Source organism: Triticum dicoccoides, chromosome 3A (genome assembly GCF_002162155.2).
Source record: "Triticum dicoccoides isolate Atlit2015 ecotype Zavitan chromosome 3A, WEW_v2.0, whole genome shotgun sequence".
NCBI classification, from domain to species: Eukaryota; Viridiplantae; Streptophyta; class Magnoliopsida; order Poales; family Poaceae; genus Triticum; species Triticum dicoccoides.
In genome coordinates this window covers 382,646,963-382,719,051 of record NC_041384.1, presented here as the reverse complement: position 1 = coordinate 382,719,051, position 72,089 = coordinate 382,646,963, and positions in this window count along the sequence as shown.

Sequence of the window (72,089 nt, the reverse complement as noted above, 5' to 3'; positions counted from 1 at the left end):
TGGCAACAGCTCTATCAGAAACTCTATGTCTCGATCGGGTGGCATGCCTGGTAGTTCCTCTGGAAATACATCCGAGTAATCCTTCACACCAGGCACTTCTTCGTGAACAATTCCCGAGAGAGAATTTACTTGGGTCCTTCTTGGCGCATGCCTAGACACATACTTGATCCTTTTCCCTCCGGGGTGGTGAGTAAAATTGACTTACTAGCACAATCGATGTTTTCTCCATACTTCGATAATCAATCCATACCTAACATTATACCCAATCCTTGGGACTCCAAAATTATTAGGTCTGAGGCGACACAGGTGCGCGTCGGTCCTAAACAAAAGGTATTTTACCCCTTTCCGCGACGGCATTTGGAACCATCGCCAAGTGAGTGTGGGCGATAGGGGGGTCCTTCCCACATGACCCAGAAACCGTCGGGATATGCCCTCCTGGCACACACGTTCGACAAAATGAGGTCGTGTGTGACCGGCGAGCACTCAAATATGGAAATACGTACACTAGAGCTAAATAATACAATTATATGACGAAATTGTTTCTAGTCGCAAGTACATCCCACACAGTCAGTCCCCACTAAACGTTTCCGTTCGTATGCACATCCCACACAGTCACTCCATGGAAAATATTCCCGTTCACAGGTACATCACACACAATTTCTCCCGTTAAGTCGTTTGTGTTATTGAATGTAGCAAACACGGTCCGTGGAAGAAACTGTGTGGCAAAGGTTGTCCATGACACACAGTTTTTATGTTGTAAACGTTTGCGCAAGGTGGCCTAATGCAAACAGTTTTCAAGAGAAAGTCATGTGTGATTGTTCATTGATCCAACACGGTTTATTCCTAGAAACTTGTGTGTTGCCTGAGGTCATCGCCCACGGTATTTTTTCTACAACCGTTTGCAATATCAAAACCCAATTAGCAGGCTAATTCGCCATTAGCAGGCTAATTCGCCATTAGCAGGCTAAATGCTCTATTATTATTAATCCATTTATTAATCTAATTGACATTCATATTAAGCACACAATATATTTCATTTCCATATTAAGGAAGCAGAATTTCATAATTGAAATACATCAGAGTACAACATGATATAGCTTCAGCACTCAGCTACCCCATTACACAACTACACCAGCAGCAAGTTCCACATGAAACATGTAGAACCTTTCGAAATTAGCATCATAGACGGTATATAGACAGATGCATCTCATCTGGAAAACTGCTAAAGCGGAAGGCGAATATTGAGCCTTCATTCATGTTGAAGGGCTTTGCAACTTTAGGCCAGTGTCTGTGGATGATTGACCATCCGTCCTTTGACCTCTTCAGGAACACTTCAATATTGAACAGTGGGTGTTGTATGAAAACCTTCCTCGGCTCCTGACCATAGAGGTGGTTTGAGAGGTAATCATCAGTGAATTGTTTTGCAAAGGCCCGAAAACAAGGATGTCAATAAATATCTTCTCTATGTTGTAAATGGGGCAAAGGAATAAAAAAGGCGAGGTATAATAGTTAGTACCATCTTGTAGTGAACTGATGTCTTCTTCATTATGCAGACAAAGATCTTGTTGTTTTTTGTCGCTAATTTCTTTATCCTAAAAATCTTTCTGAGTTTCTTGATTTGATTGATATTCATGGACAACTCATTTCCCCATATGCAAAAAGGGTCGAACAGTGGGTCAAAACCTCTGACAGCAGGACCTACATGTGCAAGACCAAATTGTTAAAAACCAAAATATTAGAATGGTTCCTGCAATTGCATAATAATGTGCTATTAGACAACGGACCATGCACGTGCTAACCTCGATTGTAAACCTTAGTGCTTCCCATTGTTTTCCCTGCAACACATATAAGGTAGTTTGTCATCAGGTTAAGTAAGGGTTCGCATGCTATCTGTAAAACATGTTGATGAAAAATAAGCACATTGCAGATTCATCAGATTAATTGAAGCCACGCAGAGAACCCATTTACCCAAACCAAGCATGATTAAGAACTAGGAAATATAACACTTGTATATGTTTCTCATGTATTAAGTGCAGCCAAAATCGATTTATTCCTCACATGCACAACAATACAAAATTCTACCCACGACAATTGGACATCACATTGCAAAATTGAACCAAGCAGTTAACTAAACACCACAAAAAATGAACCAAACATTAACTAAGCACCACATTGCACAATATAACATTGAACCAAGCAGTTAACTAAACAACACAACAAATGAACCAAACATTAACTGAGCACCACAATGCACAAATATAACATACTCCTAATAGAAGATCAGAGAGTTAACCAAACAGTTAACTACAGCCAACTGTAGCAATTGTATTTGTTTCTCATGTATTTACTACAACCAAATTCAATTTATTTCTCACATGGTATACAGTAACATAATGCACCCACAATTTTGTAAAGATAAATTCGATTTATTTCTCACATGGAAGACAATACAAAATTGCAGCCTGAAGAATTGAACATCACATTTGCAGAATTGAACCAAACAGTTAACTGAAGATGACAACTAATTAACAAAACAGTTAATAAGTGAGCACCACACTGCACGACATATAGAACATATACACTAGAGCAACAGATGGCATGGTGAAATGAAATAGCACAATTCACTAGATTTTGTGAAGGAAAGGTAGGAGCAGCACACGCAACGGGTAAACCGAGCATGCTTAACCGGCATAGCTAGCAATTGGCAAGGTGCACCTGCAAGATCTGGGGGGGTCACGTCTCGGAGGCATCTGATGGGTTTACAGGGAAGAGATTAGAATAGAGTGAGGTCTAAGGAGAAAATCACTACCCATATGCACATGAGACAAACACAATCATAACACACCACTCAATTCAAACAAGGGCATACAATCGATCTGACTACCGCTACAAAGTACTCAGACTATTCTATATACATGGGGGAATTATATTGATAATGTGGTGTTCGACTAGAAATTTTGATCGAAAGATGATTCCATGATATCTGCTCCAGCTTCGTCTTCATAGTCATGATCGCTGTCGAGGTCGGAGTCAGTGTTGTCGATGATGATGTAGTCTTCGAGATGATCGTCACTTCCTGGCGCAGGGTCTCCCATGAATACTCCTAGCTTCTTCTTCAGATCTTCATTCTTCTCCAGTAATACTGCAATTTCCTCTCATATCCATCGCGTGTAGACTTGAGTTCTTCTAGCCCCATGTTCCTGGTCATCACCTTCTTAGGTCTATCATGCTGGCGCACATCTGGTTCTCCTGACGACGAATGTGTTGGTTTAACTCTTGGATGTAGGCTGCAATGGACTTGTCCCTCCTGGTGCAGTTCATCTCCCATTGCTCATCTCGGCACCCACATATCTGGTAGATGGTGTCCTTAAGATCCTTGTGGTAAACTTCACCGATGCGTCCCATGGCGATGTGAGCTACCATGCTCTTTCCTACGCTCCAGGTTGGTGCATCAAAGGAAAACTCTATGGGTTCAGTAACTGGGGTGAATGTCCTTCCTGGAACATGTACTCGAATGGTCCAACGCTCTTCTTCAGGTAAAGTGGCGGTGTAAGTCCCGGTGAACCTTGGTATTCCGATGTTCAAATATCTGGTGGCTTCCTTCAAGCGTCATCCGAAAGGGGTGTCTTCATCCGGTTGAGCAAACTTGTCCCTTGGGTCCACCATCTATAGAGTGGAGAGTGGAGAAGAGTCGGAAATGAGTAGAGAAGAGTGACCTAAGGCTTATCTTAGTGGTCGCGTCCTACAGTCAGTGTGTGCTCTGATACCATCTTGTAGCGATCCGACCTCAAGCGGTCAAATCTCTATGCATAAGTGTCATCGATCAGTAATGCTGACACACACAGTACTTGAAGAATTTATAATAGAGTGCAATCACACACTTATTACATCAAATGTCTCAAAGAGAGTACTTATTACAATAATATGGCTGATGGCCATCTAATGAAGATAACATCGGAAGGCTTCGAAGGCAAAATGAGTCCATCAACTCCAACGACATAGCTGAGTGCAAAACAATGACCTAGCGCACCTTGCTCTTCGTCTGAAAAGTCTGCAACATAATACATTGCAGACCGAAACGGGTCAGCACATGGAATATGTTGGGAAAATAACATTGTAGAGCAATGAACAAGAATAACTACTATCACTACATGCATATATGGCTGGTGGTAGCTCTATGGTTATCATGTTTGCGTAAAGCCAATTTTTCCCTACTTCAAAGGAATATATATTTTTAACTATCAAGTTGGTTGATAAATATTAAGAAACTTCCTCCAACTCAATCCCAATTAAAAATTAATTAATAGCTCAACAAAATTAATCAAGAGTGATGAGATCAAAACAATAATTCAAGAACCAGAAACGCAAGATCTCCATAACTGGGGACAAGGCTAACCATGATTAGTTTGTACACTCTGCAGAGTTTTGCGCACTTTTCCCCTCAAGACTCGTTCTCCTCCGTTGCATTTCTCGCACTACATGGTGCTTGAGAAATGGATGACCAAGACACAGTCTTTCCAAAGAGGTCCCCTTAACCGATAGATAGGCCGGTACACCTACAATCCCCTACATCTGCTAGCCCATCATGGAAAAGGTTCCCACAACTTACTCAACTATGCTAGAGCCCATAATGGCTTGTGGCTGCACACGAAAGTTTCTAGCATGAATAATCTTATGATCCCTTTGAGCCTGGGTGGCAAACCATAGGATGATCACATGGGTACTCCGGGATATCCCAGGACAAGACTGGATTGCTCCAGGTGCCCAGACAACCACTGGGTGCTCCAAGGTGCCTCAACCAATCCACCCAGATGTGTATTAAAGTAGCCTCCTTAAGTTAACCGTTATTTAACAACTCTCACATCTTTCATGGATACACTCAACCAAACCACATCTACGAGCATAGCATAGCAGTATAAGCATAACGTAGAAGTAACTCCCAAGGTTTGCATAAAGGACAAATAGGTTCTACCTCATCAACTACATCCCAATACCCACATGTTAAGCAGATCCTACTCATGCAATGTTTGAGGGTTGAAACTAATGCATAAAAAATGGGTAATAAAGGGTATGATCAAAGCGTTACTTGTCTTGCTGACGATCTGAAAACCCTAGTGACTCGTAGTAGCACGGTTCGCACTCCAGAAACTCTATCGCAAACAAACAATAACGTGCATAAGCACTCAAGCAATATATGCAAGGGTAAAACTCAAACGAGAAGATCCATATTAGAAGTTTAGGAGAAGAGCTTTGATTTGCAAAAAGGATCAGTCGAATCGAAGTTACGAAACTCATACTACGATCAAAAGAAGTTCAAAATCAAATCTTCTTGCAACCAAATTTTAAATTGTCAAAATCATGTTCAAGTTGATTAACTGGAAAGAGGGGTTCGAGATGAAGATTTTGGCATTGGTTTCATTGGATTTGGACAAACGGTTAAAAAGTTGCAAGCATTTGAAGATCAGGGGCTAATCTGCGATAAAATAATCGTGGATAGGTCCCTGGCCGCAAATAAAAATAAAAACAAAAGACTAACGAACGAATGTTCGCTAACAGGGATGAACGGACGAATGCGTTTGCAAACAGAGGTGTTCGGGTGAACGTTCGCTAAATAGGTCCGATCGAGAAAACCAAGAAAAACCCTAACCGTAAAATAAACCCGATCTAGATCGAAAACCGAAAAAAATGGGCGGAGATTTTTATTGGTTCGCGACGAAAACCGGTGGTTCGGCTGCGAGGCAGGATTCCGGCAAGGCGAGCGGCTCCGGGGGCGGCGCGGTGGGGCGGCGGCGTCGCCGGGGCGCTGGCGGGCGGCGGCGGTGGTGGCGAGCGGGCAGCGCTAGCGGCGTCGGCGAGCGGGCGGCGCTAGCCGCATGGCGGGCGATGGTGGGGGCGAGCGGCAGTGGGGTGCTGGCTCCTTGGGGTGTCGGCGGAGACTTGGGGTGGGGGTGGCGACGGGGGCCTCGGCCCTATTTAAGAGGTCGGGGGCGGCGGTGGCTTGGGAAGGGGCCGGCCCGGGGTGGAGTCCGGCTCGGATTCCTCCTCGGCGTCCTTGCCACGCACGGCGGCGGCGCGAGGAAGGCGGCGCGCGGGAGTGGGCCGGCTGTGGTTTCGGCCCAGTCGGTCCGAGAAACTTTTTTTGAAAAATAAATTCTGCCGAATAAAAATCCTAATAAAATATATAAAAAATCTAAAAATGTCAAAAACAACTTTCGCCGTCTAAATAAAATATTTAGAACAAAGTGAACATTTTTCTGGCCTAAAAATGCATATTTTTCTAATTCAAATAAAATCTCAAATAAAATCCGAATAAAATATTTATTTGATTTTAAAAAAAATCCTCCAATATTCCTCTCTTTTTGAAAAAGTCATATTATCTTCTCTCTTTAAAATTAAATATTGAAAATATTTGGAGAGAAAAATAATAAAACCAAATTGATCCTCTTCTCAAATTTGAGGAAAAAAATTCAAATATGAAAAATAAATGAAATCTCCAACTCTCTCCTTGGGTCCTTAAGTTGCTTAAGATTTCTAGGATCACAAACAAAATCGAATTAAAATATGATATGCATATGACGACCTATGTATAACATCCAAATTGAAAATTGGGATGTTACAGGTTTGAAACTTTTTCATATAAGCATCGCAACCCCAAACTTTAAGAAATGACAACTTTGGTTTCTTGCCAAACCATAGTTCACACGGTGTCGTCTCAACGGATTTAGACGGTGCCCTATTTAACGTGAATGCAGCTGTCTCTAATGCATAACCCCAAAACGATAGTTGTAAATCGGTAAGAGACATCATAGATCGCACCATATCTAATAAAGTACGGTTACGACATTCGGACACACCATTACGCTGTGGTGTTCCTAGTGGCATGAGTTCTGAAACTATTCCACATTGTTTTAAAGGAAGGCCAGACTCGTAACTCCAATATTTGCCTCCGCGATCAGATCGTAGAAACTTTATTTTCTTGTTACGATGGTTCTCCACTTCACTCTGAAATTCTTTGAACTTTCCAAATGTTTCAGACTTGTGTTTCATCAAGTAGATACACCCATATCAGCTCAAATCATCTGTGAAGGTCAAAAAATAACGATAGCCACCGCGTACCTCAACACTCATTGGACCGCATACATCGGTATGCATTATTTCCAATAAGTCATTGACTCGCTCTATTGTTCCCGAGAACAGAGTTCTAGTCATCTTGCACATGAGGCATGGTTCGCAAGTATTAAATGATTCATAGTCAAGTGATTCCAAAAGCCCATCTGCATGGAGTTTCTTCATGCGCTTTACACCAATATGACCTAAATGGCAGTGCCACAAATATGTTGCACTATCATTATGAACTTTGCATCTTTTGGCTTCAATATTATGAATATGTGTATCACTATGATCGAGATTCAATAAACCATTAACATTGGGTGTATGACCATAGAAGGTTTTATTCATGTAAACAGAACAACATTTATTCTCTGACTTAAATGAATAACTGTATTGCAATAAACATGATCCAATCATATTCATGCTCAAAACAAACACCAAATAACATTTATTTAGGTTCAACACTAATCCTGAAGGTAGAGGGAGTGTGCCATGGTGATCGTATCAACCTTGGAATCACTTCCAACACACATCGTCACCTCGTCCTTAACTAGTCTATGTTCATTCTGCAACTCCCGTTTTGAGTTACTGATCTTAGCAACTGAACCGGTATCAAATACCCAGCGGTTACTATGAACACGAGTAAAGTACACATCAATAACATGTATATTAAATATACCTTTGTTCACTTTGCCATCCTTCTTATCCGCCAAGTATTTGGGGTAGTTCCGCTTCTAGTGACCATTCCCTTTGTAGTAGAAGCACTCAATTTCAGGCTTAGGTCTAGCTTTGGGCTTCTTCACGAGAGTGTAAACTTGCTTGGCATTCTTTTTGAAGTTCCCTTTCTTTTCCTTTGCCCTTTTTCTTGAAACTAGTGGTCTGGTCAACCATCAACACTAGATGTTTTTTCTTGATTTCTACCTTCACCGATTTCAGCATCGCGAAGAGCTTGGGAATCATTATTTGTCAATCACTATCTTATCAGGAAGATTAACTCCCACTTGATTCAAGTGATTGTAGCACCCAGACATTCTAAGCACATGCTCACTAGCTGAGCTATTCTCCTCCGTCTTGTAGGCAAAGTAATTGTCAAAGGTCTCATACCTCTCGACATGGGCATGAGTATGAAATACCAATTTCAACTCTTGGAACATCTTATATGCTCTGTGGCGTTCAAAACATTTTTAAAGTCCCGGTTCTAAGCCGTAAATCATGGTGCACTAAACTATCAAGTAGTCATCATACCGAGCTTGTCAAACATTCATAACGTCTGCTCTGCTCCTGCAATAGGTCGGTCACCTAACAGTGCATCAAGGACATAATTGTTCTATGCAGCAATGAGGACAATCCTCAGATCACTGACCCGGTCTGCATCATTGCTACTATCATCTTTCAACTTAGTTTTCTCTAGGAACACATCAAAAACATAGGGGAGCTGCAACGCGAGCTATCGATCTACAACATAGATATGCAAATACTATCAGGACTAAGTTCATGATAAATTAAGTTCAATTAATCAAATTACTTAAGAACTCCCACTTAGATAGACATCTCTTGAGTCATCTAAATCATTACGTGATCCAAATCAACTAAACCATGCTTGATCATCACGTGAGATAGATTAGTCTTCAATGGTGAACATCTCCATGTTGATCATATCTACTATATGATTCACATTCGAACTTTCGGTCTCTAGTGTTTCGAAGCCATGTCTGTACATGCTAGGCTCGTGAAGTTTAACCCGAGTATTCCGCATGTGCAAAATTGTCTTGCACCCGTTGTATGTGAACGTAGAGCTTATCACACCCGATCATCACGTGGTGTCTCGGCACAACGAACTATCGCAACGGTGCATACTCAGGGAGAACACTTATTGCTTGGAATTATAGTGAGGGATCATCTTATAATGCTACCGCCATACTAAGCAAAATTAGATGCATAAAAGATAAACATCACATGCAATCAAAATATGTGACATGATATGGCCTTCATCATATTGTGCCTTTGATCTCCATCTCCAAAGAACCGTCATGATCTCCATTGTCACACCTTGATCTCCATTGTAGCGTCGCTGTCGTCTCGCCAACTATTGCTTCTACAACTATCGCTAACGCATAGTGATAAAGTAAAGCAATTACATGGTGTTTGCATTTCATATAATAAAGCTACAACCATAAGGCTCCTGCCAGTTGCCGATAACTTTTACAAAACATGATCATCTCATACAATAACATATATCACATCATTTCTTGACCATATCACATCACAACATGCGCTGCAAAAACAAGTTAGACGCCCTCTACTTTGTTGTTGCAAGTTTTACGTGGCTGCTATGGGCTTCTAGTAAGAACCGTTCTTGCCTGCGCATCAAAACCACAATGATGTTACGTCAAGTTTGCTATTTTAACCTTCAACAAGGACCGACCATAGTCAAATTCGATTCAACTGAAGTTGGAGAAATAGACACCCGCCAGCCATCATTATGCAAAACAAGTTGCATGACTGTTGGTGGAACCGCTATCATGAACGTGGTCATGTAAGGTTTGTCCGGGACGCTTCATCCAACAATACCGCCGAATCAAAATAAGACTTTGGTGGTAAGCAGTATGTCTATCATCGCCCACAACTCTTTGTCTTCTACTAGAGCATATCATCTACGCATAGACCTGGCTCGGATACCACTGTTGGGGAACGTAGCATGCAATTTCAAAAAAAATCTTACGATCATGCAAGATGTATCTATGATATGCATAGAAACGAGAGGGGAGAGTGTTACCACGTACCCTGGTAGACCCAAAGCAGAAGCGTTAGGTTAACGTGGTTGATGTAGTCGAACATCTTTGTGATCCAACCGATCAAGTACCGAACATACGGCACCTCCAAGTTTAGCACACGTTCAGCTCGATGACATCCCTCGAAATCTTGTCCAACAAAGTGTCGAGGGAGAGTTTCATCAGTGCGACGGCGTGGTGACGGTGATGGTGATGTGATCCACGCAGGGCTTCGCCCAAGCACTACGACAATAAGACCGAAGGAGTAAACTATGGAGGGGGGCACCGCACATGGCTAAGAACAACTGATGATGTTTGGGGTGCCCCCTTGCCCCCGTATAAAAAGGAGGAGAGGGAGGAGGCCGGCCATAGGGCGCGCGCCATGGGGGGGGGGGACTGACTAGGACTCCTAGTCTAAGTCGTCCCCCCCTCCTTCTTTCGGAGGGGGGAAGGGGGAAGGAGAGGGAGAGGGGTGATAACCCACAAGTATAGGGGGTCAATTGTAGCTTCTTTTGATATTTAAGAGTGTCGAACCCAACGAGGAGCTAAAGGTAAAACAAATATTCCCTCAAGTTCTATCGACCACCGATACAACTCTACGCACGCTTAATGTTCTCTTTACCTAGAACAAGTATGAAACTAAAAGTACTTTGTAGGTGTTGTTAGATAGGTTTGCAAGATAATGAAGAGCATGTAAATAAAAGTTAGGACTTGTTTAGATAAAGACACAACTAAGTTAGTTACAGTAGAGAGCTTTTGGTCACGAGAAAGTTATTTGTCCCTAGACAATCGATAACTAGACCGGTAATCATTTTGCAATTTTATTTGAGGGAGAGGCATAAGCTAACATACTTTCTCTTCTTGGATCATATGCACTTACGATTGGGACTCTAGCAAGCATCCGCAACTACTAAAGATCATTAAGGTAAAACCCAACCATAGCATTATAAGGCATCAAGTCCTCTTTACTCCCATACGCAAACAACCTACTTACTCGGGTCTGTGCTTCTCTCACTCACGCCACCCACCATAAGCAAATCATGAACATAGTGCAAACCCTACAGTGGGGATACCTCATGCTTGCGCGACACGGAGAGCAACATAGGACAGCACCAACAATAAAACATGCAACTCAAACCAATCATGATCATCAATTAACCCATAGGATAAAACAGAACTACTCAACATCATAGGATAGCCATACATCATTGGGAAATAATATATAGCGTTGAGCACCATGTTTAAGTAGAGATTACAGTAGGTAAAAGAGGGGTTACACTGCTGCATAGAGGGGGGAAGAGTTGGTGATGACGGCGGTGAAGTTGTTGGTGTAGATCGTTGTCGCGATGATGGCCCCGGCGGTGTTCCGACGCCACCGGGAGAGAGGGGGAGAGAGCCCCCTTGTCGGTGTCAAAACCGGCGGATCTCGGGTAGGGGGTCCCGAACTGTGCGTCTAGGATGGATGGTAACAGGAGGCAAGGGACACGAAGTTTTACCCAGGTTCGGGCCCTCTCAATGGAGGTAAAACCCTACGTCCTGCTTGATTAATATTGATGATATGGGTAGTACAAGAGTAGATCTACCACAAGATTGGAGAGGCTAAACCCTAGAAGCTAGCCTATGGTATGATTGTTGTTGTGTATGTTATCCTACGGACTAAAACCCTCCGGTTTATATAGACACCGGAGAGGGTTAGGGTTACACAAAGTCGGTTACAATGGTAGGAGATCTGCATATCCGTATCACCAAGCTTGCCTTCCACGCCAAGGAAAGTCCCTTCTGGACACGGGACGAAGTCTTCAATCTTGTATCTTCATAGTCCAGGAGTCCGGCTGAAGGTATAGTCCGGCCATCCAGACACCCCCTAATCCAGGACTCCCTCAGTAGCCCCAGAACCAGGCTTCAATGACGACGAGTCCGGCGCGCAGATTGTCTTCGGCATGGCAAGGCGGGTTCCTCCTCCAAGTACTTCATAGAAGATTTTAAACACAAAGATAGTGTCCGGCTTTGCAAAATAAGTCTCCACATATTTCCATAGAGAGAATAATATTTACGCCAATCTAATCTGCTGACGTATTCCGTAGTGTAACACACCACGGCCAAGCCTTTATCCGAGTCGTTTTATTATCCCACCTTAGCGCATCATGCGAGGCGGTTTCCTTGGCACGTCTTGTTAAAGCAGAGATCGTGTCCCCTTATTCCGGGATTCTCATCAACACGGGCATGGGTAACCCAACCGCTTCTAGGACTCCTAGATTATAGGCAAGTCCATACGGACACAGAGAGGACGCTTGATATTCACCCTCTTTATAAAGGGAACAAGGCTTTTATTTTTCCCTCCCGTGCTCAATCGAATCCTTCCCCCACCTGAAGCTCAAACGCCCGAAGTTCAGGTCAGGTGCTCCGAACCTTTAGTCATGTCCGGATCTAGCCTTCAAGGCTGATGGGTGCCTTCCTCCGTCATGGAAGAAGACATCAAAAAGTTGAGGGAGGCCAGATATCTGACCGCCAAGATTTTGCATCGGCTGCCTCCCCGAGGGCAGGCCGTCCCCACCCCTGAACCCAACGAGAACGTCGTGTTCGTCTCCCACTTCCTCCGAGGTCTAGGCCTTGCTCTGGATCCTTTCATCAGGGGTTTGATGTTTAATTACGGGCTAGACTTCCATGATCTAGCTCCGGACTCCTTTCTTCATATCACGACATTTATTGTCGTGTGCGAGGCCTTCCTCCGGGTTACCCCTCACTTTGGCCTATGGCTCAAGACCTTTGAAGTAAAGCCGAATATGATCGAGGGGCAGCATGCAGCGTATGGAGGTGCCTCAATACGCAAGATGACGGGAGCTCCGTGGCCCAAAGGTTCCATCCCAGAGGTGTATGAATTGTGGCGACAGGAGTGGTTCTACATCACGTCTCCTAGAAGTGCCAAGTGGGCGGCCGCCCCTGTTTTCCGCTCGGGCCCTCCACCACAACTGATGTCATGGATCAGCAGAGGTATGAGCTGGGGTCCAGCCAAGGACGTGCCTATACTGCAAAGCAGCATTCGAGATCTCTTCAATGGAGATTTCAGCTTGGTTGCGGTAATACAAGTTATGCTGGTTCGTCAAGTCCAGCCTTGCAAACGCCGACCTCTTCGCCTGTGGGAGTTCAATCCCGAGGGACCGCATGTCATTCAAAATTTTCTTGGCCTGACGCACGAGGAGATGTACAAGTCATTCTTCGGACCTCAGGTGGAGTGTCTGGAAATCACCGAGGACGTGGGCCTGAGTAGTAACCGCGCCGCCGAGCAGGTAAGGCATCTTCCGGCCGAACATACTATCTCACCTTTGTTACGAAGTCATTTCTGAGAGTTCGCTTTTTTACTAGGACTGGCTAACAAAGGCAAAGTTGATTCGGTGTTCGGCCCCCCTCCCTGAAGGTTTGGAAAAACCGGTATTGGAAAAGATGCTCCAGACCGCACCTTGCCCGGAGCCCTTGAAGGAAGATACTATGGAGGATAATACGGGCGGACGCGGGCCCCCAACGCTGCCCATTCTAACCGAGGGAGCGAGCGTCTCAATGAAGGAAGACGACCAGAAGAGGAAAATGACTGCGCCCAGGGATTCGGAAGCCGAAGCTTCCAAACGGGAGAAGAATTCTCCCACAGAGGGTCCTACCTTGGGGGCTCTGCTGCTGCACAAAGTCCGCGGGGGGGTCAATTCTCCCGCGAGTCGTAAGTCACCCGAAATACTTTAATAGTACTGATATGCCATCTTTTTCTTCTGAGAGAATAACCACCGCATATATTTTTGTAGTTCGGGCCTTAGCCCCTCTCAAATGAGCTCGTCTTTGGGGGATCTTCTTCCAGATATGATGGAGAGCGAAACGCCTCCTCCAGACTCCTCCGCTCCGGAAGCAGGAGACCCTAAAGTGTCGTCGCGGAGGGCCTCTCCAAGTCCGGTGAGGACAGAAGATAATCCCATTAACCCCCGAAGCTCCCAGTGTCCGGCTCCCGAAGAGAGCAGACAAAAGAGTCTGGCACCGTCTAGTGTGCGATCGAATGTTCTAAGGGAGTTGGTGGAGCGAGCGGCCATATCAGATTAACACTGTGTGCTAATGAATACGGTGACGGACAGAATATCGTCCGCCGAAAGTGGATTGCATGAAGCTTTTATGAGTCTACTGACAGGCTTTGAGGTACGTAAAAGAATGTATGATAGTCCTGCACATGCTAGGTGTGCCCTGTGTAGATAGTAGCCCCTGAAACTCTGGTTGTCGTCGGAAACGACGACGAACAGAGGATCATATTCCCAGGTAATAACCATACTACCTCTATGTGCAGGTGATGGAAGCTCCGGTGGCTAGCCGGACTAGCGGGTTTGCCCATTTAGAATGGCAGTTGGATGCGGCAGACGCCGACATCGAGCTTGTTAACAAAATGCTTGACGAGGCACAGGGTAAGTGTCATTATCTAGTAAACGCCACAATAGGAAGAGCAGCATGATGCCAGCATCTTTAATATGTTGTGACTGCAGATGGAGCTGCCACTGTTGAAGCCTTGCGGGCAGAACTTGCCCGAGCCAAGGAACAAGCGAGGTTGGGTAATGCGGCTGCTTTGAAGGCGGCCGAAGAGTTGCAAGCCGAGAAGGCCGCGCATGGCGAGAGCTGAGACAAGATGGCCAAGATGGCCATAGAATTAAAAGCCGCCACCGACCGTTGCCGGATTCTTGAAAAGGAAAACCAAGTGAAGGCATCGGACCTTGATAAGGCTGCTGCGACGAAAAAAGACCTCCGCTCTGCTATGAGGGCAAAGAAGGAGGAGCTGCGGAAAGCTGGCGATATTGTAGCTGGGAAATCCTTTATGTTGCGGAGGAAGTTCCGAGATCCACGGTATGCCCCTCTGGATCGGTTGTGGAGTTCGGAGGATGTGTATATGGATTTGGCGGCGAGCGCTGCCGATGCGGCCAAGTACTTCCAGGGTCAGATGGACCGTGAAGTAGACGAGCTGTTTTGGAGACAATTCCATTCTCCCGAGCGTCCACTTGCATTGACTGGCCAATTAGCCGAATGGGCCGAACTAAATAGGTTGTCCGGACTCTCCGTGAGGTCTGTTGTGGATCAGCTGTGGCCGGAAAGGTCAAAACCGAACAGCTATTTCAGCTTGGTGCAGCAGCTCCTAGATGTGGTGCCGCGCATTAATGCGATAAAGAGGTCGCCGTGCATAGTGGGCGCACGGATGGCCTTTCCCCATGTTAAAGCATACTGGGCGGAGATGGATGCTACCACTGTTGCAGCGCGGGATTCGGCCATAGGTCGAAGGGCTGCTGAGCACTACTTTGAAGAAGTTCTTGAGGGTACTCGTTTGATAGAGACCCAGTGCTCAAAAAATATTATGTTTGAGTGATATGTAATTTCATTGTAAGCGAAATGCTTTTATAAATTTTCATAAGGCTATTTTTATACTTTTGCCTGAAAGTAATATGATGCCTCCTCGGCGGCCGTTCATGTATACATGTGTATAACCTGAAAGATTGCAGTCGTCGGCTTCAACCCCCACGCATATAATGCGGAGGTGCTCGCAAAAACACGCGTTCACACTTAACCCAACGTCTTGGTCCTATTAAGGAGGTGATAGCGGAGCGAGCGAGGCAAACGGACTATAATGCTTTAGCACTTTCACTTAGCCATAGGAGTTTGACAGTGGGGCTACTAGATAGCCCCTGGTGGCTCCGCACTCTCCCGATCTTGGGGTGTGTACATGCCTGGCCGGAAAACGGCCCTTCGTTAAGGCAGAGGAATTCTAACATTCCCACAGGTCATCGAGTGGTTGACCAGTCTCACGCTATATCATGACAGTCAGTTTTCGGCTTTCTCTACTTAGGTGCTCGTCCGGATGAACCAGGGCACAATTGCAGTAGTTCTCCTGGTGCTACCTTAGCCGGTAAAGTGGAACGTAAGGCACAAAAACACAGGAGCCGGGCAAACCCAACATTTGACCAAAGACAATGATTCGGAGCTGATGCATATAGGGCCAAACTCGCGATGCCGAACACTCCCTAAGGTATTCGGTCTTTGTGGTATAAACCGGGCTAAATAATGGCCTTTGTAAGAAGCCCCTTGTGTCCAGGTACGTGCATTGTTCTGGCATGGCCACATGCCAAGACGTCAGCATCCTTCTCAACGGTGGATATGTATCAACAAGAGACAGTAAAAGAGGTTTACGCAGGGTCATAATCTAAAAAGAATCCTTGGAGCGGGTCCCTGCTGCACGTTTGGGCCTGTGTCTCCGTTGTGCCGTATCCTGGACGGGTGTAGCACGATGATCGTCTGTAAAAGAGAGGAATTTAGGTGAAAAAAGTTGTCATGCAAAAAGATAGTTTGTTAAAGAAACCATGTATAATTCAAGGTGAGAAGAAATTGCCACTTGTCTGCGCGTGTTGAGCCCCTTGTATTGACAAATAGGGGTGTGACCGTTTATTCGGTATAAGTAGCGGCGCCGGACTCGATTAGTTGTGTCTGAGGTCTTGACGACCTATTGGATGCTTTCGCTGGTCCGGGCGCCTTTAGTGTGCGGCTGCCAAGGCAGCCTCACTCTCTTAGACGTGCAGAGATCGCTTGATATTTCCGTGCACTGTAATGATGCCACGTGGACCGGGCATCTTGAGTGTGAGGGAGGCGTAGTGTGGTATTGCATTAAATCCAGTGAAAGCTTCTCGTCCGAGCAGTGCTTGATAGCCGCATTGAAACGGAGCGATGTGGAAAGTTAAATGCTCGCAATGGAAGTTATCGGGGGAGCCGAATATAACTCGTAGTAGGAGGGAGCCCGTACAACGAGCCCCTGGGCCTGGCGTTACTCCTTTAAAGGTAGTATTGCTATGGCAAATTTGTGTTGGGTCTAACCCCATCCCGCGGATTGTATCCTGATATATTAGGTTTAGGCTACTGCCGCCGTCCATCAAGACTCGTGTGAAGTGATATTCGCCAATTACTGGGTCTAATACCAGGGCAGCCCATCCTGCGTGTCGGATACTTGCTGAGTAATCACGATGGTCGAAAGTGGTCAGTTGAGACGACCAGTGGCAGGACTTCGCGGTGACAGGCACTTGGGTATATTTTCCTAGGGGTGTCGCGTTGTTTTTCCCTTGATCACGTGTAACATGTTTACTGTTTTGACTTCTGGTGGAAATTTCTTTTGTTCCCCCGTGTCTTGCTTGGGGGGCTCGTCCTTGTATTCACTTGGTGTATCCTCCCCCTTGTGTACGGCGTTGAGCTTGCCGGACTGCTTGAAGACCCAACATTCTCTGTGGGTATGATTAGCAGGTTTACCAGGGGTACTATGGATCTGACATACTTGGTCCAGAATTTTGTTGAGGGTGGACAGTTCATCTCTGGTGCCTTTAGGGGGTGGCTTTTGACCTGGCCGAGAGCTTTTGAATCCGGCATTTACTGTCGTGCCCTTAGTGATGTATTCTTCTGGCGTTTGTTATTGTTGTTGCGCCGTGATTTCCCGTTTCCATCTCTAACTTCAGATGTACTGGGGTCGCTGGTGCTGCATCTGGCTAGCCAGCTGTCCTCACCCGCACAAAAGCAGGTCATGAGGTTTGTTAATGTGGCCATCGTTCTCGGCTTATTTTGGCCGAGGTGTCTGGCGAGCCATTCATCACGGACGCTATGCTTGAAAGCTGCCAAGGCTTTGGCATCCGGACAGTCGACAATCTGGTTCTTTTTAGTAAGAAACCTGTTCCAAAGCTTTCGGGCTGACTCTTCGGGCTGTTGAGTTATATGACCCAAATCGTCCGCATCCGGAGGTCGGACATAAGTCCCTTGAAAATTTGCCCGAAAGGCATCTTCGAGCTCTTCCCAACTTCCAATGAAGCTTTCGGGGAGGCCTTTGAGCCAGTGACGAGCTGGCCCTTTGAGCTTGAGGGGTAAGTACTTGATGGCATGGAGATCATCTCCTCGAGCCATATGGATGTGAAGGGTGTAGTCCTCAATCCAGACCCTAGGGTCTGTTGTTCCGTCGTATGCCTCTATGTTGACGGGCTTGAATCTCTCTGGAAATTCATGATCTAGCACCTCATCGGTGAAACATAGGGGGTGTGCGGCACCCCTGTAGCTGGGTGTACCGCGTTGTTCAGATGTTTGTTGTGTTGCATTGTATGCTGGGGCGCGCTTGCGTGGTCCATAGATGGATCTTGTTGCGCCGTCCTTTGGTTGCGAGCCCTCGCATGGGCCGTGTATTATATTTTGAGCGGCGTTGTATGCCGCTCTGTGTTGGTAGAGGGGTCGTCTATCCGACCAGGTGGCTGCTTTGATATTTGGTTGTGGGGGGTCTGAGGCCTCCTCATCGAATTCAGGTAGCAGCTTCCGCTTTGGGTAGCTCTTGGAGGGGCGATTGTCGCCGTACCTTGCTGTAGTGTTGAGTATTTTACTCCATCTGATTTGGAGTGTGTCTTGCGCGGCCTTGAGCCTTTGCTTCTGCTTTTTAAGACTCCTCGCGGTGGCGATAAGCCTTTTACGGGCATTCTGCTGCTCCGGGTGCCTGTCCGGCGTTATGTCATCCGGACCATTATCCTTGATAGAATTTGTTTGTTCGATTTGATTATCCAGATTGCCGTTGTCCGGCAGCGGTTCGCCCTGCTCCAGCGCTGGGTCTGTATGATCACTATTTCTGTCGAGGCGGGATTGGGGGCGGCGCTTGCGTTGCTGCTTTGACTGCCTTTCGAGGGAACAAGCCTTCGGTGCTTCCTTCCGCTCCTCGTCGTCATCTTTTGGTGCGTCCACCATGTATACATCATATGACGAGGTGGCATTCTAGGGCCCGATAGGCACTGGTTCTTTATCGTCTCCTTCATCGGCATCCACACCGTCGTTGTCTTCAGAGTCGAAGTCAAGCATGTCGGTTAAATCGTCGACAGTGGCTACAAAGTGGGTGGTGGGTGGATTTTGAATTTCTTCATCGTCCGTATCCCAACCTTGCTGACCGTAGTTCGGCCAGGGCTCTCCTGATAAAGAGAGAGACTTTAGTGTCTTCAGAATATCGCTGAAAGGCGAGTGCTGAAGGATGTCCGCGGTAGTAAACTCCATGATCGGCGCCCAATCGGATTCAATCGGCAGGGGCGCGGAGGGTTCAGAGTCCGGAGAGGAGTCCGGATCCTTGGAGTCACGAGTCTCGCAGAGTGCGGGGCTGGAGTTCGGCTCGATCGCCGTTAGGATCGCAGCCCCCGAGGCAGCGTCCAACCACCCATCCTCGATCGGCGCAGTTGGCTCCGAATTAAGGGTCAAAGCTGATGCGGGTGCGGCCTCCAGGGCACTGTTCAGCGACAGAGCTAGATCATGCTCGTCGTGACAGTGCGGCGCGATCGGCAGTGGCTCGAATCCGTCGAAGATCAAGTCCACGCGGATGTCAGCCGTGTAGTTTAAGCTTCCAAATCTGACCTGACGGCCAGGGGCATAGCTTTCGATCTGCTCTAGATGGCCAAGTGAATTGGCCAGCAGTGCGAAGCCGCCGAAGGCGAAGATCTGTCCGGGGAGGAAGGTCTCACCCTGGACTACATCGCTATTGATGATCGTAGGAGCCATCGAGCCTGATGGCGACGACACTGAGGAACTCTCAATGAAAGCACCAATGTCGGTGTCAAAACCGGCGGATCTCGGGTAGGGGGTCCCGAACTGTGCGTCTAGGCCAGATGGTAACAGGAGGCAAGGGACACGAAGTTTTACCCAGGTTCGGGCCCTCTTGATGGAGGTAAAACCCTATGTCCTGCTTGATTAATATTGATGATATGGGTAGTACAAGAGTAGATCTACCACGAGATCGGAGAGGCTAAACCCTAGAAGCTAGCCTATGGTATGATTGTTGTTGTGTATGTTATCCTACGGACTAAAACCCTCCGGTTTATATAGACACCGGAGAGGGTTAGGGTTACACAAAGTCGGTTACAATGGTAGGAGATCTGCATATCCGTATCGCCAAACTTGCCTTCCACGCCAAGGAAAGTCCCTTCCGGACACGGGACGAAGTCCTCAATCTTGTATCTTCATAGTCCAGGAGTCCGGCTGAAGGTATAGTCCGGCCATCCGGACACCCCCTAATCCAGGACTCCCTCACCCCTTCTTCTTCTTCTTCTTTGATCTTCCCCCTAGATGGCAGAAGGGTTTCCCCTCTGGTCCATGGCCTCCATGGTGGCGAAGGGGCAAGAGCCCCTCCGAGATTGGATCTCTCTCTCTCTCTGTTTCCTTCTGTTTCTGCGCTCCCCGATTCTGCCCTTTCACCGTTTCTTAAATTCCCGGAGATCCGTAACTCCGATTGGGCTGAAATTTTGACACGATTTTTATCCAGATATTGGCTTTCTTGCGGAGAAAGAAGGGCACAAACCTCCTTACGGAGTGGCCACGAGGGCCCATGGCGCGCCCTACCTCCTGGGGTGCGCCCCTCACCCTCGTAGGCCCCTCGGGCATCGTCTCGCATTGATTCCACTTCCCAAAATTCACATATATTCTAAAAAATCTCTGTAAGTTTTTATCCCGTTTGGACTCCCTTTGATATGGATTTTCTGCGGAACAAAAAACAAGCAACAAACAGGAACTGGCACTGGGCACTGGATCAATATGTTAGTCCCAAGAATAGTATAAAAGTTGCCAAAAGTATGTAAAAGTTGTAGAATATTGGCATGGAACAATCAAAAATTATAGATATGACGGAGACGTATCAGCATCCCCAAGCCTAATTCCTGCTCGTCCTCGAGTAGGAAAATGATTAAAAAGATAATTTTTGATGTGGAATGCTACCTAGCATAATCTTGATCATGTAATCTAATCAATGCATGAATATTAACACATGAGTCATTCAAAGCAATACTCTATCATTTGACATTAAGACAATAATACTTCAAGCATACTAATAAAGCAATCATGTCTTTACAAAATAACATGGCCAAAGAAAGCTATCCCTACAAAATCATATAGTCTGGCTATTCTCCATCTTCATCACACAAAATATACAAATCATGCACAACCCCGATGACACGCAAAGCAATTGTTTCATACTTTTCATGTTCGCAAACCTTTTCAACTTTCACGCAATACATGAGCGTGGGCCATGGATATAGCACTATAGGTGGAATAGAATATGATGATGGAGGTTGTGTGGAGAAGACAAAAAAGGGAGAAAGTCTCACATTGCCACGGCTAATCAACGGGTTATGGAGATGCCCATCAATTGATGTCAATGCGAGGAGTAGGGATTGCCATGCAACAGATGCACTAGAGCTATAAGTGTATGAAAGCTCAAACTGAAACTAAGTGGTGTGCATCCAACTTTCTTGCTCATGAAGACCTAGGCCACTTGAGGAAGCCCATAGTTGCAATATACAAGCCAAGTTCTATAATGAAAATTCCCACTAGTATATGAAAGTGATAACTCAAGATACTCTCTATATGAAGAACATGGTGCTACTCTGAAGCACAAGTGTGGTAAATGGATAGTAACATTGTCCCTTCTCACTTTTCTCTCATTTTTTTATTTTATTTTTCTCTTTTTATTTGTAGGCTTCTTTGGCCTCTCTCTCTCTCTCTTTTGGGGGGGGGCTTCTCTGGCTACTTTTATTTTGATAACCTCACATGGGACAATGTTCTAATAATGATGATCATCTCACTTTTATTTACTTACAACTCAATATTACAACTTGATACTAGAACAAAGATATGACTCTATATGAATGCCTCGGGTGGTGTACCGAGATGTGCAATGATCTAGCATGGCAATGAAATCAAAAAACTGACAAGCCATGAAAACATCATGCTAGCTATCTTACGATCATGCAAAGCAATATGACAATAAATTATCAAGTCATGTATATGATGATGATGGAAGTTGCATGGCAATATATCTCGGAATGGCTATGGAAATGCCATGCTAGGTAGGTATGGTGGTTGTTTTAAGGAAGATATAAGGAGGCTTATGTGTGATAGAGCCTATCATATCATGGGGTTGGATGCACCGGTGAAGTTTGCACCGACACTCAAGGTGAGAAAGGGCAATGCACGGTATCGAAGAGGCTAGCAATGATGGAAGGGTGTGATAGCCTGGCATATTAGGGATGATAGACTACTCATATCAATAAGGAATTCCTTCTTTTTTGGGAGCCCATTCAGACAAAACTCCAAAGTTAAGCATGCTCATCTTGGAGTAGTTTCAGGATGGGTGACCGGCCGGGAAGTTTCTCCCCGGTGTGCATGAGTGAGGACAAAGTGCGTAGAAAAAGACCAGTATTGATCTGTGGGGCCAGTCTAGATCCCGCCAGGAGTAACGACCACCGGAGGGTGTGTCCGGGGTGTTACAAGTTGGTATCAGAGCTGACCCTCGCGGTTACACGGATATTTGTGGACAGGTGCACGGTCATGTTGTTCATGACGTTTGAGACCCGCTGTGGCACACGGCACGGCACATGTACCGGACTGGATGCATAGATGTATGTGCCAACATGGAACGTTCTTGTGGCCTGACGAGGACGTCGGTTCCTTTGAGTGGGAGTGTATGTGATAGCCTGGCATATTAGGGATGATAGACTACTCATATCAATAAGGAATTCCTTCTTTTCCGGGAGCCCATTCAGACAGAACTCCAAAATTAAGTGTGCTCAGCTTGGAGTAGTTTCAGGATGGGTGACCGACCGGGAAGTTGCTCTCGGGTGCGCACGAGTGAGGACAAAGTGCGCAGAAAAGACTAGTATTGATCTGTGGGCCAGTTTAGATCCTGCCAGGAGTAACGACCACCGGCGGGTGTGTCTGTCGCTCGTCCCCAACCGCCACTCATAAGGAAGACAATCAATAAATACCTCATGCTCCAACCTCATTACATAACGGTTCACCATGCGTGCATGCTACGGGAATCACAAACTTCAACACAAGTATTTCTACAATCCACAAGTACCCACTAGCATGACTCTAATATCACCATCTTTATATCGCAAAACTATTGCAAGGAATCAAACATATCATATTCAGTGATCTACAAGTTTTATGTAGGATTTTATGACAAACCGTATGAATGACCAATTCATGTCAACTCTCTAAATAGATATAAGTGAAGCTAGAGAGTTTAATTCTTTCTACAAAAGATATGCCCACGTTCTAATAGATATAAGTGATTAGTCATAAAGAAGTCACATACTTATTGCAAAAATCTATTACTCATCGAAACAAAGTACTACGCACATGCTCCTAGGGGGATAGATTGGTAGGAAAAGACCATCGCTCGTCCCCGACCGCACTCATAATAAAGACAATCAATAAATACCTCATGCTCCAACTTCATTACATAACGGTTCACAATACGTGCATGCTACGGGAATCACAAACTTCAACACAAGTATTTCTACAATCCACAACTACCCACTAGCATGACTCTAATATCACCATCTTTATATCGCAAAACTATTGCAAGGAATCAAACATATCATACTTAGTGATCTACAAGTTTTATGTAGGATTTTATGAGTAACTGTGTGAATGACCAATTCCTGTCAACTCTCTAAATAGATATAAGTGAAGCAAGAGAGTTTAATTCTTTCTACAAAATATATGCCCACGCTCTAACAGATATAAGTGAAGCAAAAGAGCATTCTACAAATGGCGGTTTTCTATGTGTAGGGAAACAGGCAATCTAAACTTCAAATGATATATGTGATGCACATGAAGCATTCTATAAAGCCATACTCAAAAGATATAAGTGAAGTGCAATGAGCATTCCATAAATCAACTATGGACTATCTCATACCAGCACGGTGCATCAAATAAAAGTGAAAACTGAATGCAAAAGACGCTCCAAGATTTGCACATATCACATGAACGAAACGAAACTGAAAACATACCGATACTTGTTGAAGAAAGATGGGATGCTTCCGGGGCATCCCCAAGCTTAGATGCTCGAGTCTCCTTGAATATTTACTTGGGGTGCCTTGGGCATCCCCAAGCTTGAGCTCTTGCCTCTCCTCCTTCTCCTCATATCGAGACCTCCTCGATCCTTGATCACTTCATCCACACAAAACTCAACAGAAAGTTTGGTAAGATCCTTTAGTATAATAAAGCAAATCACTACTCTAAGTACTATTCCAGACCAATTCATGTTTTTTTTGCATTGTAGCTACTGTAATATAACTTTTCCATGGCTTAATCCATTGATAGAAATCGATAGTTTCATCAAAACAAGCAAACAATGCATCGAAAACTGAATCTGTCTTAAACAGGACAGTCTGTAGTAATCTAAATATTCATCATACTTCTGGTACTCCAAAAATTCTGCAACAATTAGGAAAAATAAAAAATATAGAAAGACAGTGCAAAAAGTTTCCAAACCGTTTGACGTTCTAGTAAAAAAGGTAAAATCGCGCACTACAGCCAAAGTTTCTGTTTTGCACCGCATAAACCATCAAGCAATGTAAACATCCTAAAGGAAAATCTCGGCACATTATTTTTATAATACAATGGAATTGTACAAGGGGATAATTATTTTTCTTGAAAAGTTTCTGTGATCAAGATTCACAAAGTTTTCGTGAGCATGAACAAAGTTCTAGGAGCTCCCTCACTTCAACAATGCTTTTCTCTCTCACTTTCACTTTCCTTTTTGAAAAGTTTTGGATTCCCCTCTTTATTTTATTTTTGTTTTTAAACTCTATAAAAGCACTCAACAGAAATAAATGACTCTCTAAAACTTCTGGGTTATCTCCCTGGCAGCGCTTTCTTTAAAGCCGTTAAGCTAGGCATAAGGTTCTCGGGTAATGAATCCACCCGGATCCCAAGGTATATCAAAGCAATTTGAATTAGCAATGACTCAGCATTTAGTAGTGAGCACAAAGCAACATATATCAAGCAGTGACGAAGTCTAACTCTCTTCCTATGCATCGGCATGTCATACAAGAACAATTCATGCACATCAAGTAAAGGCTAATGCAAAGCATAAGATGTTTCTTGTAATTTTATCATGTTGGAAACATAGAGAGGCAGAGATGTAGTTCCTCTCTCATAATAATTGCAAGTAGGTGCAGCAAGCACATGCATATTATATTCATCAAAATTACCATGTGCAGCAGTAAAAGGCCACCCATCAAAATAATCCTTAGTAAGTGCAAACTTCTCCGATATAGTGTAGTTTGGAGAATTCAAAAAGATAATAGGACTATCATGTGTGGGTGCAATAGCAACAATTTCATGTTTGAGATAAGGAACAATACCAAGTTCATCTCCATAAGCATAATTCATATTGGCATCTTGGCCACAAGAATAGCAAGCATCAAGTTCATCAAAAAGGGATATTTCAAACGAATCAACGGGATCATAGCAATTATCATGGCATTCATCCTTCGATAAGAACGAAGGGACATTAAATAATGTATGAGTTGGAGAGTTACTCTCATTAGAAGGTGGGCACGGGTAGCTAATCCGATCTTCCACCTTTTGTTCTTTGCTCTCTTCATCATCTTCTTCATCCAATGAGCTCACAGTTTCATCAATTTCTTCTTCCATAGACTCCTGCAAAATGTTAGTCTCTTCTCGGACAGCTGAGACTTTCTCACTAAATTCATCAATATCATAATTGTATTTATAATTCTCATAGCAATATTTAAGGATAGCTAAATTTTCACGTCTATAAACTGAATCATCAAAATCTTCAAACTCTTTAAACAAAGGTTCATTTCACAAGCACCCTTAAAAGCAACAAATTCTTCTATTCGTTCCACGTCATAGTAATCATATATATCATTAGCATAAGAAGCTAAGGTGTCATTATCATTAAATTTTCATGAAAAGGGGAGGTGTGGAGCCTTCATCCTAGAGCAACAAGTATAATCATATCTCAAGCATAGTTGTCGAGCATACCAATGCAACATATAAATTTGATCCCATAATAGTTTCCCTTTTTGAATCAAGCGATAATCCCTAAAGTATTCACATTGATCCAACTTTCTCCCATTATATAATTGAATGGGGTTCTTCAGGATTATTAAAGTAGTGCATAACATCTTTCACATAATGAGCATCGAGGGTTTTAGGAGGTTCCCCATCTCCATGAGTAGCAAGTAAACATAATTTTTTTGGTATTTCGTGTTCCATATCCATAACTAAAGATAGAGAACAACTTAGAACAGAAAATAAAATCCACTTAGTGATAAAGCAAACAAGCACACACTAGAATATTCACCCCACGCTATTGCTCCCCGGCAACAGCGCCAGAAAAAGGTCTTGATAACCCACAAGTATAGGGGGTCAATTTTAGCATCTTTCCATAAGTAAGAGTATCGAACCCAACTAGGAGCTAAAGTTAGAACAAATATTCCCTCAAGTTCTATCGTCCACCGATACAACTCTACGCACGTTTGACGTTCGCTTTACCTAGAACAAGTATGAAACTAGAAGTACTTTGTAGGTGTTGTTGGATAGGTTTGCAAGATAATAAAGAGCATGTAAATAAAAGCTAGGGGCTGTTTAGATAAAGACACAACTAAGTTAGTTTCAGTATAGAGCTTTTTGTCACGAGAAAGTTATTTGTCACTAGACAATTGATAACTAGACTGGTAATCATTATTGCAATTTTATTTGAGGGAGAGGCATAAGCTAACATGCTTTATCCTCTTGGATCATATGCACTTATGATTGGAAATCTAGCAGGCATATATAACTACTAAAGATCATTAAGGTAAAATCCAACCATAGCATTATAAGGCATCAAGTCCTCTTTACTCCCATGCGCAAACAACCTACTTACTCGGGTCTATGCTTCTCTCACTCACTCCACCCACCATAAGCAAATCATGAACATATTGCAAACCCTACAGCGGGGAGCCCTCACGCTTGCGCGACATGGAGAGCACCATAGGACATCACCAATAATAAAACATGCAACTCAAACCAATAACGATCATCAATTAACCCATAGGACAAAACGGATCTACTCAAACATCATAGGATAGCCATACATCATTGGGAAATAATATATAGCGTTGAGTGTCATGTTTAAGTAGAGATTACATCGGGTAAAAGAGGGGTTACACCGCTGCATGGAGGGGGGAGTTGGTGATTGATACGTCTCCGTCGTATCTACTTTTCCAAACACTTTTGCCCTTGTTTTGGACTCTAACTTGCATGATTTGAATGGAACTAACCCGGACTGACGCTGTTTTCAACAGAATTACCATGGTGTTATTTATGTGCAGAAACAAAAATTCTCGGAATGACCTGAAACTTCATGGAACAACTTTTCAAAAATAATAAAAAATCCTTGCAAAAGATGAAGGCCAGGGGGCCCACCACCTGTCCACGAGGGTGGGGGCGCGCCTGCTTCTCCAACCTCAACTCCAACTCTATATATTTGGTTTGAGGGAGAAAAAATCAGAGAGAAGAATTCATCGCATTTTACGATACGGAGCCGTCGCCAAGCCCTAAAACCTCTTGGGAGGGCTGATCTGGAGTCCGTTCGGGGCTCCAGAGTGGGGAATCCATCGCCATCGTCATCACCAACCATCCTCCATCACCAATTTCATGATGCTCACCACCGTGCGTGAGTAATTCCATCGTAGGCTTGCTGGACGGTGATGGGTTGGATGGGATCTATCATGTGATCGAGTTAGTTTTGTTAGGGTTTGATCCCTAGTATCCACTATGTTCTGAGATTGATGTTGCTATGACTTTGCTATGCTTAATGCTTGTCACTAGGGCCCGAGTGCCATGATTTCAGATCTGAACCTATTATGTTTTCATCAATATATGAGAGTTCTTGATCCTATCTTGCAAGTCTATAGTCACCTATTATGTGTTATGATCCGTTAACCCCAAAGTGACAATAATCGGATACTTACTGGTGATGACCGTAGTTTGAGGAGTTCATGTATTCACTATGTGTTAATGCTTTGGTCTGGTACTCTATTAAAAGGAGGCCTTAATATCCCTTAGTTTCCATTAGGACCACGCTGCCACGGGAGGGTAGGACAAAAGATGTCATGGAAGTTCCATTCCATAAGCACGTATGACTACATTCGGAATACATGCCTACATTACATTAATGAACTGGAGCTAGTTCTGTGTCACCCTAGGTTATGATTGTTACATGATGAACCGCATCCGTCATAATTATCTATCACCGACCCATTGCCTACGAGCTTTCCATATATTGTTCTTAGCTTATTTACTTTTCCGTTGCTATTGCTATCATCACTACAAAATACCAAAAATATTACTTTCGCTATCGTTACCTTTTGCTACCATTACCACTACTATCATATTACTTTGTGTCGGATTTCGGGTTCCGACAGACCCTTGAGGTTCGAACACTGGGGTGCGCACGGAGATTTCGCCTCCTACCTACCTGCACCCCTCCGCCTCGCTAAGATCTAAATTATGGAAATAACAACACAAGAGACACAGGGTTTATACTGGTTTGGGCCACCGTTGTGGTCTAATACCCTACTCCAGTGTGTGGTGTGGTGGATTGCCTCTTGGGCTGATGATGATGAACAATACAAGGAAGAACAGCCTCGCGAGGGTCTGTTCTTGGCTGGGGCGATGAACTGCTGGGAGGAGCTCAGTCACACTTCTCTCTCTCTCTCTCTCTACCTGATCTTTTTTATCCTTCGATCCCTATCTCCTTCCGAACCCCCCTTTGCTCTGTGGGTGGCTGGTCCTATTTATAGAGGCCCTGGTCCTCTTCCCAAATATCGAGAGGGAAGGGAGCCAACAATGGCGGGCTAATTTGAAGGGGGACAGCTAGTATCAGCTATCCTGACAAAAGTAGTCTTCGCATGCGCAAAGCTCTGGTGATGACGCCGTCTTGGGCTCCACGGTGACCTCCGTCTCGTAGTCCTCCTGGTCTTGGTCTCGTTGCACCGAAATGGCAACCTTTGCTGATGCCTCGGTACTCCGCGGCTACGCTTGCCCCCTTTGCACCAAAGAGGAAAGGAGGACACTACATGGGCTGGCACCCACCTGGCGCCCTTGGTCGTCATGGCTTGCGTCATGGGCACCTCGTGAGGTACCCCGCCTTGGTCTCTCCGCCTCCTCGTGAGCCAGCCTGACGAGGCCGTACCTGAGGAAGCTCCGCGTCGTCCGCCCCACGAGGCTTGGCCCCTCGCGAGGGTCTTGGGTTTGTGTTGGTGAAGATGGTGCCGCGCTGGGCCCCCCTTTAAGCCACGCCGCAGGCCGCAGGCAGGCAAGTCTGGGGACCCCCGTTCCCAGAACGCCGACACTTTGATACTAAATACTTTGCTGCAGATATTAAGTTTCCAGGTGTGGTTGAATTGACAACTCAGCTGCTAATACTTGAGAATATTCTTTGGCTCCCCTTGTGTCGAATCAATAAATTTGGGTTGAATACTCTACCCTCGAAAACTGTTGCGATCCCCTATACTTGTGGGTTATCAAGACTATTTTCTGGCACCGTTGCCGGGGATCATAGCTCTATTCTTTGAGTCACTTGGGATTTATATCTGCTTATCATTATGAAGAACGTGAAAGATCCAAGAACTAAGATTTATCCCTCAACTACGAGGGGAGGTAAGGAACTGCCATCTAGCTCTGCACTTGATTCACCTTCTGATTTGAGTAAGCTTGCGACACCTAAACCTGCTTCTGCTATTCATTCTGATATGTCGCATGTTATTGATGATGCCACTTCTGCTATACATGATATTTATGATGAAACTACTTCTATGCTTGATACTACTGTGCTACTTGGTGAATTTCTTGATGAACAACTTGCTAGGGCTAGAGAGATGAAAATATTGAATCTGATAATATTGATGAAAGTGATGATGAAGACTCACCTGTTATTCTCGAGGGTTATGTTTTTGATAACGAAGCTTCTTTAGCTATTTTAGCTTGCAAAGATAGATACGAGCTCAAGAGGTTATTAGCTAAATGGAAGCAGCAATCTCTTAATGCTAGAATGAAACCTGACCTTGCTTTTGCTACTTCACTTATCTTTGTTACTGATAAGGATTATGAATTCTCTGTTGATCGTGATATAATTACTTTGGTTGAATCTGATCCTTTTCATGGCTATGAATCTAAAACTGTCGTGGCACATCTTACTAAATTAAATGATATAGCCACCCTGTTCACTACTGATGAGAGAACTCGTTACTTTTATGTCCTTAAAATATTTTCGTTCTCATTAAAAGGTGATGCTAAGATATGGTTTAATTCTCCTGATCCCGGTTGTGTGCGTAGTCCCCAGGATATGATTTATTACTTCTCTGCTAAATATTTCCCCGCTCATAAGAAACAAGATATATATAATTTTGTGCAAATTGAAGAAGAGTCTCCCACAAGCTTGGGGGAGGCTTCTCAAGTTACTTAATGCTTTGCCTGATCATCCTCTTAAGAAAAATGAAATACTTGATATCTATTATAATGGACTAACCAATGCCTCGAGAGATTACCTGGATAGTTGTGCTGGTTCTGTTTTCAGGGAAAGAACACCGCATGAAGCTGAAATTCTATTGAATAATATGTTGACAAAGGAAATAATTGGACACTTCCTAAGCTAGCTCCGGAGCCAATTCATGAGCCTATTCCTAAACCAACTCCGAAGAAGAGGGGTATTCTATTTCTCAGTCCTGAAGATATGCAAGAGGCAAAGAAATCTATGAAGGAAAAAGGTATTGAAGCTGAATATATTAAGAATTTACCTCCTATTGAAGAAATACATGGTCTTAATTCACTGCCTGTTGAAGAAATATATGATCTTAATCCTTTACCTATTGAAGAAACTCATGGTCTTGATAACCCGACACAGGTAGTAAAGGTAAATTCTCTCTATAGATATGATAAAGCTGAAATCCCATTTACTAAGTTTGCTAGCCCATGCTTAGATGAGTTTGATAATTTTATGCTTAAGCAAGAAGATTTTAATGCTTATTTTGGTAAACAATTGAAATACAATTCAAATATGCTTGAACACTTGGGTGATTATATGGCTAATGTCAAAGGTGAACTTAAACTTATTAGTAAACATGCTTCTATGGTTACCACTCAAGTAGAACTAGTACTTAAAGCTCAAAATGATTTGCTCAATTAATTGAATAGTAAGGATAATGATAATGCTGATAGAGTTATGACTAGAGGTGGTAGAATGACTCGGGAACCTTTGTATCCTGAAGGCCACCCTAAGAGAATTGAGCAAGATTCTCAGAGAAATAATGTGGATGCACCTAGTCCTTCTAAAAGGAAGAAAAAGAAAAATGATAGGACTTTGCATGCTTCTAGTGAACCTGTTATTGAAACACCTAAGAATCCAAATGATATTTCTATTTTTGATGCTGAAACACAATCTGGTAATGAACCTGAGTCTAGTGATAATGTTAATGATAATGTTCATGATGATGGTCAACCTAGTAATGATAATGATATAGAAATTGAACCTTATGTTGATCTTGATAACCCACAATCAAAGAATCAACGTTATGGTAAGAAAGACTTTGTTGCCTGGAAACACGGTAAAGAAAGAGAACCATGGGTTCAGAAACCTATGCCTTTTCCTCCCAAACCATCCAAGAAAAAGGATGATGAGGATTTTGAGCACTTTGCTGAAATGATTAGACCTATCTTTTTGCGTATGCGATTAACTGATATGCTTAAAATGAATCCTTATGCTAAGTACATGAAAGATATTGTTACAAATAAGAGAAAGATACCGCAAGCTGAAATTTCCACCATGCTTGCTAATTATACTTTTAAGGGTGGAATACCAAAGAAACTTGGAGATCCCAGTGTACCAACTATACCATGCTCCATTAAAAGAAACTATGTTAAAACTGCTTTATGTGATCTTGGAGCCGGTGTTAGTGTTATGCCTCTCTCTTTATATCGTAGACTTGATTTGATTAAGTTGACACCTACTGAAATATCTTTGCAAATGGCTGATAAATCAACTGCTATACCTGTCGGTATTTGTGAGGATGTGCCTCTTGTAGTTGCAAAGGTTACTATTTTAATGGACTTTGTTATTCTTGAAATTCCCGAGGACGATAGTATGTGTATTATTCTTGGAAGACCCTTCTTGAATACTGCATGGGGCTGTTATTGATTGCACTAAAGGCAATGTCACTTTTCATGTTAATGGTAATGAGCATACGGTACACTTGCCGAGGAAACAACCTCAAGTTCATAGTATCAACTCTATTGGAAAAAATTCCATCGATTATATTTGGAGGTTTTGAATTTCCTCTTCCTACTGTCAAGAAGAAATATGATATTCTTATTATTGGGGATGTGCATATCCCCGTTGAGGTAACATAGTGTTATTCAAAATTTCTCCGGTTCCATGTTATTCAGAATGAGTTCGTTAACAAGACTTGATCAACCTTGTTAGTGGATTCCTTTTGATGAGCATGACATGGATGAAACTAGAAGGCACAACCTTGTGTACCCTCCTTTTACTTTCTGTTATTTATATTACATAAAATAAAAATAGTATTTTTTCTGTCTGTTATCTGATTATCCGTGCAATATAAAAATACCCCAAAAATAAAAGTTCTCCAAATGCCCTGAAATTTAAGTATTATTTTTCTGGAATATTTGAGAATATTTGGCACTGAGAACACAATAGGGGGTCATCCACCTGGCCACAAGGGTGCAGGGCATGCCCTACCCCCCTGGGCGCGCCCCCTGCCTCGTGGGCCCATGGTGGCCCTCCTTCACTTGTCCTTTCACCCACACACTCCTTCTTCCTCCCCCAAACACGAATATCCAGCTCAAACCCGAGTCCAAGCTCATTTTGCTGCCATTTTCGATCTCCTTGCTCAAAGCACCTCTCACAAAACTGCTTGGGGAGATTGTTCCTTGGTATGTGACTCCTCCATTAGTCCAATTAGTTTTCGTTCTAGTGATTTATTCATTGAAAATTTTTGCTGCTTAGGTGACCCTGTTCTTGAGCTTGCATGTAAAATTTATATGGTCAAAAGTAGTTTTGATGCATGATATAGGCCCTAGGCACTTGTAGGAGTAGTTGCTATCAATATAATTGACTTTGGTTCACTTTTATTTTGAAGTTACTGAAAATTTCAGAATTTTTCAGAAAATAATGAAGATACTTTTGAGGGGCTCATCGAGCCGAAGCTCGAAGGAAAAGGCACAGAAGCCCAAGTATAATCTGCCTCGCACCACGGAGGTTTGGTCGTGTGAATGGCCTTCCGATGATTTCTTGAGAGCAGCCGGGATTTATGAAGATTTTTATGAATTGGCTAAGAATGCAGGCCTCACCGCTTTTCTCCACGACCAACGTGATCAGTATCTCTTACTCACAAATATCTTTGTGCAAAACTTTCATTTCCATTCTATGAGCTCACCACCTATGGTGGAGTTTCATTTATATGATGAGCATAAGGAGATGTCATTTTATGATTTTTGTCGGGTTTGTTTGGTCCCTTTCGAGGGCACGACAGAGAAACCACATCGCAGTGATGTGGATGGGTTTATTGATATCATCACTGTAGGGGAAACGAGGAAGGTTTCCGATGCACAAATAACTAGCATACATTTTCCTATTTTACGCTATTTTGCAATATTTGCTAGTCGTTGCTTAATTAGTCGCGGAAACTGTGGAAACCTTAGTGTTCCTGATATTATTATTTTGCTCCATGGTTTATTCAGTGATAACTCTGTTAGTATGGGCGGCATTATTGCTAAACGGTTAAGTCTGAACCATACAAAGGGCCCCATCTTTGGAGGCATCTATGCTTCATGCCTAGATGCACATTTTAACATACCTATTAGGCATTATGAGAAGGAAGAAAAAGTACTACCTCATGTTTATTTAGATTATAAGAGTATGGTGGCACATGATTTTATTGTTAAGAATAGGGAAGGAGAGCTTAAATACAAATTTTTCTTTGATAAACATCATCCTGAGACTATTACTCTGCCTGCTCCTTCCTTGTTTGATTTATCTGCAGGCCAGTACCTTGTTCCGTTAGAGGCTATTCACGCCTATTAGAACCCTACATCAGCCACAGAGCCAGAGCCGTAACCACAAGTTGATCCTCCACGACAGTCTAATTACCAATGGGATCCGGAGATGATTGCCAACCAGTGGCAATCGGAGTCTTCTTCTTCGCAGTACGACCCCAACTATTACTATGGATATCCGCCAGGCCAACCGTGGCCATAGACCAACTTAGGCCAAAAGCCTAAGCTTGGGGGAGTACGTATTTCTCACCGACATTACATTTATGTTCACACACTCATTGCCAGATGTCGGTGCTCATACTTTTTCATTGTATCATCCATGATAGTTTATTTCCCTTTTTATGCTTTCTTCTTGTGTGTTTGATAAACCTTAAGAAAAACCAAAAAAATAGTTGTAGCTTTTAATTAGTTTACTTTCCATTCTTGTAGTAGTAATTAAAAAGAAAACCCAAAAAGATTTCTTGTTCTTCTTTTACTTGTTGGGAGGTCTCCCGTGTAAATAGTTTTATTTATTTTCTTTTCTTTGGGGGTCGATAGGAGAAGACCATAATTAAATTGTTGAAGTGGCTCTTATATGCATTATTGTTGATCTCACAAAAGAGCCCATATTGCCTTGTCTTCTCCTGTTTATTGAATGCTTGCAGATTCCAACTTAGCCCAATGCATGTGCACTATTATTATTATCCACATCATTCGGTCGTGCAAGTGAAAGGCAATAATGATGATTATATGATGAACTTATTGAGATGAGAAAAGCTGGTATGAACTCGACATCCCTTGTTTTTGTAAATATGATTAGTTCATCGTTCCTGATTTAGCCTATTATGAATAAACATGTTTGCAATGACAAATAGAGATCATAGTTCTTGTGCCATGCTTGATTAGCTAGGAGCTTATAATGGTTTACCTTGCGTGCCAACATGCTATTAAAATGGTTGTCATGTGGTATGATAGGGTGGTATCCTCCTCCGAATGATTTAAGTGACTTGACTTGGCGCAAGTTCATGCATGTAGTTGAAACAAAATCAACATAGCCTTCACGATATTTATGTTCATGGTGGATTATATCCTACTCATGTTTGCATTCGGTGTTGATTAATTTTAATGCATGTTCATGACTGTTGTCGCTCTCTAGCTGGTCGCTTCCCAGTCTTTTGCTAGCCTTCACCTGTACTAAGAGGGAATACTGCTTGTGCATCCAACTCCATAAACCCCTAAGTTATTCCATATGAGTCCACCATACATACCTATATACGGTATCTACCTGCCGTTCCAAGTAAATTTGTATGTGCCAAACTCTAAACCTTCAAATAAATATCCTGTTGTGTATGCTCGAATAGCTCATGTATCAACTATGGCTGTCCGTATATTCCATGTTAGGCGGGTTATTCTCAAGAGGAGTGGACTCCGCTCCTCACTCACGAGAAAAATGGCTGGTCACCGGGATGCCCAGTCCCATGCTTTATGCCAATCAAATCAAAATAATTGCAAACAAAACTCCCCCTGGGACTCTTGTTAGTTAGAGGCACTCGTTGTTTCGAGCAAGCCATGGATTGATGCTTGTTGGTGGAAGGGGGAGTATAAACTTTACCATTCTGTTCGGGAACCGCCTATAATGTGTGTAGCATGGAAGATATCGCCATCTCTTGGTTCTTGTGATGACAATGAAAGTATACCACTCAAAATATTATTCACCTCTATTTCAAAACTGAGCTCTGGCACCTCTACAAATCCCTGCTTCCCTCTACGAAGGGCCTATCCATTTACTTTTATATTGAGTCATCGTCCTCTTATTAAAAAGCACCAGTTGGAGAGCACCGATGTCATTTGCATCCATTACTGTTAGTTTACATTGAGTATGACTTGACTGGATCTCTTTTACCATGAATTACCATGTCTAGTCAGTCCTTGATCTTTAAAGGTGCTCTACATTTATGTTTTGCGGTCTCAGCAGGGGTTAGCGAGATACCATCTTGTTATATCATATTATGATTGTTTTGATAAAGTGTTGTCATCCGAGATTTATTATTATTGCTTGCTAGTTGATTATGCCATTTATATGAGTAAACTTGAGACCTAAGCATTATTGTGAATGTGGTTAGTCATAATCTTTGCTGAAAACTTGAATGCTGGCTTTACATATTTACAACAAAAAGAGCAAACAGATTTTGTAAAAGTTTTTCTTTATCACTTTCAGTTTATCAACTGAATTGCTTGAGGACAAGCAAAGGTTTAAGCTTGGGGGAGTTGATACGTCTCCGTCGTATCTACTTTTCCAAACACTTTTGCCCTTGTTTTGGACTCTAACTTGCATGATTTGAATGGAACTAACCCGGACTGACGCAGTTTTCATCAGAATTACCATGGTGTTATTTATGTGCAGAAACAAAAGTTCTCGGAACGACCTGAAACTTCACGGAACAACTTTTCGGAAATAATAAAAAATCCTTGCGAAAGATGAAGTCCAGGGGGCCCACCACCTGTCCACGAGGGTGGGGGGTGCGCCTGCCCCCCTAGGGCGCCCCCCTACCTCATGGGCCCCCTGGAGCTCCTCCGACTTCAACTCCAACTCTATATATTTGGTTTCGGGGAGAAAAAATCAGAGAGAAGAATTCATCGCGTTTTACGATATGGAGCCGCCGCCAAGCCCTAAAACCTCTCGGGAGGGCTGGTCTGGAGTCCGTTCGGGGCTCCGGAGAGGGGAATCCGCCGCCATCGTCATCATCAACCATCCTCCATCACCAATTTCATAATGCTCACCGCCATGCATGAGTAATTCCATCGTAGGCTTGTTGGACGATGATGGGTTGGATGGGATCTATCATGTAATCGAGTTAGTTTTGTTAGGGTTTGATCCCTAGTATCCACTATGTTCTGACATTGATGTTTCTATGACTTTGCTATGCTTAATGCTTGTAACTAGGGCCCGAGTGCCATGATTTCAGATCTGAACCTATTATGTTTTCATCAATATATGAGAGTTCTTGATCCTATCTTGCAAGTCTATAGTCACCTATTATGTGTTATGATCCGTTAACCCCGAAGTGACAATAATTGGGATACTTACCGGTGATGATCGTAGTTTGAGGAGTTCATGTATTCACTATGTGTTAATGCTTTGGTCCGGTACTCTATTAAAAGGAGGCCTTAATATCCCTTAGTTTCCATTTGGACCCTGCTGCCACGGGAGGGTAGGACAAAAGATGTCATGCAAGTTCTTTTCCATAAGCACGTATGACTATATTCGGAATACATGCCTACATTACATTGATGAACTAGAGCTAGTTCTGTGTCACCCTAGGTTATGATTGCTACATGATGAACCGCATCCGGCATAATTCTCTATCACTGATCCATTGCCTACGAGCTTTCCATATATTGTTCTTCGCTTATTTACTTTTCCGTTGCTATTGCTATCATCACTACAAAATACCAAAAACATTACTTTTCCTATCATTACCTTTTGCTACCGTTACCACTACTATCATATTACTTTGCTACTAAATACTTTGCTGCAGATATTAAGTTTCCAGGTGTGGTTGAATTGACAACTCAGCTGCTAATACTTGAGAATATTCTTTGGCTCCCCTTGTGTCGAATCGATAAATTTGGGTTGAATACTCTACCCTCGAAAACTGTTGCGATACCCTATACTTGTGGGTTATCAGTGATGACGACGGTGCAATTGCTGGTGTAGATCGTTGTCGTGATGATGGCCCCGGCGGTGTTCCGGCACCAACAGGAGAGGGGGAGAGAGCCCCCCTTGTTCTTCCTTGGCCTTCCCCCTAGATGGGAGAAAGGTTTCCCCTCTGGTCCATGGACTCCATGGCGGTGGAGGGGCGCGAGCCCCTCCGAGATTGGATCTCTCTCTGTGTTTCCTTCTGTTTCTGCTCTCCCCGATTCTGCCCTTTCACCGTTTCTTAAATTCCCGGAGATTCCTAACTCTGATTGGGCTAAAATTTTGACACGATTTTTATCTGGATATTGGATTTCTTGCGGTGAAGGAAGGACACCGACCGCCTTACGGAGTGGCCACGAGGGCCCAGGGCGCGCCCCTCACCCTCGTGGGCCCCTCGGGCATCGTCTCGCGTTGATTCCACTTCCGAAAATTCACATATATTCCAAAAAAATCTTTGTAACTTTTTATCTCATTTGGACTCTGGTTGATATGGATTTTCTGTGAAACAAAAATACATGCAACAAACAGGAACTAGCACTGGGAACTGGATCAATATGTTAGTCCCAAGAATAGTATAAATGTTGCCAAAAGTATGTAAAAGTTGTGGAATATTGGCATGGAACAATAAAAAATTATAGATACGACAGAGACGTATCAAGGGGGAAGGAAAGGGGGGTCGCGCCCCCTTCCCCTTGTCCAATTCGGACAGCCCATGGGGAGGGGGGGCGCCACCCCTTGCTGGCTCCCCTCTCTCCCCTATGGCCCATATTGGCCCGTTACTTCCCTGGGGGTTCCGGTAACCTCCTGGTACTCCAAAAAATACCCGAAATACTCCAGAACCATTCCAGTGTCTGAATACCATGGTCTAATATATCAATCTTTACCTCCCGACCATTTCGAGACTCCTCGTCATGTATGTGATCTCATCCGGGACTCCGAACAATCTTTGGTCCCCAAAACAGATAATTCATAATACAAATCGTCATCGAACGTTAAGCGTGCGGACCCTGCGGGTTTGAGAACTATGTAGACATGATCGAGACACATCTCCGATCAATAACCAACAGTGGAACCTGGATGCTCATATTGGTTCCTACATATTCTATGAAGATCTTTATCGGTCAAACCACAATGACAACATACGTCATTCCCTTTGTCATCGGTATGTTACTTGCCCGAGATTCGATCATCGGTATCTTCATACCTAGTTCAATCTCGTTGCCGGCAAGTCTCTTTACTCGTTCCGTAATGCATCATCCCGCAACTAACTCATTATTCACATTGCTTGCAAGGCTTATTATGATGTGCATTACCGAGAGGGCCCAAAGATACCTCTATGATACTCGGAGTGACAAATCATAATCTTGATCTATGCTAACCCAACAAACAACTTCGGAGATACCTGTAGAGCATCTTTATAATCACCCAGTTATGTTGTGATATTTGATAGCACACAAGGTATTCCTCCGGTATCCGGGAGTTGCATAATCTCATAGTCAAAGGAATATGTATAAGTCATGAAGAAAGCAATAGCAATAAAACTTAATGATCATTATGCTAAGCTAATGGGTGGGACTTGTCCTTCACATCATTCTCCTAATGATGTGATCCCATTAATCAAATGACAACACATGTCTATGGTTAGGAAACTTAACCATCTTTAATCAGTGAGCTAGTCTAGTAGAGGCTTACTAGGGACATGGTGTTTTCTCTATGTATCCACACATGTATCAAGTTTCCGGTTAATACAATTCTAGCATGAGTAATAAACATTTATCATGATATAAGGAAATATAAATCACAACTTTGTTATTGCCTCTAGGGCATATTTCCTTCACTTATTCCTTCATCCATCATGATCATACCCAAAACTTGAAAACTTCAATCACACAAAACTTAACAAAACCCTCATGAGATCCTTTAGTATAATAAAGAAAATTACCACTTTAAGTACTGATGCAAACTCATTCATATTTTATTTTTGCATTTTAGCTACTGTAATATAACTTTTACATGGCTTATACCACCGTACAATTGATAGTTTCGTCAAAACGAGCAAAACAATGCATCAGAAATAGAATCTGTCTTAAACAGGGCAGTCTGTAGTAATCTAAACATCTACCATACTTCTGTAACTCCAAAAATTCTGAAAAAATAGGACAAAATAAAAAAATTATATAGAAGTATTGTGGAAAATGTTTCAGAAGCGTCTGACTTCCCAATAAAAAGGGAAAATTCACGCACTACAGCCGAAGTTTCTGCTTTTGCACTGCACAAACCAAACAATCAATCTAATCATCCTAAAGGCAAACAATCAATCTAACCACCCGGATCCCAAGGTATATCAAAGCCAATTTTAATTAACAATGATTTGTGATTTAGTAGTGAGAACAAAGTAACATATATTGTGCAACATCGAAGTCTAACTCTCTTCCTATGCATCGGCATGTCATAAAAGAACAATTCATGCACACCAAGTAAAGGCCAATGCATAGTATAAACAATTTCTTGCAATTTTATCGTATTGGGAACATAGAGAGGCGGAGATGTAGTTCCTCTCTCATAATAATTGCAAGTGGGAGAAGCAAGCACATGCATATTATATCTATCAAAATCATCATGTGCAATAGTAAAATGCAACCCATCCATACAATCCTTAATAAGGGCAAACTTGTCTGATATAGTGTAGTTGGGAGAATTCAAAAAGATAATAGGACTATCATGCGTGGGTGCAATAGCAACAATTTCATGTTTAACATAAGGAACTATAGTAAGTCCATCTCCATAAGCATAATTCATATTGGCATCATGGCCACAAGCATAGCAAGCATCAATTTCATCAAAAAGGATATTTCGAACGAATCAAAGGGATCATAGCAATTATCATAGGCATCCTTCGGTAAGCACGAAGGGAAATTAAACAATGTATGGGATAAATAGTTACTCTCATTAGAAGGTGGGCACGGGTGATCAATCCACTCTTCCTCCTTTTGTTCTTCGCTCTCCTCCTCATCTTTTTCATCTAATGAGCTCACAGTGTCATCAATTTCTTCTTCCATAGTTTCCTGCAAAATATTTGTCTCTTCTTGGACAGTCGAGACCTTCTCAATAAATGCATCAATATCGACATTGTATTTATAATTCAAATAACAATATTTAAGTATAGCAAGATTTTCATATCTGTAAAAAGCATCATCATAATTTTCATACTCTTCAAACAAACATTTAATTTCACAAGCACCCTTAAAAGCAACAAATTCTTCTATTCGTTCCACATCATAGTAATCATATATACCATTAGCATAAGAAGCCAGGGTTTTATTATCATTAAATTTACATGAAAAGGGTAGGTGTGGAGCCTTCATCCTAGAGCAACAAGTATAATCATATCTCAAGTATAGATCTCGAGCATACCAATGCAACATATAAACTTGATCCCATAATAATTTCCCTTTTTGAGTCAAGCGATAATCCCTAAAGTATTCACATTAATCCAATGCGTCTCCCATTATATAATTGAATGGGGCTTCCTCAGGATTATTAAAGCAGTGCATAATATCTTTCACATAATGAGCATCGAGGGTTTTAGGAGGTACCCCATCTCCATGAGTAGCAAGTACACCTATTTTTTCTAGTATTTCATGTTCCATATCCTTAACTAAAGATTAAAAACAACTTAGAAAAGAAAATAAAATCTATTTAGTGATAAAGAAAACAAGTACACACGAGAATATTCACCCTATTTAGTGATAAAGCAAACAAGTACAAACGAGAATATTCACCCCACGCTATTGCTCCCCGGCAACGGTGCCAAAAAAAGGTCTTGATAACCCACAAGTGTAGGGGATCAGTTGTAGCCTTTTTCGATAAGTAGGAGTGTCACACCCAACGAGGATCTAAAGGTAAAACAAATATTCCCTCAAGTTCTATCGACCACCGATACAACTCTACGCATGCTTAACATTCGCTTTACCAAGAACAAGTATGAAACTAGAAGTACTTTGTAGGTGTTGTAGGCTAGGTTTGCAAGATAATAAAGAGCATGTAAATAAAAGCTAGGGGCTGTTTAGATAAAGACACAACTAAGTTAGTTTTAGTATAAAGCTTTTTGTCGCGAGAAAGTTATTTGTCCCTAGGAAATCGATAACTAGACCGGTAATCATTATTGCGATTTTATATGAGGGAGAGGCATAAGCTAACATACTTTCTCTTCTTGGATCATATGAACTTATGATTGGAACTCTAGCAAGCATCTGCAACTACTAAAGATCATTAAGATGAAATGCAACCATAACATTATAGTATCAAGTCTTGTTTATTCCCATATGCCATGACCCACTTATCCGTGTTTGTGTTTGTATCACTCACGCAACATGAACATATTGCAAACCCTACAGTAGGGAACCCTCACGCTTGCGCAACATGGAGAGCACCATAGGACAACACCAATAATAAAACAAGCAACTCAAATCAATCACAATCATCAATTAACCCATAGGACAAAACGGATCTACTCAAACATCATAGGATAGCCATACATCATTGGGAAATAATATATAGCATTGAGCACCATGTTTAAGTAGAGATTATAGCGGGGAGAAGGGGTGTTACACCGCTGCATAGAGGGCGAGAGAGTTGGTGACGACGGTGCCAAAGTTGTTGGTGTAGATTGCGGTCACGATGATGGCCCCAGTGGCGCTCCGGCGCCATTGGGAGAGAGCGAGAGAGAGCCCCCCTTCTTCTTCTTCTTCCTTGACCTCCTCCCTAGATGGGAGAAGAGTTTCTCCTCTGGTCCTTGGCTTCCATAGTGGCAGAGGGGCGAGAGCCCCTCTGAGATTGGATCTCCCTTTCTATTTCCTTCTGTTTCTGTGTTCCCAGATTCTGCCCTTTCACCGTTTCTTCAATTCCCAGAGATCCGTAACTCCGATCGGGCTGAAATTTTAACATGATTTTTATCCAGATATTGGCTTTCTTGTCGCGAAAGAAGGGCACCAACACCTTATGGAGTGGCCACAAGGACCAGGGGCGCGCCCTCTGTCCTTGTGGGCCCCTCAGGCATCGTCTCACGTTGATTCTTTTTCCCAAAAACCACATATATTCCAAAATAATATCCATAAATTTTTATCCTGTTTGGACTCCGTCTGGTATGGATTTTCTGTGAAACAAAAAACATGCAACAAACAGGAACTGGCGCTGGGCACTATATCAATATGTTAGTCCCAAAAAATAGTATAAAAAGTTACCAAAAGTATATGAAAGTTCTAGAATATTGGCATGGAACAATAAAAAATTATAGATACGACGGAAACGTATCACATATCCCTGCCAAGGTAGAGCATACACCTCAGGGTGGGGGAAATAGGACTGGTCATTTGTCTCTGAATCCTCCTGTGAGGAGCTATTTGTAACCAGCGAGATATGCGCTTCGTCAGATAGGATTGTCTGCTCTAAAGACCTTGTTTTCACTCTAAATTTTTTCATCACCGTGTCAAATGGCTGATGTACACAAAGAGTAGTTGAATGTACTAACATTGTTGACAAATTTAATACGTAATGAAAAAAGGATGGCTTGATATAATTCACATATAAGATGACTGGCTAAACAAGATGGTGTTGCATAATTCACATATACGATATAGAAACCAAACAGATGGCATTCACACAAAGCATGTCTAAACTAAGCAGATAACATATTTGATGTATAAAGTAAGCAATGCAAGGCACCATATGCATGACATGACCAACATCAGCATGCCATGTTAGAGCGAAGACCTCAGGGGGTAAATATGAGTGGTATGCTCCTTCTGAATCCCCCTTAGAACAGTTATCTTCCTCTTGATTACAATCTGAAATGGGTGGAGGGGGATGCCTTTGCACCCACCATGGAGCAGCGTCTTCATAAAATTTTATTGGCATGCAAGGCTCATCTCTTTTGCTCTACATGTTCAGTTCCATTGTGTACAATAACTGACATGCATAGGAATAAAACATAGTGAAATTATGTACGGAGTGAATGCAGAAATCTAGCGTGATGGTAGCAACTTGTGGATAGACCCAAAACCAATGATAGCAGGCACATAATGGCTTTAATTAAAAAAATAAAGATAATGGCTTCTTTACTGTTTGTTTCCCACCCAACATGAAATTCATAGTAAACACCAGAGATTAACTAGGTAGTAGACAGATACTATTGATTGCGGCCCCGATATGTACCCCACAACCATTTAAAAACTCCAGTTTGAGCATTAGTTTGGAGCCAACTCAGAGTCTAATCGGTGAACTGGATGATAAAGTAGCCTGTAATATTCAGTGATGCATAACATAAGCAGACATGAAAGAGTGCGACCTCTCTTGCGGACCCGTGTAGTCCTTAAGGTCATCTTCTCATTTGATGATGGTAATGGAGTTGTCGTGGCTGTCGGCGGCGGGGAAGAAGATCTGAGGTGGCAAAAGACAGTCTGGAGGGCGGATCCCTGCTATGGTGGACCCTTCTGTCATTGGAGTAGCTGAGCTGGGGTGGACGACGGCGCGGCAGGAGTGGGACGAACCACACAAGGTTTTCTTTGACAACTATCTGTAAGAGAAGTTATTCTGTAAGGGCTCGTTTGAATTGGTGGATTCTAACAAAGCATGGATAGGAAATACATAGTAATAGGATAGGAATGCATGTGCAAAACAAAGAATTTTAAAAAAATCACATGATTTCTGTCAATCTGGGTGTTTGGTTCACGGGAATTGGAAGGTCACAGGAATGCAAAGAAGCATGGTCAAATTAAGTCAAACCACAAGAAAATGTACAGTTATAATGCTATTATGCTACTATCACTTAGTCTTGTTGTTCATGAATAGTAATTTGTAAAGGAGGGCCAAGTGGATATTAAAATTCCTACGGTTTTTCTTTGAAAGAGACGCTAAAGGAACAAATCCTACAATTTTCCTTTGCTCCATTCCTTTGAACCAAATACATGAATAGTAGTACCATAGGAAACTTTCCAATTCCTATGTTTTTCCTTCACTTTTCCTTTCAACCACTGGAAATTCTAGTAGGCAGGCTTGAACAGGTAAAAGTTGGCACTCCAAAAATGTTTTTGTGCTACTAGTACTACTTTTGACCCAGGCCACTTCCCTACTAACTCAACTCTCAGGACCATCTACACATGCACAACTCAAACGCGCAGAAATGAATAATGATGGCTTTCGAGAGAGTCCATCACGCATAGCTAAGTTTCCTGGTACCTCACTGCTTGTTATATAGGAGAAACTAATCATATTTCATGTTACTACGTGTGCTCAGTGGACAACAGATATCACGTGTAGAGTAAAAAAGCGATGCAGCAAGTGTACAACCTCTTTGGCGAAGCCATGTCGATCTCAGCATCATTGGGTTGGTCACTAAGGATGTTGCGGCTGATGTATCAGTTGGAGGTAGGGAAGAAGATCTCAGGCGCCTGGAGATGGAGCCAAGGGTACTGCTCTGCTGTGATGGAGGGTTTCATCGTTGGAGCAGCTCCGGTAAGGTGTACGATGGCGAGGCTGAAATAGGACAAGAGAGACAACGTTAACGTGAAGTGGTATTGTAATAGCATCTCCAATAGATGATGTAAAATACATAACCAAAAAATGCTAGATGTAATATACATCAGCCGCTCATCTCTGAAATTAACTGTCAAAACTGAATTTAAATGTCGAAACAGAATTTTACTATTGAGACTGAATTTTGCCGTCGAAACTGAATTTTACTGTCGAAACTGAATGCACTAGTAGTAGAAAAAGCAGTGCACTAATAGTTTTGGCCACTCAAGCACTAGTGGCAGAGTAGCAGTGATCTAAATCGGTAGCCGCTCCAGCAAGGAGCGTACTACCAGAGAGCAGTCGGGGTAGCTGGTCGTGTAGCAGCAGCAGGAGCTCGAGCGAGAGCCGGAGCTGCTGCTCGTGCGGTGGAAGCATGAGCAAGAGTAGACCAGCAGCGCAAGAAAGAGCAAGAGCAGCAGCATGAGCAAAATCCAGAGCAGACCAGGTAGGGGACCGAGAACAAGAGCAAGAGAAGAAGTGTGAGTAAGAGCCAAAGTAGACTAGGTAGGCGATCGAGAGCAAGAGCAGAGCAGCAGCGCGGGCGAGACTGGAAGCAACAGCAGTAGCAGGGCCAGCGAGATCTTGAGCATAAGCAACTCCAACTTAAGTGGACGTCGCCGTCGAGGGAGCGACGCCATGGAGGAAGTGTCCGATGATGCCGCCGTAGATGGAGTCGCGCAATGTCGGCTCGGGACCAAGCGCCGGCGGCACCGTGAGATTGAATCAAGAAGAAAATGCAGCGATTAGTGTAGAACCTCTTTGGTGGCATTAGGCCTTAGCTTCATCCAAGGAATCGGTGATGGTGCTGCTCTTCTGATGGTGCATGTGAAGATGGCGTTTTGGGAATGGAGGTGGCGCAAAAGATGAGGCGAACGTCGGAGGAGCTCCTTAGAGGTGGAGGATGGGGTGGCTGAACCGGAGGGACGACAAGATCGACGACGGATCCTCATTCGGTGCAGTGGATGAGGGACATCGAGCTGTTGTGGTGGACGATGTCGTCGGGGAAGAGGCTCCGGCTGGGTGGCGGACGGAGGATGTTGTGGGGCTTCGTGGCTTTTCACAGCCTTGGTGTACTAGTGGGTGTGCGGGGGTGGAGGGGATGGGAGGGGGAACCAAGGATTAGGGACACGCTTGTCCAAAATGTGGGGTAAGTTACGAAAGTAGCCCCGCCGATTTGAACTAGGTGGTTCTTTCAGTTTAGGGGTATCATGGGAATTTCGCGTGTCGGGATTTCGCAGGAGGTGGGAGTTTTGGCGTGCATTGTAATTTTGGGATAGCAAGGTGCGGGTTGAGATGGAGGGAATTTTAGGAGCACAATGAGACAAAGAGATACTCCCTCCATTTTATTTAGTCCGCATATTAGCTTTAGTCAAAGTCAAGCTTTGTAAACTTTGACAAAGTTTATAAACAAAGATATTGACATATACAATATCAAATCAATAACATTAGATTTATTATTGAATGAACTTTCACATCATATAGATTTGTTATGGTAAATATTTGTATTGTTTTCTGTAAAATTGGTCAAACTTTACAAACTTCGACTTCAGTCAACTCTAATATGCAGAGTAAATAAAAACGGAGAGAGTATCTTAAAATTTCGGGATAACAAGGCGCGGTTTGAAATTTTCAGACAAGCCTAACGTGTACTGTACCAAATCAATTCACACTTCCCTCAACGAAAAAACCAAAAATAACTAAATTTGCACCACACAAGAGAGTCTAGTCCCGTTTTATTGTATGAGTTACTACAAATTCCATTCAAAACTTTGAATCCATGTTATGTTCAATTAAAATATTTCGCTATGTGTATAATGCATGTAACCTGCTACTCAAATGAACATTTTAGTGCATTCCAAATGTATATACTACCGCTGCAATATGAACTAACTTTGAATTTGTTTCTCTATTTGAATGAGATCTACAATCATGATTGTTGTCAAGTTAAACCATTTGAATTTGTTTCTCTATTTTAATAAGATCTACAATCATCATTATTGTCAAGTTAAACCATTGTTTGTATATTATCTTCACAGCACACCACATGATTACTGTCGAGTTAGATATGAACTATGTGTACTATATGAACTCGAACTCGATTTTTTGAATCCACTTCATGTTGATTTCAAATCACAGTACATTTCAAGCTCTAGCTAGATCTTCATAACCTAATCCATGTCTCATATGTATATTGTGTTTATCACATAATGTATGGCGCCCCGCCCCCTATGCCTACAAGTATTTAGATGTGAGATGCAAACGCCACGCATTATCACAAATTCAAATAAAATGTGCGATTGTTTGATATATAGTATGGTTTAGATTGTTTGATATTTAGCTGTGAGCTGCAAACGCCACACATTATCACAAATTCAAATAAAATGTGAGATTGTTCGATAAATAGTATGGTTTAGATTGTTCGATATTTAGTTGTGATTTGGGAACGCCATGCATAATCACATTATAGTATAGCATGTCCAAAACCACACCACACATATCACCACTATATTCATGGACGCATAGGTTTACAACACTATGATCTCTTATTCAAATATATGAATCCACTTTCATATCGCATTATGATCTTTGTTTGTAGCGACCCGATCCCAATAGATCGAAGTCTCTGTGCATAAGTGTCATCCCTGGATCGGTATGCTGACACACAGTACTCGAGGAATTATAACAGATTTCAATCACACACTTATTAGATCGAGGTCCTCATAAAGAGTGATTATTACAATAATATGGATGATGGCCATCTAATAAAATAACTACGGAAGCTTCAAAGGTAAATGAGTCCATCCAACTCCACGGCAAAACTGAATGCAAGACAACGACCTATCGCACCTTAATCCTCGTCTGAAAATTCTACAACATGAGACGTTGCAGTCGTGTAGGTTAGCACATGGAATATGCTGGCAAGATCACACTATAGAGGAATGATGAACAATAGCTATCACTACATGCACATTTGGCTGGTGGAGGCTGTCGGCATTCTAGGAACGGGGGTCCCCAGACTTACTTGCCTGCGGCCCACGGCGTGGCTTTGCTAGCAGACCTATACGGACCATCTTCATCAACAAGGCATTCAAGACCTTCGCGAGGGGCCAAGCCTCGCGAGGCGGGCGGCGCAAGACCTCGTCAGGAGCAGCCTCACCAGGCTGGCTCGCGTGGGGCGGAGAGATCAAGGCACGGTAAACCTCGCGAGGTTCTCGTGACGTGAGCCATGATGATCGAGACCAGGCGGGAGCCAGCGCGCGCAGCGTCCTTGTTTCCTCTTTGGTGCTAAGGGGGCAAGCGCACGCGCGGAGTACCGAGGCATCAAGGAAAGGTTTCCATATTGGTGCAACGATACCAAGACCATAAGGACAGCAACATGGAGGTCACCATGGAGCCCAAGGCGGCATCACCACCAGAGCCTTTTGCAGGCGAAGACCACTTTTGTCAGGATAAGTTGTACTAGTTGGCCCCTTTCAAATTGGCCGTTGTTGGCTCCCTTCCCGCTCAATATTTGGGGAGAGGGCCAGGGCCTCCATAAATAGGACTATCCACCACCGTAGGGAATAGATCATCTTGGACCGGATCCACCCCACCAAGGCCACACGCAAGTTCGCCAAGCACAAGAACACCTCAACCTTAGGAGGATGTTCTTCCCCTTGTACTATTCATCCTCAGCCCAAGAGGCAATCCACCTCCACCACACTGGAGTAGGGTATTACACCACAACGGTGGCCCAAACCAGTATAAATCATGTGTCCCTTGTGTTGTGAGTTCGTCAAGTTAGTTTGTAAGATCTTAGCTGAGTGAGGACGTGGATCGGTAGGGGGAAATCTTCGCGCGCACCCCAGTGTTCGGACCTTAAGGGTTTTGCTGGAACCCATGATCTGACATTTGGCGTGCCAGGTAGGGGTGCGCTGGATTCTTTCTTCCGTCGATTAGCACTCCACCATCTCCACGCCCGCTCCCCCATGGTGGGCCCCTCCTGCTGGATCTACCTGGGCCCGTAGTGGCACTCAAGGGCTCCGAGCCCTGCCCCCGCCTTGCGGCAGGTGCGGTGGCCACCCAAGTTCACCGGAGATGCCGTCGCGCTACTACGGCGCGGCGGACCCGTCGGCTTTCCTGCTGGTGTACGAGGAGGCCGTTCTGGAAGTCGGGGCGACGGTAAGGTCATGGCCAACTAGTTCCCAATGGCCCTTGTAGGCGCGCCGCGTGCCTGGCTCCTCCATTTGCCGGAGTCTTCTGTCGCCACCTTGGAGGAGCTACGCAACCTCTTCATCACTCGCTTCGGGGAACTGGCGGCCCCCATCGTCGCAGCTCTTCTCGGTGGTTCGCAAGCGCCACCCTCAGATCAGCATGTCAAGCCGTACTTTCACCAGATCGGCGCCGCTTACAAGCGCCCGGGGGCTCCGCCTGGCTAGGCCGTGCCTGAGGCCGACCTCATCTTCGACTCAGAGGATCATCCTGCCTCCACCGTCGGCTCGGGTGTGCTCCCAATGTTGTGCGCGCCCACCATCTGCCACGTATCCATCACCAAGACGCTCGTTGACGGCGGCGCCGGACTCAATGTGCTCTTCGTCGAAGCTTTCAGCCTCTTTCACATACCATTCGAGTGGCTCCGCCCCAGCAAGCCCTTCTCGGGGGTGGGCGGGGGCTCCGCCCGCTCCCTAGGGCAGATCCGCCTCCCCGTGACCTTCAGCACGCGCGACAAATACCGCTCCGAGCTCATCGACTTTGACATCGCCCACATTGGCCTCCCGTACAACGCCATCCTCAGCTACCCAGCTCTAGCCCAGTTCATGGCAGCAACCGTCCTACTTACAACCTCGTGAAGATGCCGGGGAGCAAGGGTGTCCTCGTCATCAAGGGGGGCGCCAAGGAGGCCCTGGCGGCGCTCAAGCTTGCCCTCAAGGCCGGGCGACAGCACGACCCGCCGGCGCGGATACCTCCAAGGCCAAGGGACCCGCACCAACCAAGAAGAAGCAATTCTTCACTCAGACAAGGCAGAACCCAAGCAAGTGTTGGTCGAGGAGGACGGGTCCTCAGGGGCAACCTTTACCATAGGCGCCAACCTTGAGCCTGGTCAAGAGGAGGCGCTAGTGAAGTTCTTGCATGCAAACAAGGGAGTGTTCGCCTGGGAGCCCGATCAGCTGGTAGGGGTCCCAAGAGAGGTAATAGAGCACCACCTAAAGGTGTACCGCAACGTACGCCCCGTGAAGCAGAAGGCAAAGCGGTAGTCCATGGAGAAGCAAGCTTTCATCGTCCAAGAAACCCGCAAATTGGAGGGTGCGGGTGTCATTCGCGAGGTTCGGTACCCCGAGTGGCTGGCGAACCCCGTCGTCGTCCCGAAGAAAGGCGGGAAAGAGCGTATGTGCGTTGACTTCACCAACCTCAACAAAGCTTGCCCCGAAGATCCGTCCCCGCTTCCATGTATCGACCAGATTGTCGACTCCGCCGCCATGTGCGACTTGCTATGCTTCCTGGATGCGTTCTCAGGATATCACCAGATCAAGATGGCGGTAGAAGATGTGGAGAAGACGGCCTTCCTAACCCCGTGTGGGTGTACTGCTACACTTGCATGCCGTTCGGGCTGTGCAACGCGGGTGCAACCTTCCAGCGGCTCATGCACATCGCCTTAGGGCGGCAGCTCGGGAGAAACGCTGAAGCCTATGTCGATGACATCATGGTGAAGTCTCGGGAGGCGGGGACCTCGATCCAAGAGCTGGAGGAGACCTTTGAAAGCCTTTGCCAGGTGGACTTGCGGCTCAACCCGGAGAAGTGCGTGTTTGGCGTCCCTTCCGGCAAGCTGCTGGGTTTCCTGGTGTCCCACAGGGGGATCGAGGCCAACCCAGAGAAGGTCAAGGCCATTGAAGACATGAGTCCACCGCAGACCCTCAAGGAAATGCAGAAGTTGGTTGGTCGGGTGACTGCGTTAGGGCGCTTCATCTCCAAGCTGGGGGAGCACGCCCTGCCCTTCTTCAAGCTGATGAAAAAGAAGGGTCCATTCGAGTGGACCCCAGAGGCCGACCAAGCTTTTCAAGACATCAAGAGATACCTGACCAGCCCTCCAGTGATGGTGGCGCCACGACATCGCAAGCCCCTAGTGCTCTATCTTGCCGCCACCCCGTACTCAGCCAGTGCAGCTCTGGTGGCGGTTCGGGAAGAACACCAAGCCAAGGGCGCATCACGCCGTGCCACGCCTCCAGCAGAGACGACGCAAGACCAGAAGGGCGCCACGAGGGCCACAGCAGCAGCAGCAGAGGATCAGGCTCGGCAGGACGACGCCCCCAAACTTCCGAAGACTTCGGCAAGCGATCAAGCGTCGGGGGCTCTAGCACCTCAGGAGGCACACCAGCTTCCGGAAGACGCAAACCTCATCAGCATGCATACCCTCGTCGAGCACCCGGTATACTTCGTCAGCACAGTGTTGCGAGATGCAAGAGCACGGTACCCCATGCCTCAGAAGCTCCTACTCGCGCTCCTGGTAGCCTTGCGAAAGCTGCGGCACTACTTCCAGGGCCACCCCATCAAGGTCGTCTCAGCTTACCCATTGGAGAGAGTGCTCAGGAGCCCCAATTCTGCTGGAAGGGTCGCTGAATGGAACATCGAGTTGCAATCTTTCCAGTTGGAGTTCAGTACTACCAGGGTCATCAAGGGAGCCGCGCTCGCTGATTTCGTGGCAGAATGGACAGACGCCCCATCGCTTGAAGTAGGCAAAGACCGGTCCCTCTCGCCAGGAAGCGAGGCACCTGACGGCCGGGTCATGTATTTCAATGGTGCCTTTGCGCGCCAGGGCGCGGGGGCTGGAGCAGTACTCATATCGCCCACTCATGACAAGCTTTACTACGTCGTGTAGCTCTGCTTCCAGCAGGGCGAGAAGGTCTCCAACAACATTGCAGAATACGAGGGCCTCATAGCCAGCCTGAAGGCTACGGCGGCGCTGGGGGTGAAGCGTCTCACTATCAGGGGCAACTCACAGCTCCTCGTCAACTTCTCCAACAAGGTATACAAGCCGTAGGACGAGCACATGGAAGCATACCTCGCGGAGGTGCGCAAGATGGAGAAGCAATTTCTGGGCCTGGAGTTGCAGCACGTGCCCCGTGGCACCAACAAGGAAGCTGACGACATCGCCAGGAGAGCATCCAAGCAACAGCCCCAGGAGCCTGCGTCTTCGAGGAGCGGCTCTTCAAGCCATCAGCAATGCCACCGCTTTCAAGAACAGCTCGGCCTCGGGAGGAATTCCCGCAGCCGCCTGCCATAGGAGCCCCGACCTGTGGCCCGACCTCGGGAGAGCGCCTACTCCTGGCGCTCGAGCCCCAGGACGGATGCTGGACCAAGGAATTCAAGGAATACCTGATGCAAGGGATGTTTCTGGAGAAGGAGGGGGACACAGAGCGCGTGGCCCGTCAGGCCACAACATACTGCCTCCGGGACGGTGAGTTATACAGGAAGCGACCAAATGACGTTTCACTATGTTGTATCTCTAGGGAACATGGGAAAGAGCTGATAGCTGACATACACGACGGGGACTGCGGGCACCACTCATCGTCACGAACCCTCGTCGGCAAGGCATTCTGAAGTGGATTCTACTGGCCTACAGCGCTCAACGACGCAGCTGAGCTGGTGAAGTCCTGCGAGGCCTGCCAATTCCACGCCAAGCAGATCCATCAGCTAGCTCAGGGCCTCCAGACCATTCCACTCTCGTGGCCGTTCGCAGTCTGGGGGCTGGATATTCTGGGCCCGTTTCCTCAGGCGCTAGGGGGGCTATCGATACCTCTACATCGCCATCGACAAGTTCACTAAGTGGACGGAGGTTGAAGCCGTCCGTGCCATCCCAGCTGGCTCTGCGGTCAAGTTCATCAAGGGCCTCGTGAGCCGTTTTGGGGTCCCCAACCGCATCATCACCGATAATGGCTCGCAGTTTACAAGTAATCTCTTCAAGTCATACTGTGCTAACCTTGGAACGCAGATCTGCTACGCTCGGTAGCACACCCCAGGAGCAACGGCCAGGCCGAACGCGCCAACCCAGAGGTCCTGAGGGGCCTCAAGACTAGGAACTTCAAGAAGAAGCTCGAAGCCTATAGCAGGGGCTGGCACGACGAGCTCCAGTCCGTGCTGTGTTCGATCCGCACCACTGCCACCAAGCCAATGGGCGAAACCCCGTTCTTCCTTGTCTACGGAGCAGAAGCAGTCCTCCCCCATGAGGTCAAGCATCGCTCCGCATGGGTCCTGGCGTTTGCTTAAACGCAGCAGGACACCACACGGGGGATGGACCTCGTGCTGGGGGAGGAACGTCGCCACGAAGCTGCACTACGGTCGACAAGATACCAGCAGGCGCTGCGGCGGTACCACTATCGCAGCGTCCGCTCCAGGACTCTTGAGGTGGGTGACCTCATCCTAAGGCGTGTGCTCTCCAGGGAGGGGCTGCATAAGCTCTCACCCATGTGGGAGGGCCCGTTCAAGGTCGTCCACGTCTCCAGGCCTGGCTCCGAGTGCCTGGAGACACAGGAAGGGGTACCCATCCAGAACGCCTGGAACATCCAACACCTCCAGAAGTTCTACCCATGCAGAAAGGCCCAGAGCCTGTGAAGAAGGCCCGGTGCCTCTGAAGAAAGGCCCAGCGCCTATGAAGCAAGGCCTCATGCCTCTGAAGAATCGCCGCCCGTGACACTGTCACGTAATAATAAGTGGGGTTGTACACGCCCCGGAGCCTCAGGAGTGCCACCCTTGGGCCTCGGGGGCTCACTCCCACGCCGAGTGGCAGCACTTAGCTCCGTGCTGGTGAGAAGACGTCAAAGACTAGACTAGGTGCTGGACGCGGCTTTTCATTTGCTTTCTGAAGTTGGCTCGCCCCTCTTTTAATTGAAATTTGCTTTCTGGTGTCTCTTGTTGGTCCCGTTTTATCGCTTTCTGCTCTGTTTCTACCTTCGCCTCTTTGGTTGACCCGTACTCTCCCTCGCGTCCTCCGCGAGGGGGCTGATAAGGTACCTTCGTGAGCTTCCTCCTTCTTTCTTTTCGTGAGGCACCCTCGTTCGAGCCCACAAGCCAGCGCACCTCTCCTAATCCATGCCCCACGGGTATCGCGACGCAAAGCACCGGGTCAAGGCAAGCGGCGCCTATGACCAAGCTCCGGGTGAATGATAAACCTCTTGATGATTTTTTTGCAGTTCCTAAGCGCATATCAGGTCAAGGAGGCCTCGACGGGTACTAGGAAGCAAGCGCCTCGTGAGGAGGAGGCCACTCAAAATAAGTCAAGCTAAGTTATCCCTACATAAAACGACGATGTTGCGACACAGCACAGGAACGGCAAACATAACATAATAATTGAGATCATAGTTTGATACACGCCCCTCTGGGGCCCATTCTGGTTTCTTTCTCATGCAGGAAGGAAAAGAAGAACAAAATAGAATAGGTGCCTACAGCCGTCCACGGGGGCAGGCCCCAGCGTCTTCCCGAGCTCAGCCGGACCCCTCCTCGCGCTTCACGGAGGCGCGGCGACGAGACGACCCGCCACCATCTTCGAAGCGGGTACGGTGGCGTGGCGGCTGGTCGTAGCCGCCACTGCTGGGGCTGTCGCTGGGCGAAGAGATGCCATAGCTGGAAGAGACGCACTCGGCACCAAGGGCGGGTTTGCCCTCATCCTCGTCGCGGCCATCGCCAAGGCCGAGCACCTCCTCGTCATCGTTCACCTCGGGGCAGCACCCAGAGCGGCGACCATCTTCCCCAAACACCCTCACATAGAGGGTCGCATCGCCGCCATACTTGAAGTGGAGGGTACACCGCCTGCCCAGGCCACGCGCGCGGGCAAACGTCTGCCAACTCCGGGCCAGAGCTATATTGCCCGTGGCAGAGACCTTGACCGCGACCCAGGAAGCCCTGCTGCAGCAGCCCTCTGCCTGTAGCCAAAGCCCGCCTGGACCTGAGGCCGGCAGCTCGTCGGTGAAGAAGCGCGGGAGCTGAAGCCAGTTGCTGGTCGGGTTCTCTGACCAGACGACGAACTCCAACAGCATGTCTGCCGAGTGGAAGCGCTGCCGGGGAGGCCGCGTGACCACAGCACGTCTCCCTTCATCAATGGGACCACCACAACCGGAGCAACCCCTGCCCCGCGAAGCAGCACCACCACGGCCGCGCGGGGCCGCGGCGGGGGTTGTGGTGTGCTTGTGTGGATGGCTGTGTACACGCTTGGGCACCGGAGAGCCGAGCCCCTCGCGAGGGGCCTTCCCCTTCTCTGCGGCAGTGAGCCTCCTCGATGGCGCCATTGGTAGTAGGAGAGGAGCAAGGAAGGAGAAGAAGCGGAAAAGGCAGAGAAAGGATGGGCGACGGGGGCTCCGCCCCCTCCCATTTATACCAGCAGAAGGCCAACCAGCACCCCCCACGATTGCAGGTAATGCTGGTTTTCCTTGCATGTCCCAGGGACTTGTCAAGTCGGGCAGTTGCCGATGCAGCGTGGGGAAGCGGAGATGCCCACGTCCAATCAACCGCCATGCATCAACCAAGGCCGCAGGCTATTGGGGCCTGCGGTGCTCCGCACTTGACCTTTGGCTTCGCCTCGAAGCCAAGCCCGAGCGTGCCTTGGGCCTAGGGGCTATTGTCGGTGTTCTAGGAACAGGGGTCCCCAGACTTGCCTACCTGCGGCCCACGGCGAGGCTTTGCTAGCAGGCATGTACAACCCATCTTCATCAACAAGGCATTCAAGACCTTCGCGAGGGGCCAAGCCTCGCGAGGCGGACGATGCAAGACCTCCTCAGGAGCAGCCTCACCAGGCTAGCTCACGAGGGGCAGAGAGTGAGGGAGTCCTGGACTAAGGGGTCCTCGGGCGTCCGGCCTGTTATCCATGGGCCGGATTGATGGGCCATGAAGACATGAAGGCCGAAGACTGTAACTGTGTCCGGATTGGACTCTCCTTGGCATGGAAGGCAAACTTGGCGACCGACTATGAAGATTCCTTCTTATGAAACCGACTCTATGTAACCCTAGACCCCCCCCCCCCCGCGGTGTCTATGTAAACCGGAGGGGTTAGTCCAGAAAGGATATACTCATTACCATAGTCATATAGGCTAGGCTTCTAGGGTTTAGCCATTACAATCTCATGATAGATCAACTCTTGTAATACTCATATTCATCAAGATCAATCAAACAGGAAGTAGGGTATTACCTCCATAGAGAGGGCCCGAACCTGGGTAAACATCATGTCCCCCATCTCCTGTTACCATCGATCCTAGACGCACAGTTCGGTACCCCCTACCGGAGATCCGTCGGTTTTGACACCGACATTGGTGCTTTCATTGAGAGTTCCACTGTGCCATCAACAAAAGGTTTGATGACCCCTTCAATCATCTATAGTGACACTGTCAAAGGAGAAACCTTCCTCCCCAGATAGATTTTCGTGTTCGGCGGCTTCGTACTGCGAGCCAACTCGCTTGGCCATCTGGAGCAGATCGATAGCTACGCCCCTAGACACCAGGTTAGATTTGGAAGCTTGAACTACGTTGCAGATATCCGTGGAGACTTGATCTTCAATGGATTTGAGACCGCAGCGATCGCTCCCCCTCGCCCCGATGAACATGACTTAAATCTGTCATCGAATCACATTCAGGAGATGGTCCCTGTTGCTATAATGGCCTTAGAATCGGAGTAGATCGTGCCATCCGAGGCCACAGAGTCCACGGCGTTGGAGCCGCACACGGGCTCGGCACCCCGCAATATTTGCGTCAATGGAACTCCAGACTCGTCTCCGGCTATAAGTTCTGGACCGGGTACGCCTGCTAACACCGAGCTGGGTCGGTTATCGATTTTCGAATTTAGCGCCGCAGACATCTTCCAGCACTCACCTTTGGGTGATGTGCTAAACTCTTTAAAGAACTTGTCCTTGCAGAAGGACTCACAGCCGAACTATGTTCGGTTCGAGCCAGAGGCTGACGATGGGGAATTTCGCTTCCCACCCGCCACCCACTTCATAGCCACTGTCGATGATTTAACTGACGTGCTTGATTACGGCTCCGAAGACATCGACGGTATGGACGACGATGCCGACAAGGAGCAAGGCCAAGACCCGCCATTTACTAGACGTTGGACGGCCACTTCTTCATACAATGTGTACATGGTAGACACACCTAAAAAACCTAGTGACGATGACAAAGGAGATCCAGTTGTGAATAAACCTTCTGAGACACAGTCCAAGCGCTGGCGCCCTAAACGCCGCTCTAAGCCTCGTCGCTCAAAAGATGGCAACACTGGCACCGGAGAAAATAGTACTCCGGGCGACGCCGAAAACAATGAAGACCCTGTCGGGGCTGCATCCGAACATGAGGAACAAGACAACGGGCAAGATAACCCTGATAAACAGGCCATGCCCAATGACCAAGTTGATGATGATAGTTATCATCCAATCTCCGAGGATGATGAGAGCCTCGGCGATGAGGACTTCATCGTGCCTGAGGCACCCCTCGAGCAGGAGCGCCTCAAGCGCCAGCTAATAGCCACTGCAAGAAGCCTAAAGAAGAAGAAGCAGCAGCACCAAGCTGATCAAGACCTGCTCATTGACAGGTGGACTGATGTCCTGGCAGCCAAAGAATACGGCCTCGAGCGCCCAGTCAAGAGTTATCCAAAGCGCAGACTGCTACCCCAGTTCGATGAGGAGGCACCAGATCCCATACCTCCCTCATGCAATGTAGACCGGCCACCACGTGGTCGGGATAGTGCGGCGGACCGACCACCCCGTGGTCGGGATAAAACAGCAACTCAGGCCGAACAACAGCCCGCCCCACCACCTCGCCAAAACAGGGACATAACAGCTCGGGAGCACACATATGACCTTCGGCAGGATCTAGACAGTAGAGCAGGACACACCAGATCAATCTACGGATTGCGAGGACGCTTCCCGACTCGGGATGACGGCTACCTATTCGGACGTGACAAACCTAGTCACACCCGAGCCGATAACCACAGACGGACTTCATCGGAGGTGCGCCATGACGCGGCCCGATATAGAGGCGTCGCACACCCTCTCAGCTTCACAGATGAGGTGCTGGATCACGAATTCCCCAAGGGGTTCAAGCCCGTCATATTGAATCATACGACGGAACAACCGATCCCGCAGTATGGATTGAGGACTTTATTCTCCACCTCCACATGGCCTGTGGAGACAACCTTCATGCCATCAAATACCTCCCAATAAATCTCAAAGGGCCGGCTCGACACTGGCTAAATAGTCTGCCCGAAAATTCCATCGGCAGCTGGGAGGACTTGGAAGAAGCCTTCCTTGGCAACTTCCAAGGTACATATGTCCGGCCACCCGAAGACTTAAGCCACATAGTTCAACAACCTGGAGAATCAGCCAAAAAATTCTGGACTAGGTTCCTAACAAAAAGAACCAGATCGTTGACTGTCCGGATGCCGAAGCCTTAGCGGCCTTTAAGCATAGCATCCATGATGAATGGCTCGCCCGCCACCTCGGCAAAGAAAAGCCGAGGTCCATGGCAGCCCTCATGGCACTTATGACCTGCTTTTGTGCAGGAGAGGATAGTTGGTTGGTTCGCAGTACAAACACAGCCAACGAAGGAGGCCCTCCGAGGCCAAAAACAGCACCAACAAGCTCCGGCGCAACAGACACAAACGCCGAAGCAGTGGCGATAACACCGATGACACTACAATTCATGCCGGATTTAGTGGCTCCATGTCTGGCCAGCGAAAGAAGCCCTATAAAAAGAACGGCAGAGGACCATCCAGCTTGGACCGCATACTCGATCGTCCGTGCCAGATACATGGCACCCCAGACAAACCGGCCAACCATACTAACAGAGATTGTCGGGTCTTTAAGCAAGCCAGCAAGGTAAATAGCGGAGACAAGGAAGGGGAATCGCAGAGCGAGGACGAAGACGAGGAGCCCCGGCAGCCGAACACTAGGGAGTAGAAGAAATTCCCGCCTCAAGTCAAAATGGTGAACATGATATATGCAACACACATCCCCAAAAGGGAGCGCAAGCGCGCACTCAGGGACGTTTATGCGGTAGAGCCAGTCGCCCCAAAATTCAACCCATTGTGGTCATTCCGATCACCTTTGATCGCCGTGATCATACAACTAGCATCCGTCATGGCGGTTTGATGTCTACTACACAACCTTCTTCTTGTAGACGTTGTTGGGCCTCCAAGTGCAGAGGTTTGTAGGACAGTAGCAAATTTCCCTCAAGTGGATGACCTAAGGTTTATCAACCCGTAGGAGGCGTAGGATGAAGATGGTCTCTCTCAAGCAACCCTGCAACCAAATAACAAAGAGTCTCTTGTGTCCCCAACACACCCAATACAATGGTAAATTGTATAGGTGCACTAGTTCGGCGAAGAGATGGTGATACAAGTGCAATATGGATAGTAGATAATAGTTTTTGTAATCTGAAAATATAAAAACAGCAAGGTAGCTAATGATAAAAGTGAGCACAAAAGATATTGCAATGCGTGGAAATAAGGCCTAGGGTTCATACTTTCGCTAGTGCAAGTTCCCTCAACAATGATAACATAATTGGATCACATAACTATCCCTCAACATGCAACAAAGAGTCACTCCAAAGTCAGTAATAGCGGAGAACGAACGAATAGATTATGGTAGGGTATGAAACCACCTCAAAGTTATTCTTTTCAATCAATCTGTTGGGCTATTCCTATAAGTGTCACAAACAGCCCTAGAGTTCGTACTAGAATAACACCTTAAGACACAAATCAACCAAAACCCTAATGTCACCTAGATACTCCAATGTCACCTCAAGTATCCATGGGTATGATTATACGATATGCATCACACAATCTCAGATTCATCTATTCAACCAACACATAGGACCTCAAAGAGTGCCCCAAAGTTCTACCAGAGAATCATGACGAAAACGTGTGCCAACCCCTATGTATAGGTTCATGGGCGGAACCCACAAGTTGATCACCAAAACATACATCAAGTGAATCACGTGGTATCCCATTGTCACCACAGATACGCACGGCAAGACATACATCAAGTGTTCTCAAATCTTTAAAGACTCAATCCGATAAGATAACTTCAAAGGGGAAACTCAATCCATTACAAGAGAGTAGAGGGGGAGAAACATCATAGGATCCTAATATATTAGCAAAGCTCATGATACATCAAGATCATGCCAAATCAAGAACACGAGAGAGAGAGAGAGAGAGAGAGAGAGAGAGAGAGAGAGAGATCAAACACAAAGCTACTGGTACATACCCTCAGCCTCGAGGGAGAACTACTCCCTCCTTGTCATGGAGAGCACCGGGATGATGAAGATGGCCACCGGAGAAGGATTCCCCCTCCGGCAGGGTGCCGGAATGGGTCTAGATTGGTTTTCGGTGGCTACGGAGGCTTCTGGCGGCGGAACTCCTGATCTAATCTCTGTTCTAGAAGTTTTAGGATACATTGGTATATATGGGTGCAGGAAGTACGTCGGTGGAGCTTCGGGGGCCCACGAGGCGGGGGCACGCCCTAGGGGGGGCGCCCCACCCTCGTGAGCACCTCCCTTGGCTCCTGACGTGGGGTCCAAGTCCATCCAGTAGCTTTCCTTCCAAAAATAACTTCTCCAGTTGATTTCGTTCTGTTTCGACTCCGTTTGATATTCCTTTTCATCGAAACACTGAAATAGGCAAAAAAACAACAAATCTGGGTTGGGCCTCTGGTTAATAGGTTAGTACCAAAAATAATATAAAAGTGGATAATAAAGCCCAATATTGCCCAAAACAGTAGATAACATAGCATGGAGCAATCAAAAATTTTAGATACGTTGGAGACGTATCAAGCATCCCCAAGCTTAATTCCTGCTCGTCCTCGAGTAGGAAATGATAAAAACAGAATTTTTGATGTGGAGTGCTACTTGGCCTAATTTCAATCTAGTTCTTTTTAATTGTGTCTTGAATATTCAGATCCGAAAGATCCAAGACAAAAGTTCATATTGACATAAAAATGATAATACTTCAAGCATACTAACTAAGCAATTATGTCTTCTCAAAATAACATGGCCAAAGGAAGTTCATCCCTAACAAATCATATAGTTTAGTCATGCTTCATTTTCGTCACACAAGAATGCTCTCATCATGCACAACCTCGATGACAAGCCAAGCAATTGTTTCATACTTTAGTAATCTCAAACCTATAAACTTTCACGCAATATATGAGCGCGAGCCATGGATATAGCACTATGGGTGGAATAGAATATAATGAGGGGGGTTATGTGGAGAAGACAAAAAAGGAAGAAAGTCTCACATCAACGGCGCTAATCAATGGGCTATGGAGATGCCCACCAATTGATGTTAATGCAAGGAGTAGGGATTGCCATGCAATGGATGCACTAGAGCTATAAATGTATGAAAGCTCAACAAAAGAAACTAAGTGGGTGTGCATCCAACTTGCTTGCTCACGAAGACCTAGGGCACTTGAGGAGGCCCATTGTTGGAATATACAAGCCAAGTTCTATATTGAAAAATTCCCACTAGTATATGAAAGTGACAAAACAAGAGACTATCTATCATGAAGATCATGGTGCTACTTTGAAGCACAAGTGTGGTAATAGGATAGTAGCATTGTCCCTTCTCTCTTTTTCTCTCATTTTCATTTTTTGGGGCCTTCTCTTTTTTTGGCCTTTCTCCTTTTTTTGGGCCTTCTCTTTTTTATGGCCTTTCTCTTTTTTATTTTTTTTATTCCTCACTTGGGACAATGCTCTAGAAAATGATGATCATCACACTTCTATTTATTTACAACTCAATGATTACAACTCGATACTAGAACAAAGATGACTCTATATGAATGCCTCCGGCGGTGTACCGGGATTGCAATGAATCAAGTGTGACATGTATGAAAAATTATGGAAGGTGGCTTTGCCACAAATACGATGTCAACTACATGATCATGCAAAGCAATATGACAATGATGATGCGTGTCATAATAAACGGAATGGTGGAAAGTTGCATGGCAATATATCTCAGAATGGCTATGGAAATGCCATAATAGGTAGGTATGGTGGCTGTTTTGAGGAAGATATAAGGGGGTTTGGATGTACCGGCGAAGTTTGCGCCAACTCTCAATGTGAGAAAGGGCAATGCACGGTACCGAAGAGGCTAGCAAGGATGGAAGGGTGAGAGTGCGTATAATCCATGGACTCAACATTAGTCATAAAGAACTCACATACTTATTGCAAAAATCTACAAGTCATCAAAAACCTCAACACTACGCGCATGCTCCTAGGGGGATAGATTGGTAGCAAAAGACCACCGCTCATCCCCGACCACCACTCATAAGGAAGACAATCAAATAACACCTCATGTTTCAAATTTGTTACACAATGTTTACTATACGTGCATGCTACGGGACTTGAAAACTTCAACACAAGCATTTCTCAAATTCACAACTACTCAACTAGCACGACTTTGATGTTATTACCCCCATATCTCAAAACAATCATCAAGCATCAAACTTCTCTTAGTATTCAACACACTCATAAGAAAGTTTTATTATTCTTGAATACCTAGCATATTAGGATTTTAAGAAAATTACCATGCTATTAATACTCTCAAAATAATCTAAGTGAAGAATGAGAGTTCATCTATTTCTTCAAAATAAAACTACCACCATGCTCTAAAAGATATAAGTGATGCACTAGAGCAAATGAGAAACTACTCCGAAAGATATAAGTGAAGATCAATGAGTATTTGAATAATTATGAAACTATGTGAAGACTCTCTAACATTTAAGAATTTCAGATCTTGGTATTTTATTCAAACAGAAAGAAAAGCAAAATAAATGACATTCTAATAATGGCAAACATCATGTGAAGAAGCAAAAACATAGGATCAACCGAAACTAACCGATAGTTGTTGAACAAGAAAGGTGGGATGCCAAGCGGGGCATCCCCAAGCTTAGATGCTTGAGACTTCTTGAGATATTATCTTGGGGTGCCTTGGGCATCCCCAAGCTTGAGCTTTTGTGTCTCCTTAATTCCTCTCATATCACGGTCTCCCTAAATCTCAAAATCTTCATCCACACAAAACTCAACAAGGACTCGTGAGATAAGTTTGTATAAGCCATTGCAAAAACCTTATCATCCTCTACCGTAGAAAATGACAAAAATTATTATTCAACATTGCATACTAAATGCCTCTGCATATTTAATAGTCCTATCCTTAAATAGAATCATTAAAGAAGCAAACATATGCAAACAATGCAAACATAACAGCAATCTGCCTAAACAGGACAGTCTGTAAAGAATGCAGGAACATCCATACTTCCCTAGATCCAAAAATTATGAAAGAAAATTCCCACTGTATTAAATTTATCAGAGCTTGATATGCAAAAGGTTTCAACATTTTATCACATTATGACTTTTCTAGGGAATTATTGCAACAGCGGTAAACTTTCTGTTTTCAAACAGCAACATGTGGACTTCTAAAATAGGCATAGTAAAGGCTATCAATGCCACTTTTATTGAAATAAAAGATGCAAAACATTGTTATAAATAACATCAAGCAAATCCTAACAAAATAAATTGACGCTCCAAGAAAAACACAAATCATGTGGCGAATAAAAATATAGCTCCAAGTAAAGTTACCGATGAACGAAGACGAAAGAGGGGATGCCTTCCGGGGCATCCCCAAGCTTAGGCTTTTGGTTGTCCTTGAATATGACCTTGGGGTGCCTTGGGAATCCCCAAGCTTAGGCTCTTGCCACTCCTTATTCCATAGTCCATCGAATCCTTACCCAAAACTTGAAAACTTCACAACACAAAACTTAACAGAAAACTCGTAAGCTCCGTTAGTATAAGAAAATAAATCACCCCTTCAAGGTAATGTAATGAACTCATTCTTTATTTATATTGGTGTTAAACCTACCGTATTCCAACTTATCTATGGTTTATAAACTCTTTTACTAGCCATAGATTCATCAAAATAAGTAAACAACACATGAAAAGCAGAATCTGTCAAAAACAGAACAGTCTGTAGTAATCTGGATCAAACGTAGACTTCTGGAACTCATAAAATTCTCAAATAAATTGATGGACCTGAGGAATTTATCTATTAATCATCTGAAAAAATAATTAACTATATAGCAGTCTCCAAATAAAAATGGCAGCAATTCTTGTGAGCGCTAAAGTTTCTTTTTTTTACAATGATCAACAAGACTTTCCCCAAGTCTTCCCAAAGGTTCTACTTGGCACAAACACTATAAAACATAAAACCACATCTAAACAGAGGCTAGATGAATTATTTATTACTAAACAGTAACAAAAATCAAGGAACAAAAATAAAATTGGGTTGCCTCCCAACAAGCACTATCGTTTAACGCCCCTAGCTAGGCATGATGATTTCAACGATGCTCACATAAAAGATAAGAATTCTAACATAAAGAGAGCATCATGAAGAATATAACTAGCACATTTAAATCTAACCCAATTCCTATGCATAGGGATTTTGTGAGCAAACAACTTATGGAAACAATAATCAATTAGCATAGGAAGGTAAAACAAACATAACTTTGAAACTTTAAGCACATAGAGAGGAAACTTGATACTGTTGCAATTTCCTACAAGCATATATTCCTCCCTCATAATAATTTTAAGTAGCATCATGAATGAATTCAACAATATAACCAGCACCTAAAGCATTCTTTTCATGATCTACAAGCATAGAATTTTTATTACTCTCGACATAAGCAAAATTCTTCTCATTAATAGTAGTGGGAGCAAACTCAACAAAGTAACTATCATGGGATTGAAAATTGAAGTCAAGATGACATATTTCATTGTTATCATTATTATTTTTTAAAGCATACGTGTCATCACAATAATCATCATAGATAGGAGGCATGCTTTCATCATAATGAAACATAGCTTCCCCACGCTTGTGGCTTTGCATATCATTAGCATCATAGATATTCAAGGAATTCATACTAACAACATTGCAATCATGCTCATCATTCAAATATTTAATGCCAAACATTCTATAGATTTCTTCTTCTAGCACTTGGGCACAATTATCCTTCCCATCATACTCATGAAAGATATTAAAAAGACGAAGCGTATGAGGCAAACTTAATTCCATTTTTTTGTAATTTTCTTTTATAAACTAAACTAGTGATAAAACAAGAAATTAAAAGACTCGATTGCAAGATCTAAAGATATACCTTCAAGCGCTAACCTCCCTGGTAACGGCACCAGAAAAGAGCTTGATGTCTACTACACAACCTTCTTCTTGTAGACGTTGTTGGGCCTCCAAGTGCAAAGGTTTGTAGGACAGTAGCAAATTTCCCTCAAGGGGATGACCTAAGGTTTATCAATCCGTAGGAGGCGTAGGATGAAGATGGTCTCTCTCAAGCAACCTTGCAACCAAATAACAAAGAGTCTCTTGTGTCCCCAACACACCCAATACAATGGTAAATTGTATAGGTGCGCTAGTTCGGCGAAGAGATGGTGATACAAGTGCAATATGGATAGTAGATAATAGTTTTGTAATCTGAAAATATAAAAACAGCAAGGTAACTAATGATAAAAGTGAGCACAAACGGTATTGCAATGCGTGGAAATAAGGCCTAGGGTTCATACTTTCGCTAGTGCAAGTTCCCTCAACAATGATAACATAATTGGATCACATAACTATCCCTCAACATGCAACAAAGAGTCACTCCAAAGTCACTAATAGCCGAGAACGAACGAAGAGATTATGGTAGGGTACGAAACCACCACCAAGTTATTCTTTCCAATCAATCCGTTGGGCTATTCCTATAAGTGTCACAAACAGCCCTAGAGTTCGTACTAGAATAACACCTTAAGACACAAATCAACAAAAACCCTAATGTCACCTAGATACTCCAATGTCACCTCAAGTATCCATGGGTATGATTATACGATATGCATCACACAATCTCAGATTCATCTATTCAACCAACACATAGGACCTCAAAGAGTGCCCCAAAGTTCTACCGGAGAATCACGACGAAAACATGTGCCAACCCCTATGCATAGGTTCATGGGCGGAACCCGCAAGTTGATCACCAAAACATACATCAAGTGAATCACATGGTATCCCATTGTCCAGATACGCACGGCAAGACATACATCAAGTGCTCTCAAATCTTTAAAGACTCAATCCGATAAGATAACTTCAAAGGGGAAACTCAATCCATTACAAGAGAGTAGAGGGGGAGAAACATCATAGGATCCAAATATAATAGCAAAGCTCACGATACATCAAGATCGTGCCGAATCAAGAACACGAGAGAGAGAGAGTAATCAAACACATAGCTACTGGTACATACCCTTAGCCCCGAGGGAGAACTACTCCCTCGTCATGGAGAGCGTCGGGATGATGAAGATGGCCACCGAAGAAGGATTCCCCCTCCAGCAGGGTGCCGGAACGGGTCTAGATTGGTTTTCGGTGGCTACGGAGGCTTCTGGCGGCGGAACTCCCGAACTAATCTCTGTTCTGGAAGTTTTAGGATAGATAGGTATATATGGGTGCAAGAAGTACGTCGGTGGAGCTTTGGGGGCCCACGAGTCAGGGGGGCGCGCCCCCACCCTCGTGAGCACCTCCCTTGGCTCCTGACGTGGGGTCCAAGTCCATCCGGTAGCTTTCCTTCCAAAAATAACTTCTCCAGTTGATTTCATTCTGTTTCGACTCCGTTTGGTATTCCTTTTCTTCGAAACACTGAAATAGGCAAAAATACAGCAAATCTGGGCTGGGCCTCCGGTTAATAGGTTAGTCCCAAAAATAATATAAAAGTGGACAATAAAGCCCAATATTGCCCAAAATAGTAGATAACATAGCATGGAGCAATCAAAAATTATAGATACGTTGGAGACGTATCACGGTTCGGCCGCATTGGTACTCGACCCAACCATCGACGGATTTCGCATGACACGAGTCCTAATGGACGGTGGTAGCAGCCTCAACCTGCTCTATCAGGATACAGTACGCAAAATGGCCATTAATCCCACAAATCAAGCCCACGATAACTACCTTTAAAGGAGTTATACCAGGCGTAGAGGCCCGTTGTACGGGCTCGATCATGCTGGAGGTGGTCTTCGGTTCCCCGGATAACTTACGAAGCGAAGAGCTAATCTTCGATATCGTCCCCTTCTGCAGCGGCTACCACACACTGCTCGGACGAAAAGCGTTTGCTAGATTCAATGCCGTACCACATTATGCTTATCTCAAGCTCAAGATGCCCGGTCCACGCGGCGTCATTACAGTAAATGGAAACACGAAATGTTCCCTCCGTACAGAGGAGCATACCGCAGCCCTAGCAGCAGAAGTACAAAGCGGCCTTCTCAAGCGGCACCATAATCTGGCCGCCGAGCCCCTGGACATTGTTAAGAAGGTCCGGACTACAGCGCAACAGGGCAGCTCGGTTCGTCAAGAGCTGAATTAGTAAATTTGGCCCCGATGAGGAAATGGCATCCATACACCGCGTACATAACTACGCACTCAAAACCCCATGGGTACTGACGGAGGCATAACTCGCCCGCGATCCACAGTGCGGCTTGACCGACCCTGGGATTTGCACGCCTTTATTTTTTCCTTTTTATTACGGTTTTTTTTTCTCTTTTCGAGGTCTATGCGGACAACCCGTTTGCAGAACATACCAAGGAGGCAAGGAGCTCTGGCATACAAGGGAATACCCAGGTGGTCTCTATTAAACGATTGCCATATTTGTTTTACATACCCGCTCACAGCTCGCCCTTGGTTGCGGTATGTTAAATAGCTTTACTTGCTTATCGCATTACTTGCACAAAGTACGCCTCGACGTACTAATTACATCACAATGGTGAATATATGGCGGCGTCAGCTTATTACTTAATTTTCCTATTTCCTCAGCTTTGTATATATTACTTATTGCACACATACACCATGGTACGTATTACTGCGCCATGGGCTTCATTACACCCCGCACTACGGCAATAAAAGTCCGAACACTTTTCCAGTATAGTTCGGCACCCCGAACTTATAGCATTATATGCATCAACTCCGAATCATGTCTTTGGTCAATAGTTGGGTTGCCCCGCTCCTATGCTTACTACCTTACGTTCCGCTATATCGGCTAGGGTAGTAAAGGGAGAACTACTGCGATTGTGTCCCGGTTCTTCCGGACGAGCACCTCAGTAGAGAAAGCCGAAAACTGATTATCATGATGCAGCGAGAGCTGGTCAGCTGTTCGAGAGGTTCCAAATCGTTAGAGTTTTTTTTCCGCTTCTTGCGAAGAATCGGTTCCTCCGATTAGGCGTGTACAACACCCCTAGTTCGGCCTTCCGAATACCAGGGGCTTCGCCAACTTTCTTAACTGTCAAACTCATATGGCTAAGTGAGGGTGGTAAAGGCCGCATAGTCTGATTGCCTTGTTCATTGCGCTAAACACCTCCTTTAAGGACCAGAATGTGGAGTAAAGAGTGTTTAGATTTATCCTGAACACCCCTGTACTATCTACGTGGGGGTAGAAGCCAATGACTGGTCAACCCTCAGATTCCATAAACGGCCGCACAGGAGGTAAAATGTAAATCGCAAGCATTATAATACATAACATCATTGTTCCATATTACAGGACAAGATAATACAAATGTTCTCATGGGAATATGACATCCTTCGAACATTGCTCCGCCACAAGGCGGGACCCCTCCAGGACGCCATCAAAATAGAGCTCGGGTCGACGATGCTCCTTGCCCTCCAGCGGCCCCTCGGTCATCAGCTTCTTGGCATCCAGCTTTGCCCAATGCGTCTTGACACGGGCAAATGCCACACGCGCACCTTCAATACAGACCGATCGCTTCACGGCTTCGAGCCGTGGACAGGCACTTACAAGCTGCTTAACAAGTCTAAAGTACCTGCTAGGTATAGGCTCGGCAGGCCACATCCGGACTATCAGGTCCTTCATGGCTAGCTCTGCCGACCTGTGCAGCTCGACCAACTGCTTTAGCTGGTCACTGAAGGGCAACGGATGTTCGGGTCCAAGATATTGGGACCAGAATAGCTTCTCCATAGACATCCCTTTTTCGGCTCTATAATGCTCGGCAACATCTGATATACTGCGCGACAGATCCGTAAACGCCCCTGGAAAACCCAAATTCAGATAAGTACAAGGAACATTTCTTCAACATACTTGCTTTGCATGGTGAAAGAATTACCCGCCGCAATCTCCTTGGCCGCCTGAATTTCCTGAAGGGCGTTCCGGGCTTCGGCTCGTGCATCCTGTGCGCTCTGGCAGGCCTTCGCCAGTTCAGACTCTTGCGCCTTACAATCGCGCTCCAAGGACTCAAATCTCTCGATCGCACCCTAGAGCTGTTGCTGCGCCTCGCCAACCTGGGCCTCGTGCTTCTCGCGTGTGGCGTGTTCCTTGGCCGCTTTGTCCTCGGCCTCGGCTAACGCCTTCTTGAGGGCTTACACCTCAGTCGTGGCCCCTAATAAAGTTTATGACACCTCAGTCCGAACGGACTATTCATTTTTCTTAAAATGTACCTGCAGGTTACTGCACACCTTGGCTATCCTCCAGCTACTTCTTCACGAGGCCGAGCTCTTCCTCGGCCCACTCCAATTTCTACTTCAGTCTGGAGACCTCCGCAGCATGAGTGGTGGCAGCCTGCAGCGATACCTGTTTTTCACACAGACAACTTATGTTAGACTCCTGGGATATTTCTTCTCGATCCTCTGTTCGGCTTTTTCTACCCGAACACCAAACAGAGCATCAGGGGCTATTGTCTATACTGTGATATTCTTCCTACAAATGCATTACTTACCTCAAAGCCCGATAGAAGGCTAATGCAGGCTTCGGTCAGTCCACTTTTTACGAATTGGACCTTCTCTATTATCGTGCCCATAAGGGCGCGGTGTTCATCCACAATAGAGACGCCTCGTAGTGCCTCTAGCATATTATCCGGTGCCTCTGGTTGGATAGAGGTCACCGGCGGAACAGTCACATTCTCTCCTTTTGGGGAATGCCATTCGCTGGACTCCGGAGCCGCATAGATCTCCGAATGGTATCCGGCTCAGGCCCGAAGGAAACTCGGTCCCCGTCACCAGTCCCCATAGGGGCTTTTCCCCCATGTGTCCGGCAACTGAGGAATCGTCCTGGGGTGCTACCCCGACTATCTCCGGAAGCCCCCCCTGGTCGGGGAAGGTCTTTTGTCACACCACCTCGTCGTCACCCTTGGGAGAGACGGAATGAGCAGGTGGCGGAGACATGCTAGCCATCTCTTTGAGTCTAGCGACCCCTCTGTCGAGGATCGCGAGGAGCCATCGCATGCTAGACTGCAATAACAAGGTTTAAGGTATATCAATATTACAAACCGGGAAGGCCAGACATTTTCGGATTTTGGTACATATGAGGCGGCCCGAGGCTTGGTCCGGCGAGGTCGCTCTGAACTCCTATCAACATCCCACATGGAGTTATCTGCGAGGGAGCCTCTAACCCTCTTAGGCACTTCCGCCTCCGGATTTGTGGGGGCTGCTATCTTCTTCCTCCCCATTTCAGGTGGGGAGTCACTTTCTTCTTCCTCTTCATTGTCATCGTCAGCGGACGAAGAGGAAGTCTCGTCTTCGGACATCACGTCCGGAGCGCCTTTTTGGCAAGGGCCCTTCTTAGCCCCTTTGGCCGCATTCTTGGCCATCTTCTCTGGCACCTCATAAGGTGCTAGAAAAAGCACTTTTGTCAGTAATGGGAATTCTTGGTCTTCGGGCAGCGGAGCCGGACAGTTAATCCCCTCAGCTATCTTGATCCAGGCCTGAAAACACGGGTAGGAGAGCTTAGCCTTTTTCTGAAAATATGCTAGTAAAGGGTACGCCTTGAAAACATTAAAAGAACTTATCGGGTTAGCCTGGCGTTTTAAGCTAAGCCCACGATCTTTGGTCGTGGGCGGTGGTGTCTCGCTGGCCTTGAAGAGCACTTTCCAAATTTCTTCGTGCGTCATGCCAAAGAGCTCTAGTAGCATTTGGTGCTTGGCCGGATCGTTCTCCCACAGATAGCAAGTCCGGCATTGGCACGAAAGGACCCGACGAATGAGCATGACCTGGACCATGTTGACAAGCTTGATCTTCCTATCTATCATGTTCTGGACGCACTTCTGGAGCCCAGTCAACTCGTCCGAGGGACCCCAGGTTAGGCCCCTCTCTTGCCAGGAGGTGAGCCGCATCGGGATTCCAGATCAGAATTCGGGGGCCGCCACCCAGTTGGTGCACGTGGCTCGGTGATACAGAACCACCCCGATTGCCCCCCTTTCACCGTCTTGGCGAATGAGCCTTCGGGCCAGGTAACATTGGGCATCTTGCCCACCATGGCGCCTTTGCACTCTGCTTGTTGGCTGCTCACCACGTTTGGCTTCACATTGAAGGTCTTCAGCCATAGGACGAAATGAGGCGGGATGCGGAGAAAGGCCTCGCACACGACAATAAATGTCATGATGTTGAGGATGAAGTTGGGGGCTAGGTCATGGAAGTCTAGCCCATAGTAAAACATCAGTCCACAGACGAAGGGGTCAAGAGGGAAGCCCAGCCCGCGGACGAAACGTGTGAGAAACACAACCCTCTCGTGGGGCTCTGGAGTAGGGACGGTCTGTCCCTTGGCTGGGAGTTGGTGAACGATCCCCTTGGCCAGATATCCGGCCTCCCGGAGCGCCTTGATATCCATCTTCTTGACAGAGGAGGCCATCCACTTACCCCCAGCTCCGGATCCGGACAACTTTGGAGTGCTTTCTCGGACGAGGGAAGCGCTAAAAGCTTGGGCGCTGGAGCTCAGGGACGGAAGGACTGAGCAGTAGCCGAGGTGTGGGTGAAGAGAGCGAATCCTTATCCCCTTATAAAGGCCATGAATATCAAGTGTCTCCCCACTCGCCTTAAACTCGCCTATTCCCAAGGGTTGTGCAAATGGCATGGTTGGGTCAGCCACAGCCGTATTGATGAGAATCCCGTAATAAGGGGACACGATCTCTGCTTCAACAAGACATGCCAATGGCAACCGCGTCTCGAAATTTGGAGCGGCAACGAAAAACGGTTAGAAATTATGACCGAAC